Source organism: Mytilus californianus, unplaced genomic scaffold, assembly GCF_021869535.1.
Source record: "Mytilus californianus isolate M0D057914Y unplaced genomic scaffold, xbMytCali1.0.p SCAF_2, whole genome shotgun sequence".
NCBI lineage: Eukaryota > Metazoa > Mollusca > Bivalvia > Mytilida > Mytilidae > Mytilus > Mytilus californianus.
In genome coordinates this window covers 66,957,088-67,022,123 of record NW_026262668.1, presented here as the reverse complement: position 1 = coordinate 67,022,123, position 65,036 = coordinate 66,957,088, and the positions used below count along the sequence as shown (strand labels likewise).

At 33.0% G+C, this 65,036-nt stretch overlaps 3 protein-coding genes across 3 annotated transcripts; 1 reads left to right on the top strand and 2 right to left on the bottom strand.

Annotated features, from left to right (window-relative positions):
* Positions 1-9,173: 9,173 nt before the first annotated feature.
* On the bottom strand, positions 9,174-24,894 carry LOC127728039 (zinc finger protein 585A-like). The gene is made up of 3 exons (XM_052235207.1): positions 24,762-24,894; positions 15,443-15,890; positions 9,174-14,772 (listed from the first exon to the last, which is right to left on the bottom strand). Exons 2-3 carry the CDS (start codon positions 15,783-15,785, stop codon positions 11,996-11,998), a joined length of 3,120 nt encoding a protein of 1,039 aa, XP_052091167.1. The 5' UTR covers positions 15,786-15,890; positions 24,762-24,894; the 3' UTR covers positions 9,174-11,995.
* Positions 24,895-33,972: 9,078 nt separating this feature from the next.
* On the bottom strand, positions 33,973-43,425 carry LOC127728141 (cyclin-dependent kinase 2-interacting protein-like). The gene is made up of 5 exons (XM_052235384.1): positions 43,380-43,425; positions 39,396-39,558; positions 38,801-38,897; positions 36,877-36,994; positions 33,973-34,321 (listed from the first exon to the last, which is right to left on the bottom strand). Exons 1-5 carry the CDS (start codon positions 43,423-43,425, stop codon positions 34,119-34,121), a joined length of 627 nt encoding a protein of 208 aa, XP_052091344.1. The 3' UTR covers positions 33,973-34,118.
* A 249-nt stretch (positions 43,426-43,674) lies between these two features.
* LOC127728122 (ribokinase-like) lies at positions 43,675-58,206 on the top strand. The gene is made up of 8 exons (XM_052235361.1): positions 43,675-43,756; positions 47,466-47,598; positions 48,434-48,497; positions 49,173-49,235; positions 51,377-51,541; positions 52,161-52,252; positions 52,849-53,037; positions 58,003-58,206. The coding sequence occupies exons 1-8, from the start codon at positions 43,713-43,715 to the stop codon at positions 58,177-58,179; spliced, it is 927 nt and encodes a 308-aa protein (XP_052091321.1). The 5' UTR covers positions 43,675-43,712; the 3' UTR covers positions 58,180-58,206.
* Positions 58,207-65,036: the final 6,830 nt, after the last annotated feature.

Sequence of the window (65,036 nt, the reverse complement as noted above, 5' to 3'; positions counted from 1 at the left end):
TCCGAAAAAAATATTGCCAAATACGGCTAAGGCAATCTATGTCTGGGGTAGAAAATCTAAGTGTTTAGAATAAATAAGCATTTTATATAAAAACAGTAAATTAACAGAAAGTGAAGATATCAATGGTACTTTATGTCAATACAAAAGTTCTGACTACTATTGTATCAAAATTTTGAATCTAAATAGTTAAGCAATTTTGTGAAATCTTTTTATCAATAAAAATAATGACAAAGAACTTATCAGAAGAACACTACAGGAATAACACTTGGATCTGCCTCTTTTTTGTCTCTTTCAAACCAAACATTTTATTTTACCAATTATGGACCCACAAAAGAAATACCAAATAATAATGATTTTCAATGTTCATCTGAAACATATAACTTATACAATATAAAGAATAAGATACATATGACTATTGGAAGTGCACATGATCGATTATATGAACTGGTAATTCAGCTCATGGTGTATATAGATTCTTCTTACATGCATATACATTGGGATAGACATCAGAGGACGTACGAAAACAGTATAATAAAGAATGAATGACCCTCATCATGATTTAAGTTTCCAAATAACGACTTTTAAAGTATTCAAATACAAAAATGTACTTTCATAAATTGCATATGGTTTGCACCCATCACATTTGGTTCACTTTTCAGCAGCTTGAATTGACTATAGTGACTTGCTTGAAACAAGCATAATGTCACACGTTATATTCACACAACACTGATATCATCACTTCGAAATTTTGCAATACCCATGGTGATTGGTTGGAATGGTTAATTGTTATAAGGTGATGGCATTTAATGTCACTTGTCCTTTGTTCCTCGCATCTTTTAACATCCTGGAATCTGATTTTCACAGTGTTGGAACAGAACAGTACAGTTTTTCAATTTTGTGGTCATTCGGGAGACTGTCATGCGGGGCTCCATCATTCGAAATAAAAAGCAAGTTGCTGAATGGGAGGTTTGATATAAACACATGTTACTGTATAAAATTTCCGCTTTCTACCAATCAGCAACTTGTTATTTTTTCGAATGTCGGAACCCCGCTTTACAGTCTCCCAAATGACAAAAAAAATGAAAACTGTACAGTTTCGTTCCCACACTGTGTAAAACATTTGTCCTGACTAAGTTTGCAATCTTTAACACTGTTTTGATGTCCAAATAATTGCACCCCATTATTCCAAACAATTTAGTCGTGAATGTACTGAAGATTATTGTTTCCATAATTTTGATTGACGATTTTGTCTACTATAAAAATAAGGATCATATCAACACCCCAGCTTTAACTAAAAAGTCATAAAAAAAAACATATGGATCCGGAAAGAATACTGTAGACTGAACATTACATGATGATGATTTGCTTATTAGTTAATTTCTCGCCTCTTTCTCTCTACGAAAGTAGCAGAATGCGAGACAGGGATGTTTATCCAGCGGAGGCGGCATTTTTTGCATTAAGCTTTGTATTTCAGAAGGCGGAAGACCTAGATACTTCATACCTTATATGGAGTACACAGTTATAAGCCTTGTATGGCGCGCAAAATTATAAGCCTTGGTATCTTTGATGAGGTTTTACAATGGCTTGGTCGATGCCAAGTTTCGTGGTCAAGTCTGTACCTCCGATTCTTTCAGCAATGGGTCAATTATGTTTTGTGTATGGAATGATTGTAAGGTGTACACGCCCGTCTTGCAGGTTTTATCTTACCTTAACCTCGTATTTATTGGTCAATATTAAGATTTTGTGGTTTGGTCTGTTTTTCAGATACTATAAGCAACAGGTCAACTATATTTGATGTATGAATGAATGCAGATGAACATGCTTGTCTGTGAGACTTAATCTGACCTTGACCACATTTCTATGATTCGGTGGCGAATGTCAAGTTTCGTGGTGTGCCTGTTTTCATATACTATAAGCAATAGTATATTTGTTGTATGGAATGTTGAAAGTGTACACGTGTGTCTGGCAGGGTTCATCTTAACTCGACCTTATTTTTATGGTTCATTTGTCTATGTTTACTTTTTGCGGTTATGTCTGTTTCTTAGATACTACAAGCAACAGGTTAAAATTATATGGTGTATGTAATAAATTGAAAAGTGTACATGTCAGTCTGGCAGAGTTCATCTGACCTGCTCCTCATTTACATGGATACTGTTGAACTTATATATGACACTTGTATTAAACCTTTCAAGAATTTCGACATATTTTCTATCACGATCAGTGAAGCAGGCGAAACATTTCAGCGTATACGTTTGATTTTTGTTATCGTGTCTAACTTTTATCTTCACCCAAGTCAAAGTTCAGCTTATGAATTTACTTATATTGCAATTTTTGTAGGATATAATGACTTCTAAAAAGACTTTATATTTTCCTGGATGTTAAAGGAATATTGGAATATTTTTGAAGTAAGGCTTTACCTTTAAGGACGATGTTACAACGGATGTTTACATAAACCAAAACCAAATAACTCATAGTATGATACACTAGGATTACCAGGTAAATTTCAAAAATATTCTGTTGGATAAAGCACCAAAAGTGTCCATAACTGTATATAAACAATATCATCTAAAAAAATAAGGGTGAGTAGGATGTCGTAGTCTTCTTGTAATAAGATTCATATAGGTTTAGCCAAACTTCTAAAAGCAAATATTTGTATCTATAAAAGAGGTTTAGCTCTCATTTTAAGTGACCCTCAATGGTATAACTTAATGAAACGGTTATTGTCTGATTCGTAAAATTGGAACAATGACGAACAGCTTCTTGTCAGGAACACTGGTTACAAAACTAATATCTCTTTGATATGAATACGTCTATCATAATGGCATTTGATAAGTAATCAGTTCTAAACATTGCTTTATTGACCAATAAAATATCGTTTTGTTTTTAACAATAAGTTATTGTTAATACACTCTTATTTGATTTTTTCTATATAATAATCATTGAAGTACTAATACGAAAGGTGGATGGTTTACATCAAAATCAATAACATACATTTATTTCTGTTTCGTACAACTATACTATTTCCCTTTTATATATGTTTGAACATTTTTGTAAATTTTTCGCTAATCTAACAAATAAATCAAATTGATTTTTTTTCAGATTATTTAACAATTATTTGATAACCATGGCAACAATATTTATGACACATTACTTCATTATGATAGAAGTCGATATATCCAATTCATACTTGTTTAAGCTTTCTAGCGTTCCTTAGAATAAGGAACAGTTGCGGATACAAAAGTGGGACAGAAGAACGAACAAGGCGGACGGCATCCCCATCATTATATATCACCGGTTTAGAGCGGGATTATAATGAACCAAATAGTATATTTAGTGTAAAGAATGATTTCTAAGTATACATTTTCGTCAGAGGTTTCTCTATATCGACCGGATAAAACTGTTCATTAAGCTAATCGAGTTTAATAATACTGGAGTTTTAACATAATGTACGAACTTTCAATCACTTAAACTAAATAAATATTGCTTGAAAACATTTTTGAAGTTAATCCTGACCACTAAAAGTCTTTGAGTTTTGCTCGATTACCGCTACTCAGGAGGAAAGATGAGTCCCTGTTGACACCAATAATCCTAAATTGGTGAATCTGAAAATAAAACATAAAAAATAAAATGAATATTATATTAGTTTTAATTTAAGTCATATGTTTTTCTATATATCCATCCTTTCTAAATACAAATTAATGCAAAAATTGTACATTTTTTTATTTCCATAATTTTAAACATGCATGATTTTTGAAAGAGTAAAACAAAAATGCACGTGGTCATTTTTGGAAAATATTGATCGTATCGTGACATAAGTGTTTCAGCAAATGTAGACCTTCAAAGATGTTTTGGAACCTGACAGTTGTTGAGATTTCATAAACAATTAAAAAATAAATTTCTGTACATGTTCTTCACTTCACAATCATAGCACCATAAATGTTTAGGCACTTTTCAATCTACATGAAGCTTGTTTTCTTCCTACCCACCTTTATAAGGCGTACCTATAGCAAAAATTTGAAATAAAGTATGACAAGTGGAAAAAGTCACAAATTTTGTGAAACCTCAAATTTAAAGTGTTTGCCAAGGAAATTCTCATTAATTAAGTACTCATAATTTTAAAAACTTAGATTACCTACCGGTATTATTCATTCCTTTTTCTTTTTTCTCCAAAATATAAACGATGCTATCATGGCCATTCTTCTCGGCATACATAAGAGCTGTCCATCCATATATATCATATTTGCTCACATCGCAATCATTGTTTAGTAGAAATCTCACAAATCGCTCTCGTTCATTTTCAACTATACTCCCTGTTCTTTTGGATGTTCGGTGACTCCGACATGTTTCTATCAAGGGTGTATTACCGAAGTAATTTATACAGTTGACTCCTGCACCTTTTGAAATAAGATCTGTAGCCAGCTGAAATTTCTCTCGTCGTATTGCCTGAAATAAAGCACCAATTCTGTCATTTTCATTATTTTTAGTACATCCTGCTCCCATTTTTCTACGCCAGTCAAACAAATAAAAAATGCAACATCAAAGAACCGCACTTCTCCTGAATTAATTTGTGGTATGCCTTTGAACTTAAGGTTCTTCAATTAATTTGCGATATGTTTTTGAACTTAAGGTTCAAATAATGATGAGTCTTTTGTAGACGAAGCGCGTGTCTGGGATACACAATCTATGCTGAGTTTATATAAATGATTTTGTAAAAGGTCATCTTCACCACCTGCAATTCATATGATATTCATATTACATCAATATATAATTGTCTAAAAGCAAACTGTTATCATGACGAAATACATTTCAAGGAACAAGCCTTAGTGTACGTGTGATAGTTACAAGAGAAAAAGAAAGCATCAATGAAAATTGAAAAATCGATAGCAAGGAAATAGATCATAAAAGATCGAAATAATTAAGTCGACTATCAACAAACATGTGCTAAAACAAATTATATACTTTTTTAGACTTTGATGTTAGTATTTCACATTGCAATATTCATACCAAAAATGTATGATAAACGGGACGACTTTTCCTTTACTTTTGTTAATTTTCCTTTCCTTAGTGGCAATGTTCTTTTGTGGTTCTGTATATAGTTTGTTTTTGGCATTACTCACGATCATATCTTTATGTACTGTTAATTTAAATGATGTTGCTGTGTGAAAAGTACAACAACTAATTCAAAGTGTAGGCTGGCATGATTTTTTTTTATCAGAATGTAAAGTACTTTGAGCTTGCTTTCAGTAACTGCGAGCATTCTTTAATGCGATATAATTTGCTATTTATTTTGTGTTTTTTTTTATCATACCGTTATTATAGAGTTAAGTGCTTTTTATTGTATGTTCTTTTGTGCACATTTTTTTAATCTACTGATCCAGATATAAAAAAAGGATGAAAAAAATGACATACTACAAATACTGACGAGGTTCCTCCCTTTTTTTTATTTCGACTCTCTAGATGTCTTTTGATTATATTTGTCAATGACGATTTCTACGTATCCATATTTAAAAAGCAAAAGCAAAACTATACAAATGTTCAGGTTCCTTTCTAATATTTTACCTGTAGACATTTCTACCATTAATTTCATGAGACAACTGGCGCATAAAACATGGATACATTTTCAAGAATAAATACCCATGTTTCACGTATATATATTTATGCATATTTTGTCATGTCTGCCGCTTCTGAAACAAATTTGTGCTTTCTTTGCCGTATGTGTTTTACTCATAGTTGAAGGTTTCAGCCCCTAGTGTTTCACCTGCCCAGTAGTCAGCACTTCTGTGTTGACATGAATTGTCAATGTTATGATCATAATTATGCTTAACTGTTTACAAAACTTAAAAAAATTTCTAAATACTAATGATTTTCTACAACAGAAATAAATTACTTCAGCTGTATTTGAAAATAACGTTTCGGAATTTTGGGTCGTCAATGCTCTTCAACTTCGTACTTTATTTGACCTTTATATATTTTTTTTTGGGCGACACGAAGAGTCTTTTGTAGACGAAACGCTCGTCTAGCGTTCAAATTTTATGGTATCTATGATGAGTTTATTCCCCACATTTTGCACAAGATATCTAATCCAATTTAATAACCATGTAGCTCTACTCGGATACAAACTTGCACTTAACTTAATGTATCATGGAAGTGAAACTTCCAACTGTACTCCTCTACACGACAAAATGCCAAAAATATTGTTGAGTTTTTGGGATGAACTATAAAAGACTCTACGTTTTAGAAAAAAATCAATATTGAATAGGGCCGAGGGTTAGATATTTTCGAATACTAATAAAAAGAGGGTCGTAATGGGGGGTACCTTCATGACGAATAACGGTAAAAAATCTTGCCAAATGACGTTAACGGTAATTTTTGGTGTATGACGATACAATGTACACTTTCTTTAAGACGATAAAAGAAAGTCGACTGATATTGACGAATCACGTTATTTTTTTCCAAAAGTAACGGTAAACGGATAATTATTTGAGACCTCTGATGAATCACGATAAGGATATTTTGATGAATAACGATAAAATCTTAACCAATTTGACGCTAACGGTAGCCGAAATTGGCCGTTTCACCCCTGACGGTAAAGGGCATTCCTACCCTCTAAAAAGGGTAATATATCAATCTGGGTCATTTTACCTAGTTCTTAAAATAATTATATAAAGATGGGTTTAATATTTTACCATTCAGTGGTACACTTGTACCCAAAAATTAAGGTATTACAAATCAGTTTCCAACCGGGAAGTTTTAATCTTGTGAAACAAAGTTATGTATGTTTTTGAAACTAATAATTCATACCTTTGTTAGGTATAAATAAAGAATCGATAATGTGTATATGTAACCTAAATTATGTCGTTTATTGACCACTATAAATGTTACTGTAACTCAGCAGGAGTGTTAGTAGTTAAATGCTAATTACTGAATGGAAAAGCACTAGTTTTTTTTTCTCTCGAAACAGTGGTTAGTTAAATGCTAATTACTGAATGGAAAAGCACTAGTTTTTTTTTCTCTCGAAACAGTGGTAAAAAGATGTTTATACTGGAAGTGGTTTTTTTGGTGTATTTATATACTTTTTGACCAAACATTATATTGGGTAAGCCATTCCCCGGATTACGGCACTTTAGTTGTATATCTAAATATATGACATAACTATTTAATATGTTGTTGTTAGGAACGTTTATAATGCGTTTACCCTGTGAAATGCTGTAACTTGTAAAAACAAGAGTGCACATGCTGAACTGTCTTGCCTTCTTTACTGACCATTGATTTTATGTGAAAGTCTTAAACATAAAGATTTTACTTAAAGTATAACATAAACTTAACATTTTTAAAGATCTATAACAATGAGGTCAAGGTCAGATAAATCCTTTCGAACAGATATGTACACCTAACAATTATTCCATACACCAAATATAGTTGACCTATTGCTTATGGTAATTGAAAAACAGACCATAACACAAAAAACTAAACATTGACCAATGAACCATGAAAATGAAGTCAAGGTCAGATTATACATGCCAGAAAGACATGTACACTTTACAATTATTCTATACACCAAATATAGCTGACCTATTGCTATTAGTATTTGGAAAAATGACAAAAACACAAAAATTTAACATTGACCAATGAACCATGAAAATGAGGTCAAGGTCAGATGATACCTGCCAGACAGACATGTACCCCTTACAATCATTCCATACACCACATGTAGTTGACCTACTGCTTATAGTCCTTGAAATACAGACCAAAACACAAAAACTTAACATAGACCAATGAACCATGAAAATGAGGTCAAGGTCAGAAGAAACCTGCCAGACTGACATGTAACCCTTACAATTATTCCATACACCACATGTAGTTGACCTACTGCTTATAGTATTTGAGAAACGGACCTAATCACATAACTTTAACCTTGATCAAAGATCCATGAATTGAGGTCGAGGTCAGGTAAACCCTGTCTGATGGACATATAGACGTTGCAAGGAACCCATATACCAAATATAGTTATCCCATTACTCATAATAAGTGAGAAATTCACATGACAAATCAACTAAAAAAAAATTTCAAGCAGTCGCTGAACCATGAAAATGAGGTCAAGGACAAAGGGAATATGACAGACGGAAACTTTGTAACATAAGGTATCTGCATACAAGGTACAAAGCATCCAGGTCTTCTACCTTCTGAATTGTAAAGCTTTATACAAATAGTTTACACCGCCATCGCCAGATAGTAATACCCAAGTCTTTCATCGCAGGCGAGACAAAAAACTTAAAAATGAAAAAGGACACCCTGTACAATAAGAGTGATGTAATACAGCAATATTGTTGCACACTTTTTGGAAAGTTGATATAAACAACTTACCAACTGTAAAAATATAAACTTGGATACTACCATAACTTTTCATAATGTTGACAATCTGAAAGTCAAGATGGCCATCATAGAAAAATATTTAACATTAAGTCTTAACAGAGTACTAAACATGTCAACAACATCTCTTTGAATACACTGTGTAAAGTAAAATCAAAATTAAAGGGGCATAAGCTGTCAAATTCATGTTCACTGGTTAGACTCAAATTCTATCTATACCTTAAGTTGCTTACATCTACATCACTAGGTGGATAGTTGTTTCATTGTTAATCACACCATATCTTCATATTTATATCTTTTGTAATCAATTTCATGATTGTGAAAGCTGAGAGCTCATGGTAGATGACAACATAGTATTAAAGACCATGGCCAGTACTTTTAGACATTTTTTAAATAAAAGAGTAAAACTTTTATCCAACTGAGGTAAAAGTTAAAAATAGCCACAGATAGATGCCAATCAGGAATCCTCAAAATTAAAAAAAAAAAAAAAACAAAAGTTCAAATACAAACTGTTTTTACTTGAAATGTGAATCAAGTTTGGCAAAGATAGAAAAGCAACTAGAGGCTCTTAAGAGCCAGTGTCGCTCACCTGCATCTTCAACAATGGTCACTTTTTAGTAAAAATCATCATCAAAGGGAGTAACTCTAATAAGAGTCTTGCTGATCATTTGTGCTATTTAAAGTTTCCATCTATCTAGAGGAAAAGATTTTTGTAAAAGAGACGACGGCGGATGACAGACGACAGACGCCAAGTGATGAGAAAAGCTCTTTTAGGCCAGGTGAGCTAAAAATAGATATTTCGGTTGTAAAAGATTGATACATGAATTTATTTGTATTTCATATCTAAAGACATCATTTCAACATATAACAAAGCTAACAATTCCATAAGACTATAATATGCATGATTATCATTGGAATGAAATTATATTTTTATAGTTAGCAACAAATCCCTAAGAAATCTGATAAACATCATATTTAACAAAATAAATTATCAAGAACCTCAAAGTTATATATACTCTACAACAGAATGAGCATCTGATTTTATTGTTCAATAGTCTATTTTATTGTTTATTGTTTAACAGCCTATCTTTATTGAGTTTGAACAAAAATAAACAGTATTTCCCTTTTATAGTTGTGGCAGTCATCTTACTTGGTCAGCAGTTTTTCAAGGAAGAGGTTTATAAAAAATACCTATGGTTTTATAGTGGATATATGAAGTCAAATCTGACATGTTTATTTCATATATCTACTGTAAATTCAGAAGTTATTGCAAGGTTTTTATTATTGCGAATAATGAGACTGTGTTAGGATCGCAAAAATAAGAAATCACATTTTGATATCTGATACATATATCTTAATGCAGATTTTCCTGAAATCGCAATAATTTATTTTGCATTTTTATCAATTCTTCAAAAATAGCAATAATAAATAATAATTTACGAATTACAATATATTATACTTTTTTGCTACCTTATTAGATTGTCAAGTGAAAAAATAAATTACAAATGGTGATAAATACCATAGAACTATAGTGTAACTTAATTTCTGGTCTGGTTTTTTCTATGTGTATGAAAGAGTTTTATCAGTCAAATGACAATGAAACTTAAATGAAATTATTGGCATCAAAAATCAAAGTGGTTGTGAGCACTGTAAGGCAAGATATGGATATGATCTACACAGTTTTCATCCCACTGCACTATGTTGTTTGACCTCTAAAAGGTAGAGTTGAGGCCTGGAAGATATAGCTATCATGCTAGTGACATTAGTTAGTTGTATTTCATGCAATCTGTCCCCAAAAAATCACACAATAGAGGCGGACAATCCATTGCAAATTGTTTCATAAAAAATGTTAACTTTCTTTTATAAAAATTGAGATATAACAGTAAAAGACTGGCAGACATGTATACATGTACAAATGTAATTAGACTTTTTAAATTACATGTAAAACATAAATATGATCAATATGAAAATAAGTAGATGTGGTACATTGTATAATCATTAATATAATGTACAGTTCTTATGTAGAGAAACATAAAAATACTCCCATCATTTCATCCCTTGATGAGCATTTTTTTTCAATTTGTGTAAAAAGGGGATATCTACAAACCTTTGCTTTAGTAAAATCTGAATGAATCAAAAAGCAAGCCATTATGTTCATACTAAGAGAGCAACCATTTAACTTCAAGGGGGGGGGGGGGGGGGGGGGAGGCGTACGGTTTTTTGTCTGAGTCATAAATTTTTTTTTTTTTTCGACTCTAACAACCAAATTATTTTTTTCAAAATTGAACACTATAAGGTATGGGTTCTAGATTAAGAATGTTTTTTTTCATCAAATTGGGGATCAGAATATTTTTTAAGGAAAAAACCATAACTCCCCCCTTTGAAGTTAAACGATCGTTCCTTAATCAATATACATGACATACATCCTTTGTTAAAAAAGGCATGGAAAAAGATGTCATCGTTTAATATGATTATAACACGAAACAGGTGTTACCTGTAAAAGAGGATGTAGTCCGTATAAATAATGATCTAATAATGATTTTTGCAAGATGAAAACTATAGTAAAATGTACTGAGGCCATCAATTATTTTCACATTTTACAAATCATGAATTTAAAAAAAAAATTCACTATCATTTAAAAGCAATCCTTAACTTTTCAGGTACTTTAGAGGCCAGGAGTCAGTTTCACAAAAAAACTTACAACTAAGATTGATGGTAAGAATACTGAATTGTTCATGACTTAAGATCAATCTTAGTCAGAAGTTTTTTTGTGAAACCGACTCCAGGTGAGATAAAACGTAACTATTCTAAGGGTCATCCTGTTAGGCCCCTTTTCATCAGAAATAGTAAATGATAGGTCAAAAATGACTTTAACTTCAAGCAGGGAATTTCATATAGTGTACCATGTATTGTATACTAAAGTATCTAAATAAATTAATGTTTCTTTCTTTCAGGAATGTTCTTTGAGCTTTTCCATGACTGTGAACAATGGAAAAGATACTAAAATTGAGATACAATAAAAATCTTAGTACTATAAAAATTCAGCATTATTTTACAACATACACATGTAAATAAAATGCAAATCATAATTATATTCCTTCTTATACTAGATGCATTAAAGTCATATGAAATGAGTTTCTGGTGAGGAAATTATTGAGCCAATGCAAGCATATATATACTTTAATAAGTCTGTGTACATTTTTTACAGCTACACAAGAAACTCAGTTCATATGACTTTAATGATTTTCTAACAAGACGTGCCATGGTTAAGGTCACTGCATACATGTACAGGAAAGCTGTCAAATAATTACAATACTGGAAGACAATAATTCAGTAGCAGAACTTTTGTGAAGATTTAGATAAAGGATTTTCATGAAAGTCTATCATGTCTATGTACACATGTTTTATAGTAAAACTTACTCATTCAAGTACATAAAACATATTAATCTTTTTTGTTTCATTTGAAGGATCATATGACTTTAAATTTTTAGTACAATAAAAACAATTCATAACAAATGCAAAAAAGTGCAATAAAATTTTACATGGTAAAATACATATATATATCTATAAATGAATCTATTGTTGTTTTATATTATAACTGTACATGAACATGCTTTATAAAAGGTTATTCTACTTCTTCAGGTTCAATTTTAACTTGAACCATATAAGTATTATCAAACGGTTCTTCAGTGGAATTATCATCCGTGTCTGTTAGTGTCATTTCGCACACTGATGAGTCATTAGTTGACTCTTTTACGTCTGACAGTTTCAACTGAATTTTTGGTAATTTCTTTCTAAGCGGTAAATCTTCTGATCTATCTTTATACTTCATCTCATCAAATGATTCTTGATCATGTGTCCAGATGTGTTTTTCAAGGCTAAACTTAGTAAAAAACTTTGAATTGCACATGTGGCAGATGTATGGTGCCTCCATTTTGTGTCTTGTTGTCAAGTGTCTATTTAAGCTGCTTTTATCCCCAAAGCCCCTTTCGCAATAATCACACTTATGAGGTTTGTCTCCAGTATGTGTCCTAATATGTCGTAAATAAGTATAACTCTTGGTAAACTTTTTACCACAAACATCACACTCCATTAGATTTTTGCCAGTGTGAAGTTTGTAATGTGTCACTAATGAACTTTTCATGGTGAAGCTTTTGTCACATACGTCACAAGAAAACGGTTTGTTTAATGATTTTGACAGTCTACCAACCTCAGACGTTTTGTCACAATGAGCATTTTGTGAGGCATCAAACTGTTCTCTATCTGTCAAATCTTCAGAATAAGTTTCATTCGGCAGTACATTTTTTGCTATCCTCCTTTCTCTTTTCCCGCACGATTCCATGTGTCGTATAAAATTACTTCTCTTGGGAAATATTTTTCCACAAAGATTACATTCATGTATGTTTTGCCTTGTATGAATTCTAAAATGTGTTGTTAAAGAATCTCTCCTACTGAAACTTTTTGAGCATTCAGAACAATCAAATCGTTTCTGTTTATTATCAGATTTTGCCCCTATGTCTGGAGCATTCTTCAGACTATCAGAACATGAACTTAAATCTAAGTAAGTGTCATCATGTTCGCTGAGTTTGGAACTTTCTTTTTCAATACTCTGCTCCTCTGACGATTCAAAACAATTAATCAGAGATTTTTCTGATGCATTTTGTGTCAAAAGAGCATCCATGTTTTTATCATTTATCAAATTAGGATCTGCAGTGCTTTGCATGACTGGTAAATTTTTATCCAACACTGATTGGTCATTCTGAATATTGTTTTTGATCAATTCCAAGTCTGTACTCTGGCCTGACATATCATCCTCCATTTCACCAACAATGCTGAAATTATCACTACCAACCAGACTAAGGTCCCCATTTAATTTTTCTTCATGAACCAAAATTTCATGCTGTTTTAAGCTTATTTTATCATGGAATGAATCACTACAAATTGTACATATATAGTCCCCACTTTGTTCTGCAACTGTGGACTGGGATTTTAATTGATTGTTTTCTGATGCCTTTGAATTACCGTGTTTGTGCGTTTTTAAGTGAAATTTTAGATGAGCACCAGTCAAAAAGAACTTTGTACAAATACTACACTGAAATTTGTAATCTCCTTTGGTATTATGTGTTTTGAAATGACAATACCACATGCTGTAATTGCTGAAGCGTTTATCACAAATAGTACATTTATAGGGTTTTTCAACCATGTGCTTGGTCATGTGATGTCTAAGGTGATGTTTCAAGTGAAAAGATTTCCCACAAGTAGTACACTCAAATTGTTTCCCAGTTGAATGCGTTTTAACATGATTCCTGTAATTTCTGCGGTAACCAAATTCCTTTTCACAAATAGGACATTTATACTCTTTTACTTTTTCATCACTGTTCACATGGGGTCTGTTAGCGTAAGTTCTAATGTGACGACGTAGACTACTGGGATCGTTAAATTGTTTTCCACACACATCACATTGGTGGGGTTTCTCACCAGTATGTGTACGTATATGTACTCGTAAATGTTGACCTTTGATGAAAGCCTTACCACAAAACTCACAGACATGTGATCTGGAATAAACCTGGCGTCTCCTAACACGTTTAACTTCATATATACCAGACTCATTTTTCAAAGATTCATCAAGTATCAATGAAGCATCATTCACATCTGTTTCAAAAGGGTCATGTGTTTTTACGTGCCTTCGCATACTGCTGCGATCGTTGAAACCTCTACCACAAATATGACAGGAATAAGGTTTTTCCCCAGTATGTATTAGTAGATGTCCCTTCAGATGGTGAGGGAATCCAAACCCTTTACCACATGTTGAACAAAGAAACGGTTTTTCACCTGTATGTGTTCTCATGTGTCCAACTAGCTCTGCTTTTCGATTGCAAACTTTATCACACTGATCACAAGCGTATCGTTTAGGACCAGTGTGAATTTTCAAATGCCTTTTAAGTTCTATTTTTTTACTAAATTGTTCTCCGCATGTGGAACAAATATGAAACTGTTCTTTTTCATGAGTTCTGGAATGTGACTTTAAGGTTTTTTTAGTTCCAAACTTTTCTCCACAAACACCACATATGTGAATAACATCTTTGCTGTGTGATTTTGTATGCATTTGTAATTCTTTTTTTTTACTAAACCTTTGATCACAAGTAGTACATGTGTACTTTAAATCTTCAATCTTTTCAACATTTTGCCTGATCTTTTTAGGTTTTGTTCCTTTTCTTTTTCTCCTATTTTGTACTTCCCCAGTGTTTACATTTTCATTTGCATCATTTAATTCAGACAATTCATTTTCTGCATTAAACATATACATGTACATGGCTGGCTCTTCTTGGTCAATACCATCTTGACAGGGAATCTGGCTGGTAACCCCATCTGTTCTGTTTTTCAATATGTTTGATTTATTATCTGTAAAATTTAATATAAATGTTATTATTTTGAGACTGTACATATGTGTTTTGTAAATGACAATTGAGATTTAGACACAATGTTAGAGTTTGACAGATTTTGTATATACACTTGTCTACTGTTGAAGATTTTATGTTGACCTCTAGATACAAACTATCTGCTGGTTATTTGAAATATATCCAAAATCTCTGTTCATTCATAAGTACTGTACATGACGTATAAGGGGAGATAATACATGATTCATTTTGTTTATTCTCAATGTCTCAATGGATTCTGATTGGATGCTTATGTACATGACAATTTACTCCAAATGCAAATCATCAAGAAAACAGCAGCAGCCCCCTGTATTATATGAACAATTTCATTTAATTTTATCTTTAATCAAAACTGAAGGAAAAGTTTTATTTTGCTTTATAAATAAGTTTCATTACTTATTGCACGTGATCTTTCCCTTCAGCATTAAGATGCCTGGTAAGCGCTTCACATATGAATTAAAGGGATGTGTGGTTTATATCAATAAGACAGCAACCAAACAAAAAAAATAACTAAACAACATCACATGGAAAAGGAGGGATATAGTGTATTAATTCATATCAAATTTTTAGCAGTCAAGACATGAAAGAATCGAAATACTAATATATATGCAACTCTAAGCAATTTTTCAATATACCTTCAGCATTGCTAGCTGTCTTGTCCAAGTATGTCCATTCTTGAATATAACCATTGAGTAAAGTGTTTGTGCTTTCACTTTCAGGTGAACAGGGTTCCTGTTTTATTTCATCTAATAATATGTTTTTTGCATCATTTGGATTTCTTTCTCCAATGTTGCTTACTGTCGTGGAATTACTTATTAATGTCTGTCGATTTTCATAATTTTCATTTATAGCAGATTCAATAGCATTGTCAACAACTTCCTGTTTTATAATTAGCATAGAATCTACCGAATGCTTTTTTTCTGGTTCTGTCATATATGGAACACTAGAACCTTTCCCATCATACAATTTACTCTCCATATTTATTGAACCTTTAATGCAATGTTAATTTTCTGTTGCTCTCTATTGATTCTGCTACCAATGACATAGTTATGTACACTCTGTCTTCCTGGCTGAGTTTCATATCTAAAATATAAAGTTAGCTCATTACACCACATAGATTTGTGAGAGAAAAAACAGTTGCAGATTAGACAGCACATTATTTCTTTATTCCCGTAATATAAATCAAACAAAATATGTTCATGTAATAATCAAATGAATTTTTCTAAATCTGTGTAGAAATGAAACAAGAGTGCACACGCTGAAATGTCTCGCCTTCTTTACTAATCATTGATATTATGTTGATAGTCCTAAATATAAAGCTTTATTACAACTGTCACATAAACTTAACATTAACCAAGTAAACTAAACATTGACCAATGAACCATGAAAATGAGGTCAAGGTCAGATGAACCATGCTAGGCAGGCATGTACAGCTAACAATTCTTCCATACAACAAATAGAGTTGACCTATTGCTTATAGTTTAAGAAAAACAGACCAAAACACAAAAACTTAACACTGAGCAATGAACCTTGAAAATGAGGTCAAGGTCAAATAAAACCTGCGTGACTGCCAAATAGATCATAAAATATTTCCATACACCAAATATAGTTGAACTATTGCATATAGTATAAGAAAAACAGACCAAAACACAAAAACTTAACTATAACCACTGAACCATGAAAATGAGGTCAAGGTCAGATGACACCTGCCAGTTGGACATGTACACCTTACAGTCCTTCCATACACCAAATATACTAGACCTATTGCTTATAGTATCTGAGATATGGACTTGACCACCAAAACTTAACCTTGTTCATTGATCCATGAAATGAGGTCGAGGTCAAGTGAAAACTGTCTGACGGGCATGAGGACCTTGCAAGGTACGCACATACCAAATATAGTTGAACTATTGCACATAGTATTAGAAAAAAAGACCAAAACTCAAAAACTTAACTTTGACCACTGAACCATGAAAATAAGGTCAAGGTCAGATGACACCTGCCCGCTAGACATGTACACCTTACAATCATTCCATACACCAAATATAGTAGACCTATGGCATACAGTATAAGAAAAACAGACCAAAACACAAAAACTTAACTATAACCACTGAACCATGAAAATGAGGTCAAGGTCAGATGACACCTGCCAGTTGGACATGTACACCTTACAGTCCTTCCATACACCGAATATACTAGACCTATTGCTTATAGTATCTGAGATATGGACTTGACCACCAAAACTTAACCTTGTTCACTGATCCATGAAATGAGGTCGAGGTCAAGTGAAAACTGTCTGACGGGCATGAGGACCTTGCAAGGTACGCACATACCAAATATAGTTATCTTATTACTTATAATAAGAGAGAATCTAACATTACAAAAAATCTGAACTTTTTTTTCAAGTAGTCACTGAACCATGAAAATGAGGTCAAGGACATTGGACATGTGACTGACGGAAACTTCGTAACATGAGGCATCCATATACAAAGTATGAAGCATCCAGACCTTCCACCTTCTAAAATATAAAGCTTTTAAGAAGTTAGCTAACGCCGCCGCCGCCGCCGTAGCCGCCGCCGCCGGATCGCTATCCCTATGTCGAGCTTTCTGCGACAAAAGTCGCAGGCTCGACAAAAAACTAAAGAATACATTGTATACAGCTTTTTCCAATTCACATGATTCAAGCCTTAAATCTTTTTCTTCATAATCAAGAATTGATCAGATTAAACCTAGCAAATGAGTAGGCTCACTGAACATTAAAATCGGCCCTTAGACCTTACTGTTATCAATCTGGCAATACCACAATTTTCACATAGAAATAGTTGATATTACTTTTTATACAAAATAACTTCTTTTACCCACACCACATTACAAAAAATTACAAAGTTAAAATGTACAACCATTAAATACATTATTTGTGTTGATATTCAAGTACATGTAGGTCGCAAAATACTCTCATTTTTCACCAAAGAAAGGAAACAAGGAACCCTCTGTCTTGCCTGAGATTGCTGCTGTCAGTGTTAAAGTGTAATATTGACTATAACTGTTAAAAGTGAGCAGTTAAGAGTCTAACTTAAATAAGTTATTAGAGAAAAATAACATACATTTGTTATTGAGGGCTAAAAAATCAAAAATCTGTGATAACATATGTATGTTAAATGTTTCAAAGAGGCATTATACATCCTTTATTTTGTTAAATTAAGTACTAGTTCTATTTATATTATAATTGTCTTTATGTATATTTAACTTTAGAAAGATATAACAGCCCATAGTTTGCCAATCATGCATAACACACCCATGTTATTACAGAAAAAATATGCCTGTAATAACTAAAGGGTGTTATTACAGCTTCTCTACATCTCTTCAAAGCCTTTTCTCCTACATATATCACAATGTATTTTAATTTAGTGTAATAAATAATGATAAGAGCATGTGATGAGGTTCTGTGCAAGCTTCCTAGTCATTCCCAAGTGTCTCGTGTAATAAGTTAAATGCCTGTAATAACTAAGCCTTGTTCATGTTGTTATTACAGCTAAGTTATCACTTAAAAGCCTTGTCTCATTGATTTACCATGGTTGATCAAAAATGTATTAATTGAATTGGAAAATTAGTTTTCAAGGTTATGTATTAAGTTACTGCGCAAGTTTCAAGAATTCCCAAGTGCCAACTGAAAATAAAAAATTTTATGGTACATTTAACTGATAACAAACATATGTTACTACAGATTAAGAGAAAGTATCCGTAATAACACATGTATGTTATTTTTCTCTAATAACTTATTCAAGTTACACCCTTGACTGGTGAGTCCATTTATCAGTAAAATACTGAATTAAAAATAAACTGTTTCTTTAGATATTATTTCTTGATCTTGGAGTTACTCAGCTTCTGCCCAAGATTGATCACAGTCATTGAAAGTTTACAAATTTATCATTTAAAAAAAATATCTAATCTCAGACTGTATCAATCGATCCACATGTACATGCATGACATGTATCAGCAAAATGCTGAAAATTTAGAAAAATACAAATTCTAAATTTTGTTACAGACATTATCTTGTAATTATAAATAAGCTACATTGTATTTCAAAAGTTTCCTAAAATTCTAGGCAGGTTTGACAAAGTTATTGATGACTCAAGAACTTTAACCTTAGTCTGTATCTAAATGTTAACTGTAAACAAGTCAATTTATTAGTAAAATACTGAACTAGAGGCTCTCAAGAGCCTGTGTCGCTCACCTGTATCTACTGTGTTTTTGGAAATCATGTAAAATAAGTTTATAATCATAATAAAAAATATATTACTGTGGATTCATTTATTTTCATGGGTATCAATTTTCGTGGATTGAGGAACACTTGCATTTTCGTGGATATTTGATTTCGTGGTTTTGCCAATCTCTGCATACAAAGCCAAATTAACATTTGTAATTCGTTGAACATTTGAATTCGTGGTTCACCTGTACCCACGAAAATTGGTATCCAACGAATAATAATGAATCCACAGTATATATCCTAATAATGATTGAGGCCAAGTTTGGTTTAATTTGGCCCAGTAGTTAAATCAAAAGCAGGTCATCCTATTTTAATCTTACAATAGTTACTGAAGACCCCTTATCATTATTTAAATTAGTTTTCAAGTTGTGACCATTTGAAATTGTTTTTTCTAACAATTTTCCCTTAGACTTCTATAGTAAACCCCTGTGTTCTATTTCCAGCCATGGTGGCCATGTTGGTTGGATGACAGGGTCATAAGATACATTTTTCAATCAAGATACCCTATTGAAAATTGTGGCTAAGTTTAATTCCATTTGGCCCAGTAGATTAAGTGGAGAAAATTTTTGTAAAAGATTACAAACATTTACGAAAAATTTACTATAAAGGGCAATAACTCCTTAATTGGTCATTTAACAATTTTGGTCATATTGACATATTTGTAGATCGTACTTTGCTGAACATTATTGCTGTTTACAGTTTATCTCTATCTATAATAATATTAAAGATAATAACCAATAAAATGCTCCGCTGGGCGCAGCTTGATACGACCGCAGAGGTTGAACCCTGAACAGTTGGGGCAAATATGGACTCAACATTCAAGCTTGATACAGCACTGAATTTGGATTGTAATTAAATATTTGACACAGCATAGGTTTCTCACACAGAATGAATGTGGTCTAAGAACTTAAAAATTTTTAATTTACCTATTCAAACCATATCATTATTATTTGCTTTTATATATAAATCAGAAATAACCAATTTAAAATGGAAAATTTTAAAGAAAAAAAAGGAAAAAAAAATCCCCCCCCCCCAAATTTTTTGAACCCCCTTATGATTCATCACCCCTAAACTCAATCCCAGCCTTCCCTTTGTGGTATGGTACCTTGCAGTACAATTTCAGAGAGATCCATACACTTGAACACAAGTTATTGTCTGGAAACAAGAAAAATGCTTGTTTTTTGGCCCCAAATTCCTAAATGTTTAGGGCAATTTGCCCCAAACTCAAACCCAGCTTTCCCTTTGTGATATGGAACCTTGTAGTACAATTTCATAAAGATCCATACACTTACACACAAGTAATTGTCCCGAAACTAGAAAAATGCTTGTTTTTTTGCCCCTTTTTGGCCCCTTTTTCCTAAACATTTTGGGCAATTACCCCCAAACTCAATTCCAGCTTTCCCTTTGTGATATGGAACCTTGTAGTACAATTTCGTAAAGATCAATACACTTACACATAAGTAATTGTCATGAAACTAGAAAAATACTTGTTTTTTGCCCCTTTTTCGGCCCCTAATTCCTAAAATTTGGAGGCAATTACCCCCAAAATCAATCCCAGCATTCCCTTTGTGATATGGAACCTTGTGGTACAATGTCAGAGAGATCCATACACTAACACACAAGTTATGTCTGGAAGTTACAAAAATGCTTAATTTTGGCCCCTAATTCCTTAACTGTTGGTGCCATAACCCCCACAATCAATCCCAACCTTCCTTTTGTGGTATTGAACCTTATGGTAAAATTTCATAGAGATCCATTCACTTAAACTAAAGTTAGAGTGCGAAAACCAATTTGTCTTCGGACGACGAGGATGATGCTAACATCATACCAATATATGACGGCAAATTTTTTTTGCGGTCGTATAAAAACTGCAAAATTTCCTTAAAATTACCAATTCAGGGACAGCAACCCAACAAAGAGTTGTCTGATTCGTCTGAAAATTTCAGGGCATATAGATCTAAACCTGATGAACATTTTGACTCAGTCAGATTTGCTCTAAATGCTTTAGTTTCAGATCTAGAGATACATGTATAAGCCAAAAACTGCATTTTACCCCGATGTTCTATTTTTAGTCATGTCAGCCATGTTGGTTGGCAGGTGGGGTCATCGGACACATTTGTTTAAACTAAATACCCTAATGATGATTATGGCCAAGTTTGGTAAAATTTGTCTAAATAGTTTCAGAGGAGAAGATTTTTGTAAAAGATTACACGAAAAATTGTTAAAAATTGACTATAAAGGGCAATAACTCCTTAAGGGGTCAATTGACCAATTTGGTCACACTAACTTATTTGTAGATCTATAATAATATTCAAGATAATAACCAAAATTGAAAATTTCCTCAAAATTACCAATTCAGGGGCAGCAACCCAACAATGGGTTGTCTGAATTGTCTGGAAATTTCAAGGCAGACAGATCTCAACCTGATAAAAATTTTTGACAGATTTGCTCTAAATGCTTTAGTTTCAGAGATATAAGCCAAAAACTACATTTTACCCCTATGTTCTATTTTTAGCCATGTCGGTTGGCAGGCGGGATCATCGGACACATTTTTTAAACTAGCTACCCTAATGATGATTGTGGCAAAGTTTGGTTAAATTTGGCCAGGTTGTTTCAGAGGAGAAGATTTTTGTAAAAGTTAACGGATGACGACGGATGCCAAGTGATGAGAAAAGCTCACTTTGCCTTTTAGGCCATGTAGGCCAGGTGAGCTGAAAATGGAAGTAAATATTTTCAAAATTTTTCTCTGGATACAGTCTTTTTGGTCATAATAAAGCTTCTGTCCAAATTTCAAAAAAGTCAATAAAGGTTTGAAAAAGTTATTGATGTTTAAAAATCTTCAACCACAGGCTGAAACCTAAATATTGATGGCCAACAGAATCTAGTATCGCTAAATGTATGTCTCGCTTTCGCTACATTAATGTTGTAGGCTCAACAAAAATGGCAGATCTAGAAGATAAATTAATAATAATTGATTGATAGGGTTTGGATATTCAACATTTATACATGGCTTGCTGTCTAATGGCATATCAAAAGTTTGGGAATGACGAAAAAATCATGATGGCAGGTTAATAAATACAAATTTACCAATAATGCCTCTTAACATGCTTAAGGGGCATTTCACATCTGTTTAAAAACAGTGTAGATGACCATAAAATAAGCTCATGAAACAACATGAAAAATAGAATATAATATTACAACAGAAAGAGTAATCTCTTTTGTGATATGAGTCTGAAGTGATTTATTGATTTGACTGCCCTCAGCAGTGGGATATATCCAGTGAACAGAAACAAAAGAAAATTCACTCTTCTTATGATAGAGTCGAGAAAGCCAATAATAAAACAATGCCGGTGACGATACTGATCAAAAATTAATTCTAAATAATAATTGTACATTTTAAAGAAATTATTTGTTAAACTGTGTTATTAGAAACATACATGCAAATACACGATGTTTTATGTTCAGTATTTATCGAGATAATTGCATTAGAAGCTTGTAAAACTGAAATTTAAAAAATGCCAATCTTTGCTGCATATTGATAAAAAAAATTGGAAAAAATCATGTACATACAAAATCTAAAGATCTTTCGGGTCACCAATTTTTGTAGTGTTCCACAAAGTCCTTAACATGTTACAATTTCCCAAAATATACTTATTTTTCACATTCTAAGTTTTCGAGTACACCGGTCTCCTCTTGTCACATGAAAATTCCATATAGTAATATTGTTTTTTCATGAATATAACAATATAAAAGTCTGTCTGTGCAGGTTAAAAAATTTAAAGATAAATATTCTTATAACATTGTATAAAGTAGGCGTCTTTTTACTATTTTATACAATTTTAAGAAAAGTTTGTCTCGATTTTTGTACAAGTATTTGCGGTTTTCTTGATCTAATCACATTCAATGTTTACATTGGGATAAGGTCCTTTTGAATTTGCTTAGTAATTAATTTCAAAAGTGCCAATCTTTGCTGCATATAAATCGATTCCTTTGGATTTTTTCTCTGACTTTCTCTGAACTAGCAGCATATATATATATAGATAATTAGCATGTTCCAGAGAGGTATACAGCCAGTAAAAAAATAAATTGAAGTTTGTACTCCAGGAATTCATTCGCATAGCAACATTTTAAACCAATTTTACACTAAGCTCCTTTAGTCTGCTGTACTTATCGTTTTCTATTTAAAGAGGGAAACGATAACATTAAATGGTAGTTTTGTTTTTATTTTAACTTATTTCTATTTTCATTATTTACCAGAACGTTTTCCCATGAATTTATAATTGATAGCGTCCTTGTTAAAATGGGACAAACGTTGAAAAGATCAAGTTTTCAGTGTTTACAGGGGAGGTAATATTTTGTCACTATATTTCCCACTGTCAGAATCCCTTCTACACAGGTCTACATTGTTCAAATGCAAGGATCTAAGCCCCATTATGCAAGTACAAAGTCAACGGAAGGTCTATTAACAGGACAGTTATATTTGATACGTTTTAATCTGGTTACTTTTGTTTTACTCAACATATTGTCAAAATTCACTGTTTAATAACAGTTTTGATAAACAGGAAAAAGAGCAGGGTATTTACTTTATTTGTAAAGTTTTTAAAAATTAGAAATTAATAAGTTAAAAAAAATCTGCCAGGACAGTTTAATTTTAGGAAAAAATGGGGTAAATTACCGAAAAAAAGTTTACTTATAATTGAAATAATTTCTCCTAATTAGACAAATGTCTGGCTTAATATTTTTGTACCATTATTTAAAGTTTTGGGAATAATCATTTAAAAAATCTATAATTTAATATTTTTTCGTCTCAAAAAGGTAAAAACATCTGCCAGGACAGTAGCATATTACTTCAGAAATTTTGAAAGAAATTTGCTCAAAATCAAAATATAAAGTTGAATATCTTCTTCAAACAGTCAAGGGTATACCCTTAAAAAAGTTATCACAGAAAATAACAGGCATACTGTTATTGTGGGAATTCTGACAGAGTTATCTCCTCCTGTCTTGAATAAAAAAAAATTAACGATTCAATATTTTCACTTATTTGGGATCATATTAGCAATTCGTCAATGATACCTCACTATTAAATGGTTATAAATCCTTCAATTTCAGTTATAAAAACTATTGTGCATTTAGGATGAGTCACTGCACAGATGTTTACAAACAAGTTGGGGTCAAGCCTGAAGACGTGAAGTAACAACATGTTCATGTCATGATGTTTGTTATTAGAGGGGGGGGGGGGGGGGGGGGGGTAGGACCTTTATCGGGACTCCGGGATCGGGTGTTTTTAAGCTCGGGATTTCGGGATTGATCCTTTCGGGATCCGGGAATTCTTTTTTCGAATTTCTGGATGTCGGGATTTAATTTTTTTTAAATTCGGGACCTCAGGATTCTATGTTTTTAAGCCCGGGATTTCGGGATCAGGACCCCTCCTAACCCCCCCCCTCTTATTACACTTTAAATGATTTTTTGGGGTAAGACAACGTCAAACTGTAATAACAAGCTTGTTGTTATTTTTGTCTTGACCCATCTTGTTTGTAAACATGTATTCACTTTTTTCCTCAATGCGCAGTGGTAAACAGGTTACAATATTGAAAAGAGACACGAGCTGAAAGGTTTATATGGGGCCACATAGAACAGTTTTGGAAAGGATCACATCCATAATACCTCATTAACACCTAATAATTTACCATTTTTTGTCCTTATCATTCAATGACTGGTTTCAATCTTGTGCAAAATAGAACTAGGAAGACCTTATTTCCCTGGATATGAGGATTATTATTCTTGTCCCTATTTTTTCTTTCCTCTCTCATTGACCGGAAGTACCGCATACACAACTAAATACCATACGTAATCGGAATTACCTAGAGTATGCGGACTAAGGAACCTAAGGCTAGAAAATTTATTTCAAAAGGGTAGTAGAACCTTACTGATATGTTCTAGTAAAATAGTAAGCAATTATAAACCTAAAAGTCCACGTGGTCTCGAACAAATGCAAAACTAAACAAATTTTATAATAAAACAAGAGGCTCCATTGAAAGCCGCCTGAATAGCACCGTAAAAATATACCATTTTGATATTTATTTTTACATGTACAGCAATCAGTTATGTTTACCAGGGACAATAGTCCCAGTTTTTACTTATTTATAAATTTAATTTAGTGATATTTTGTAGATCTTGACATTGATGATCAGTTTGATTGTTAACAACTTTATGTACCTATCTATTAAAGTTTTCGAGATAAATGATTAGCAAAACTTAGCAAAAAAAAAACAAAAAACAAAAACAAAAAAATTGCCGAACATTTTTGTTTTTACAAATTCTCTCTATCTATAAAATGCAAAAATAGATAAACATCGACTTTCAAGGGCAATAACTCCTATAATGGTCAATTGATGATTTCGTCAATGCTGACTTTTTAATCGATCTTAGTGTTCTTATAAAAATAAGGAGATGTAGTATGATTGCCAATGAGACAACTATCCACCCAAATTCGAATGAAGTGGATGTAAGCATATCTTGTCAATTTTTACTATTTAACAATTTAAAAAAATATCGTAGTTTTCAAGATAATAACCAAAAACTTAAACATTTTCAAAATATTCACATTTCAGGGAAATACGTCCAAAATAAATTAACATATTTTTCTGAAAAATTTATCAGACCTTTCCTAATCTTTACGGTGATGTTGTTAAACGAGTCCGTAAATTTAGATACGATCCGGGTAAACTTATCGATCATTTAAATAAACTTCTGCTAAAAAGTTACCAATTCAACACTGTAATTAGATCTTTGAATATTGTTTTATTGGAATAAATATTGATTTTGTTATCAGTTAATTAAAACCAAACTAAATATTATTTTTATACACACATGCACATTCACGGTTCTACAATCTCTCGATAACTATAATTTCGCATTGCACAAGGTCATGTCTGTCTCTGACTGTTAATGACGTCTTTACTCTAAATCCCTTGGATGTGTACTGACTGATAATTTAGTCTCAGACAAATGATTTTTTATTAGTTGTTATTGGCTTTTAACTAGCTTTCAGTAACGGCGAGTACTCTCAGATCTGAACTTTGTGTCTTTTGTGTTTTTGTCGATCTGATGAGTTAAGCCCTTTTCAACTGATCTTTTATAGTTTGGTCTTATGTTATACTGTTACACATGTTAGGGGAGGGTCTGGCGTCAGCAAACATGGAAGTTTATGTTTAACCCCGCAAAATTCTGTATTTGCCTGTCCCAAGTCGGGAGCCTGTAATTCAGTGGTTGTCGTTTGTTATTGTAATCATATTTGTTTTTCGTACATAAATCAGGCCGTTAGTTTTCTCGTTTGGATTGTTTTTCATTTGTCATTTCGGGGCCTTTTATAGCTTACTTTACGGCATGAATTTTGCTCGTTGTTGGAGGCCGTACGGTGACCTATAGCTGTTAACTTCTATGTCATTTGATCTCTGGCATCTTCGCTAGCCAATGGTTACGACCCAGTGCCCTCCTCTGGATTGGCTAGCGAAGATGGGTCTCTGGTGGAGAGTTGTCTCATTGGCAATCCTACCACATTTTCTTATTTTTGTCTTAACCTGCTAATCATTTTTACACTGCCAGTTTTGCTCTTTTTTTGTAGATAACAGTTGATATTTCAGGCAATAAGTCCAACATTGGTTGTGTGATTTTTTGGTCAATTTTACAGGAGATAAATCTTAACCTGCTGATAATTTTTACCATGTCAGATATGCTCTAAGTGCTTTAGATTTTGAGATACAAGCTAAAAACAGAATTTTACCCCTATGTTCTTTTTTTAGCAACATCGTTCATGTGTGTTGATGGATCAAATCCCCGGATACAATTTTTAAACTATATAACCTAAGTAGCATTCTTGAAAAGTTTGGTAACATTTGGGCCAGTAGTTTCAGAAGAGAATTTAATGGGAGCAAAAAAGAAGAAAAAAATGACTTTTTATCTATTCGACCCTTCTTGTTTTTCCTTCCAATTTCTCTGTCACCAAATGTGACATGTAGGATCATTCAGTATTTACCTCTTCGTGTGTCCTGCAAGTCAGTAACCTATGCTGAAGATAACTTCTTTTCAACAATCGGGTCAACAAAATTACCCGCTAGAAAGAGTTTATGTACTTGTTCTGGACTAATATAAAAATGAGAATGGAAACGGGGAATGTGTTAAAGAGACAACAATCCAACCAAAGAGCAGAAAACAGCCCAAGGCCACCTATGGGTCTTCAACACAGCGAAAAAATCCCGCACCCGGAGGCGGGCTACAGCTGGCCCCTAAATAAAAATGTGTACTAGTTCAGTAAAAAATTGACGTCACACTTAACTCCAAAACACATAAATGAACCAAAATTAAAAACAAAACATACAAGACTAAGAAAGGCCAGACACTTGGGTCAGGAGCAAAAATGCGACAGGGTTAAACATGATTTGTGAGATCTCAACCCTCCCCTATACCTCTAGCCAATGTAGAATAAACAAACACACATCAATACGCACAGTAAAACTCAGTTTAAAAGAAGTCCGAGTCCGATTTAAGAATAGGTAACAGAAGAAACTAAACAAAATGACAATGATACACAAATTAGCAAAGCAGTTAGTGACATCCCAACTCCAGTCTTCAATTAAACTGATTGAAAGATTATGTCTTCATCATATGAAAATCAAGCACAATCCCTCCCGTTAGGGGTTTAGTATCATACCATCATAAAATATACGTATCATTGTTTATTTTCTGGACTAATATGTACATATAGTATATCTTCTGACCTGCACTTGATTTGAGACTTTGTCGTTAAGTCTTTGAAGTTTTTGATTTTCAATCTTAGTATTGGGCCACAGAAGCCATAGTTGTCTACTTCTTCCAACGCACCGTTGAATAAAATGCTCCGCTGGGGCGCAGCTTGATACGACCGCAGAGGTCGAACCCTGAACAGTTGGGGCAAGTATGGACACAACATTCAAGCTTGATGCAGCACTGAATTTGGATTGTAATTAAATATTTGACACAGCATAGGTTTCTCACACAGAATGAAAGTGGTCTAAGAACTTAAAAAATTTTAATTTACCTATTCAAACCATATCATTATTATTTGCTTTTATATATAAATCAGAAATAACCAATTTAAAATGGAAAATTTTAAAGAAAAAAAATGAAAAAAAAATCCCCCCCCAATATTTCGAACCCCCTTATGATACATCACCCCCAAACTCAATCCCAGCTTTCCCTTTGTGGTATGGTACCTTGCAGTACAATTTCAGAGAGATCCATACACTTGAACACAAGTTATTGTCTGGAAACTAGAAAAATGCTTGTTTTTTGGCCCCTTTTTGGCCCCAAATTCCTAAACGTTTTGGGCAATTACCCCCAAACTCAAACCCAGCTTTCCCTTTGTGATATGGAACCTTGCAGTACAATTTCATAAAGATCCATACACTTACACACAAGTTATTGTCCTGAAACTAGAAAAATGCTTGTTTTTTGCCCTTTTATGGCCCCTAATTACTAAAGTTTTGAGGGAATTACCCCTAAAATCAATCCCAGCCTTTCCTTTGTGGTATGGTACCTTGCAGTACAATTTCAGAGAGATCCATACATTTGAACACATGTTATTGTCTGGAAACTAGAAAAATGCTTATTTTTGGCCCCTTTTTGGCCCCAAATTCCTAAACTTTTTGGGCAATTACCCCCAAACTCAATTCAAGCTTTCCCTTTGTAATATGGAACCTTGTAGTACAATTTCATAAAGATCCATACACTTACACACAAGTTATTGTCATGAAACTAGAAAAAGCTTGTTTTTTGCCCCTTTTTTGCCCCTAATTCCTAAAATTTGGAGGCAATTACCCCCAAAATCAATCCCAGCATTCCCTTTGTGATATGATACCTTGTGATACAATGTCAGAGAGATCCATACACTTGAACACAAGTTATTGTCATGAAACTAGAAAAATACTTGTTTTTTGCCCCTTTTTGGCCCCTAATTCCTAAAATTTGGAGGCAATTACCCCCAAAATCAATCCCAGCATTCCCTTTGTGATATGATACCTTGTGATACAATGTCAGAGAGATCCATACACTTACACACAAGTTATTGTCATGAAACTAGAAAAAAATGCTTGTTTTTTGCCTCTTTTTGGCCCCTAATTCCTAAAATTTGGTGGCAATTACCCCCAAAATCAATCCCAGCATTCCCTTTGTGATATGGAACCTTGTGCTACAATGTCAGAGAGATCCATACACTTGCACACAAGTTATGTCTGGAAGTTACAAAAATGCTTATTTTTTTCCCCTTTTTGGCCCCTAATTCCTTAACTGTGGGTACCATAACCCCCAAAATCAATCCCCACCTTCCTTTTGTGGTATTGAACCTTATGGTAAAATTTCATTGAGATCCATTCACTTAAACTAAAGTTAGAGTGCGAAAACTAATGTGTCTTCGGACGACGACGACGCCAACGTCATACCAATATACGACCACAAATTTTTTTTTGCGGTCGTATAAAAACAATTTGACAATTTGTATACCATCATCAAATGCTTTTATTATTGATGATTCAATTTTCTTAGGCGTGTGCATTCCAGTTGATATGTTGATCAGTGACTTGAGATTAGACTTAACATCAAAAGGATTTGTCAGTCGCTGGTGATCATGGTCTATAATAAGTTTTGCATGCACTTCATCTCATCGCAAGGCAATTGTTCTGGTTTCATCATGAGAGTTTTTTTCTGGAACAGTACATTCAGTTTTATTCTCATTTCTGCAATAAACTTTGCAAGCATCCATGCTTTAATAATTTGTTTCCCGACCGCTTCGCATGCATATTAGTTGCTCTTGTGATGAACATTGACACATAATGCATTTTTCCAAATCAACCTCATTCGTTCTTCTTTTTGGAATAGTAGTAGTAAATTTTACAGGACTAACAAAACTGGTCATTATCTGGAAAAAAATCTTATCCAAAGGATTTGGTTAACTATTATAAAAAGTCAAAATTTAAGCAACAAAAATATAACTTATTTACAGAAAAAGAACAACAATAGGTGATCAAAGCACACTAAATAAACTGCTTCGCTGAGCGCAGCTGGATACGCCCGCAGAGGTCCAACCCTGAACAGTTTGGGCAAAAATTGACACAATATTCAAGCTTGATACAGGTCTGAATTTGGATTGTAATTAAATATTTGACATATTATAGGTTTCTGAATAAATGTAGTCAAAGAACTTGAAATTGGTTATACGAATTGAATTTATATTCAATTAAAGATTTCTTGCTGTTGTGCAATACACTGTGCTGTTGCGCAATACTTAGTAAATCTGTTGTCAGACTATAAACAAATAAAGTTCAATTTCTTCTCAATGTGATATTTGAAATTTATGAAAATCAATAGGGAGATTACATCAATAGCTATTAATAATTCACCAAAGTTTCATGAGAACTGCTGAAAGCATTTTTGAGTTATTGTCCAAAAACTGGAAAATCCCCCCTTTTTTAATGAATAAAATCCCATAACTCAGAAATGTAAAATCTAAAATTTATAAAATTCTAAAGGGAGCTTACATCAACAGATATAAACAATTCACCAAAGTTTCATGAGAACTGCTGAAAGCATTTTTTAGTTATTGTCCGAAAACTGGAAAATCACCCTTTTTTATGAATAAAACCCTGTAACGCGGAAACGTAAAATCTAAAATTTATAAAAATCGAAAGGGAGGTCATGTCAATAGATATGAACAATTCACCAAAATTTCTTGCAAGTTGGTGAAAGCATTCTTGAGTTATTGTCGGAAAACTGGAAAACCACCCCTTTTTTAATGAATAAAACCCCAAAACTCAGAAACGGTAAATCTGAAATTTATAAAAAACGAAAGGGAGCTCACGTCAATAGATATAAACAATTCACCAAAGTTTCATGCATATTGGTTAAAGCTTTTTAGAGTTAATGTCCGACATGTTGATGACGGACGGACAGACGGTCAACGGTATACCATTATACGTCCCGTAAACGGGCGTATAAAAATTCAAAAATATCTAATAATTCACAGATAATGTACAAAATCACATCATGGCAAAACTATCAAATTTATTGTTGAAAAAGACCTAATAATTGAACTTGATGCATGTTACTATAAATAATGGGTGTGAATGACAGATATGAAAATTCCGTAGTTAAAAAAAGGTACAAGTGATGTTTTTATTGCTTGATTTTTAACAAAACTATTTGCAGTTTGTCCATCAAAATTTGCATGCAGTCTCTCACTAATATATTCTTTCCACTCAAATATAAAGTAATGTTTTTGAATCATATGTTTTCTCGTTTTCAGAGAAAAATGCATTAAATTTCCAGATAAAAACCTTTGAACTTTAGGTCGTAAAATTTTATTCGGGAATGGTTTATCATTTATGTCTTCATCATTCTCATCATCTTCGCTAGCCAAGGGTTACGATCCACTTCCCTCCTCTCCACCCTTCGCAGATTGAGATAGAATTTCAAGGACACAAGATAATGATTTTCATTGGTTGCAGTCGAAACTCGCTGCATCCAATCAAAAGACGCCTATAACATGATCACGTGTAAATGTAGAAAGTGTATGTAAACAATTGACACGTGCTTATTGTGCAACAAGTCTTTACATCCCTAAACATACGACTATATTTAGTGACAATTTGAATGTTTTTAATCAACTAATAGAAGTTCCTGTGTATGTATGCACAAATGCATGAATGTCAACGTATATTTTTGTTTCCTGCTTTACCAAGTGTGTAGAATCTAGACGCTACCGTGTTTTTACCTCCAAATTGAAGAGTTCAAGTGCTACCATTGGTCAAGAATAATGTATTCGGAATGGGCGTGACTTTAATCTAGATGGCGCAACATTGTTATCACAAATGTTGGCTTAATCTGCCAAGGGTGGAGAGGAGGGAAGTGGATCTATCCCTTGGCTAGCGAAGATGCATTCTCATGACCCTTGCTGATATGTGCATTGAAAATATTTACAAACAGAGCCTAAAAGTGAATAAAACATTCATTTTTTTTAAATTCAAAATTGACTACCCAAAACCATAAATTGAGGAATACCCCATAAACAGGCTAAAATACAAACAAGAGGCTCTCAAGAGCCTGAATCACTCACCTGTATTTCAGAGAAGATTTTTAAATGTTTGCAAACTTGATGATATAAGCCAAAAACTGCATTTGACCCTTATGTTCTATTTTAAGCCATGGCGGCCATGTTTGTCGATGGATACAAACTTCGGATACAATTTATAAACAAGATACCCTAAGGAACATTTAGTTAAAGTTTGAAGGTAATTGGCCCAGTAGTTTCAGAGGAGAAGATTTTTAAATGTTAGCAAACTTGATGAACAAATTGTCTTTAAAGGGCAATAACTCCTTAAGGGGTCAATTGACAATTATGGTCATATTAACTTTTTTGTAGATCTTACTTTGCTGAACATTATTGTTGCTTACAGTTTATATATATCTATAATAATATTCAAAATAATAACAAAAAACTGCAAAATTTTGTTAAAACTACCAATTCAGTGGCAGCAACCAAACAATGGGTTGTTCGATTTGTCTGAAAATAAATTTCAGAGCTGATGAATCTTGACCAATTGAACAATTTTACCCCATGTCAGATTTGCTCTAAAAGCTTTAGTTTTTGAGATATAAGCCAAAAACTGCATTTGACCCCTATATTCTATTTTTAGCCATGGCGGCCATGTTTGTCAATGGATCAAAACTTCGGATACAATTTATAAACTAGATACCCTAAGGAACATTTAGTTAAAGTTTGAAGGTATTTGGCCCAGTAGTTTCAGAGGAGAAGATTTTTTAAATAGTTTACGACGACAGACGACGACGACAACGACAGACGACAGCAACAGACACCAAGTGATGGCATACGCTCACATGGGGCCCTTTTGGCCCCGGTGAGCTAAAAATGTGACGATAGAAAGTTTTTACGACCAAACGAAAATAAAAATATAGATATTATTCTATCATTTCAAACAATATCCAGCCGTGTGTTATTCCGGTACATTAAACTCGTTAACTAAGCAACTTTTGCGAGGTCAGTTGCAGTACTAATACTGGTCAATCAATATTTTCCAAGTTAAGTTACAAGGGGGGGGGGGTCAGGAAAAATCTATGTGAATTAAGTTTTCTGTTTTGTGTCATTATGGTTTCTTGAAGACTTAAAACCATCCAGATGCAAAAACATAGAAGAAAATTTAGTTTGATATTAGTGGATATTTGATTAACTGGTTTTGCCAAAGTCTGAATACAAGCCTATAGAAAATGTGTAATTTGTTGAACATTTAAATTCATGGTTCACCTGTACACACTAAATCCACGAAAATTGGTGTCCCACGAATAATAATAAAGGTAGTCTAAATAATAAATGGATTGCAGGTATCAAAGCCAGATAAACTATGTTTGATAGTATGTAAACATAGTAGCAGGGAGGTAAACAGATCTTAACTCCTTTAGTTTAAAAAAATAAGGAGATGTAGTATTATTGTCAATGAGACACCGTCCTATCAAACAAAAGTTAAATGTGAAAATAAGCAGCTATAAGTTACCATACAGCCTTCAATGATGAGCAAAACCCATACCATATAATTAATAAAATATAAAAGGCCTTGATATGACAAAATGTAAAACAATTCAAATGAGAACAACTCTCCACCAGATACCAAATAATGTGGAAGTTAGCAACTTTAGGTCACCTTAGGCCTTAGACAATGAACAAAACCTATATTCTAAAGCAAGTTATAAAATGCCCTGACATGGCAATATGTAATACAATTCAAATGAAAAAACTAACAGCATTGAGTTGTTGGTTTTTACATTTCTCATTTACGAAGAAAAAAACCCAAACAATAAAATGATTACATGTAATTGCATGCATCAATAAATCATGGTGAAAGCTTTAAACAATGGTACAATGTTTTATAGGCAGCTATTAACAAATAAGTGTAAACAAAATATCATAAATATTAAATTTTGAGGTGTGTGCAATAAATATTTCAATTTAATTTATGTCCAGTTTCTAACAGCATGCTTTCTAATAAAACATGACTTTTATCTGTTACATAAGGTTGATGTAACCATGACGATGTGTAAAACATCATTGTATTACGATCTTTTGCATGACAAATGTTCTTGTAAACCAGTTGTTTCAGTTTATATTCCTCTCTATACATTTCTGTCAGTTCTCTTACTGTAGAAACTAAAACATAAAATAGTAAAAATCTGACAAACAATTAAAAAACTTTATTTTTTTTTCTATAATAAAACATGGATTTTTAAAGAAAAAGTTGGCTTCTCTCTGTCTGTTTTTGTTTTTGCGAATTTAGTATTTTTGGCCAACTCGAATTAATTTTAGTGATTTTAGTAAAAGATTTTATCTTTTTTGCCTGTGTTTTCCTTTAACAGAATTCAGGTCACTTTTGAAACATTTTTGTTTTTTGTTTGATATTTCACTACCTTATATGATAGTGTTAGTTTCAATGAACTGTACTTTTTAATTCAAAGTCCGAAGTAATTACTAATCTTGATTGAAGTTTTAATTATATTACTTAAAATATTGAAAACTTTAAAACAAAAAGGTGTGTAAAAGCATTCCAATCATGATCTTTCCGTCACAGAGTTTGTTTTAAGTTGACGTTATTTGACGTCATTTGTGCCTTTGTTGGGTATAAAATCTATGTCAGTACGTTGAGCAGAGCAATGAATATTCTAATTGGGGATAATTTCCTTAGGAATGCTTTAATAAATGCTTAAATGATAAAATTAATATTTTTCTTTAGGTAGGGTTAATGTTGAATTATGAACATAAGAATAAAGACAAGTTTTAAAAAAAATGTCCAGTAATGAGTTAAGTGGGGTTCATGTTGCTCAATCTTAGTTTTCTGTGAATGTTTACTGATTACAAACTTATCATTACAAAGAATCTTAATATGAAAATGTAACAAAGTTATTTCCCCTGGCAAAATAACTAGTTCTTTGATACATTAAAAAGTATGTTTAATACATATATATATGTAGGACTCTGAACCACAATGGTACTCTGAACCGCAATGGTCACGCTAATGTACGATGGTTTGACGCTGAGGTGTGTTTTTGATCACGCCGAAGTGTGTTGTGGCATTGTGATGCTATCTTGTGCAATGGTGGATTTTGCTTAAGTGCGATGGATTACATAAATCATATTTCATTGTTTTCCATGTTTACATGTCGATGTATAAAGTCAATTTCTTTTTTTAGAAGGAGCTTTTCTTTTTTTTTAATGTAGATCATAGAGAGTGTAACCTGTTTAATTTAAAACAGTCAAGATAAATAGTCATCTGCATTTCCAGTCCTCACTGTAATGTTGTAGTGTACATTATACGAAACTTTGTAAATATCTTAGACAAAAAAAAGCAGTCATTCATACAATCGTTCACAAATTGACATTATATACAAAAGCTATTTTTCTTTAAAAGCAGTACTAATGGCAATGACAGACAAAAAAATGAAATGTGGGTGGTAGTTGTTTGAAATTCAAATACTTCTTCGTTAGTCCGAAAGAAACAAAAAAAAGCGAAAAATGTATATGGCTGCTGTAAAAAAGAACAAGGAACAAGATATATCATCGATTTTTTTTACTGCAACTGGAGAAAATATTGAATGTTTGGTATTTATATACTAACTTATACAAAATTCAAGCTCTTATAATAATTGGACATTTGCATATTTCAAACAAGCCTTCAAGCGTCTTATAGACCATGGCACATCAGCGAAAGGACCATTGCACTTCGGTACATCACACTTCAGCGTAGCCATCACACCTCAGAGTCTTACATATATATATATAAATAAACTGTTAACACAGAGATATGTCTCGCCTATTTGTTATTTTGATAATGCAAATGTTGAAAGTAAAATAGCAATACTTTAACATGTAAGTTGTGCAAATATTCAAAGTCAATGAACCATTTCTGAAGGTACAGGGCTAAACAATCTCCATGGAAATGAGATGTGCCAATGCTAATACAACTGCAAACCAAATACCATTGACTTTTCATAAGTCGTTCCCTTTAAACAAACCTAAACACAAACATTTACTTGTAAACTATGTGAAAGTTTTAAAGTCAATGAACCATAATTAGGGGGTGGGGTTATAAAATCTCCATGGAAATGAAACTTGCAAATGCCAATACATTTGCATACCGAATATCATTGACTTAACATTAGTGGTTCATCTTAAACTGATCTAATCACAAACTAATACATGTAAACTAAGCAAAAGTTTCAAAGTCAATAGACCATGACTGAGGGGGCGGGGCCAAATATTCTCCATGGAAATGAGATGTGCTTATGCTTATACAACTGAACACCAATTAACATTGGCCTACTACAAATGGTTCCCCTTGAACTGACCCAATCACAAAGTAATACATGTTAACTTAGCAAAATTTTCAAAGTCTATAGACCATGACTAAGGAGGCGGAGCCAAATAATCTCCATGGAAATGAGATATGCCAATGCTTATACAACTGCATATCAAATATCATTAACCTACCACTAGTGGTTCCCCATAAATTGACCTAATCACAAACTAATACATGTAAACTATGAAAAGTTTCAAAGTCAATAGGCTTCAAGTAAATAAAAATTACTTGTATAAGTAGTACCCCTGACTGTCACATGGGATATCATTCCACCTATTATGTTCAAGTATGAGTTCCCTTCAAACTATCAATTATCCAATTCCTTAATGTTTAGTCTTCCTTATATATTTACCAAATATATCAGGAGTCCAGGTTTGAAACAAAACCAAATCATCAGTGAGATGCTGTTGAAGTTTCATCACACCCACAAACATAGCCGATGTTACTACCAATTTCTTCACAATTTTTTCCTGAAAAAAGAATATAAATAAGACATTTTAGGATCATGGTAACTATATTGGTTGTGTTAAACCATGTAACATTCAACAGAAGCTTCCACTCAACCAAAAGAGGGGTGAAAGATACCAGAGGGACATTCAAACTGTTATGCTGTTATTTGCATATGAATTCAAAACACAAAAGCTTTTCCTATCTATCCTATAAAAAAACTTCTTTAGTCTGTGCTGCACAACAACAATTCCTGTAAATAAGACTATTTTCATATTATCCATTTTTGACTACGAAGTATATAATTTACCAATTTTCCAATGATTTTGACTTATATAGAAAACATAAAACAGTTATTTTTTTCCAAAATTGTACGAATTGTAAGCTTGATTTTACTTCTTTTAGTTGCTCTTACTTGATTGATTAACAGAATGTCCTACCACAGACAGGGACTAAAATTAACGACCAGATTTTCAGCAGTGAATCCAATTTCTATCCTTTTCCCTGTGATAGTGTTTTTATCTTAACTGTTGAAACTGCATTGCTTCAGTAATGCATTCCAGTTGTCCAGCCAGAGTAGGTAACCTGTTGAAAAGTTTTTTACTCCCGAGTCAAAAGTTGGTCTATTGCAGAAAGATATTTACAAATTGATAAAAGACTTTTCTGTAAAAGAATGCCATTATTTTTGCACTTATGGTATGGAAATTAGAATTAAGTCACAATATTTGCAAAGAAATGGCTTCAAATTATGTTTTGGAAACAAGAGGCTGTCAGAGTGACAGCAAACCGGATTTCCTGCAGAGGTCGAACCCTGAACAGTTGAGCAAGTATGGATACTACATTTAAGCTTAAAACAGATCTGAATTTGGATTGTGATTAAATATTTGACACAGCATAGGTTTGTGACACAAAATGAATGTGGTCAAAGAACTGAAAAATTTGAAATTGGACATTTACCTATTTTGGTCCAATATCAAAAATCTAAGTACATTGTTAGAATCAGCATATCAAAGAACCCCAAGAATTCAATTTTTGATGAAATCAAACAAAAGTTTAATTTAGGAGCCTTTGGACCTCAATGTGGACCAATTTGATAAAGGAGCCCAAAAGCCAAAATCTCTAAATACATAGTTAGATTCAGCATTTCAAAAAAAAACATAAATTCAATATTTGATGAAATCAAACAAAAGTTTAATTTAGGACCCTTCTGACCTCAATGTGGACCAATTTGATAATGGAGCCAAAAATCCAAAATACATGGTTAGATTCAGCATTTCAAAGAACCCCATAAATTCAATTTTTGTTGAAATCAAACAAAGTTTAATTTTTGACCCTGATATGGACCAACTTGAAAAACGGCCCAAAAATCCAATATTGAAATACAGGTTTAGATTCAGCATTTGAAAGAACCCTATATATATTCAATTTATGTTGAAATGAAGTTTAATTTTATCCATATACTTTATATTAATTATACCATTTCTGTTCAAAGGGAAATAGCTCAAACTGAATAAATCATATAATAAGCACTTTTGCTACTAAAAAGGTCTACAACTCAACAACGAGAACAGCTAAAATCGTGAAAATTGAACTTGACCTTCATTTAGTCACAAGACACAACATATCTAAATTTGAAAAGATTTCATCAAAGCGTTTTCATGTTAATGAACGGACACTGTATTGTCTCTTCCACATCCATCTTATATTTGATTGTTTCTATTTCAAATAATATAAGATATATTAAGTAACATTGATAAAAAAGTGAAATATTTGAATAAGCCATCCTTAAGAATATACAAAAATTATTCAAATCATTTTGATTAACTCACCATTTTCTGAATAATACTCAGTAGTAATGTACATTGTGATTCTAATTCTTCAGGTATACTGGCATTTGGTATGTTGTCATATTTATTCTCTTTATAACTATACAACAAAAACATATACAATATGTCATGTATGTAGGAAAAATACAATTTTAATTTGCATGAGCTGTACACAATTCTTTTAAATTAAAATCTGAGACAACTTTCTGTTTATTTGGGAATGAGCATTTTATGCATCTTTATTTCTTTTTCATTGAAGAGAATTTTGTTTTCTTTATTTTTTATATTCATACTCTTTAAAAGGGGTATCAGTAAGTATTTATACTGAAACTCAACATGGATTAAAATTGAATTGGACACACTCCTACTGTCCTAAAATTAATGAAAAAATTACCAATTAATTAATTATTTATAAACATAATAAAACTGGCTTTCCATTTAATAATCAGAATATGTACTCATGAATTTTAAAAATTACACTGACAAAATTAAATTTTGAAAATGCATTATATTGAAATTCAAATATAAGTAAGTAGGTATAAAAAAATGTCCTTTAAGTGTATAGGAAACATATTTTTGTGTGATTCAGCAATCTTACACATGTTGCAGCTTAATATTAGCTATGGTGTCAATAATTTGCATTCCATCTGAGTTAGCATTCTTCCATTTTTGAATAAGATTGTACACATCTGCTACACCATCTTTGATTTGTCTTTCACTTCCTGTTAAATTTCCACTTTTATTCAGCTCTTTTACATTCCCTGTAAATAAAAAAGTATGCCATTACATACCTGCTAACTGTTGTAGCATAAACTTGGAAATTGCCTACTAAAAATTAGTACGGGCTATTCCAGAAAAAAATGTAAAGGGGGGGGGGGGGGTTGAAAGGCACTTTATATTAATAATACACAGGTGATGGGTATCAGAGCAGTTTTTCACACTATAATGCACTATGATTCTCAATTACAATTGTCTGGGTGGCTGGTGCTGAAACAAACTGTCTTCCAACCCCCCAACCACCCATACATTTTTTCTAAAATAGCCCTAACAATTAAAGCATCCCTATTTCAAAGAAAAATTCCTCTGTGCTGATATGCCCTTTGAGGGTTGAATTCATTTTGCACCGGGCAGGAAGGGTGTGACTTGGGTTTGACATATAATAAAAAATTCAACAAGTTTTAAGCAATTTTGAGTTTTTAAATATCTAATAATACCCCTTGAAACAAATTTTCTATGTTTTTAACACGTCTGTCCGTCAGTCTGTCAGTCAGTCTGTCAGTCCGGTTCTTGTCATCACAACTCCTCTGAAACCATACAGAATTTCATGAAACTTTGTAGATAATAAGGACATACTATGTAGATGTGGATATCGAAAGAAAATTATGATTCCAATTTTTTTCTGGCTGTTATTCCCTATGAACTTATAATTTTGCCCAAAATCTGAGACTACTATAACACATGTGTTATAGTAGTCTCAGCCTAAATATACAACTGCAACAGTTTGTTATCGCTACTCCTCTGAAACCACACAACAGAATTTCATGAAACTTTGGAGATAATAAGGACTAACTATGTAAGACTAACTATGTAGATGTGTATAACCATGATAATGGCAGGATGTTATGAGTCTATATTTTTTCTAGTATTTATGCCCCTCTGAACTTAGAATTTTGCCCTAAATATGCTACTACAACAATTTGTCATTGCAACTCCTCAGAAACCACACAACAGAATTTTACGAAACTTTGTAGATAATATGGACATACAATGTTGATGTGCATTTTCACCCAAAAAAATGTTATCGGTTGACAAATGTAGGAGTTATGAGTCTTTGAACTTACAAATCTGGTGAGATTTTGTTTGCCAAGTGACAATGTGGGGGTGTGGAGTATGTGAGTGTGCTTTTATCACTTTTTAAAAAAAAGTAAAGTAAATGTTAACAGTAAACAAGTTACAAGGGTGCTTAACACTTTCATTAGCACAAAACTACCTTTTCCTCTTTATATGAAGCTTAAGCGTTCCAGAAAAGGACCACAACACAGAATTTTGCAATTGAAAAATCTTTATTTGTAGTGCTCAGAAACCATTTGTAACCTTGGTATATTACAATCTATGGAAAAAACCTGAAAATTTCGAATTGAAAAGTAAACAAATAAACACAGAAAATCTTGATCATATAATATATAGAATGCATGTTATCGCATGTTAAGATGGAGAATGTGTGTACACACCTTGTGATCAAAATAATGTATATAAACAATAGAAAATGCCTGAATTACACACAAAATGCTAATACATGTAATAAATGGCAACTATGCTTCAGAAACTCTGTTTCTAGAGTAAGTTTCAATTAATTTGTATTAAGTTCAAGATTAATTTGAGGAAATGCTTATTTATTTGAAATGATAGTATGACATACATTTCTTTTTGCATGAATGTATATATTATCTATTGCCACTTAATTTGTTTTGTTGAAATGAATACACAATATGACTATTATCTATTGCCACTGAGTTGGTTTTGAGGAAATGAACAGCATTATTCTGCTTCAATATAGAAACTTTCCCTCCATATCAACCCTGATGTATGAGTTGCTTTCAGTATAAAATTTACTTCATGGTAAGAATTTTTCACAATAATCAATTTAATAGTTAATTGTGATTTCAGCTGAAATGTTAAATGAATTTGAAAAACTGACACTATTCTGGATCTGGTACGACGATTTCCCCAAGAACTGAAAGATATTACCCCAAAACTCTAATACTGCTTTTAAAGATAATAAAGTCTATTATTTTGAGAAAAGAGATATATGTCATTTTTACTTAATTAATGTATGATTGAACTTCTGGAATTAGATTTGTGTGTCTTGTACATGTATGCAAGTTCCTTGTATTACAATATGGCAATAGTAATTATTCCAAAGGTAGATAACTCTATATAAAAAAAAGTATAAAAAGTACTTACATATAATAATTTTTTTTTAAATTTAAGTTAATATTTCCAAATAATGTTTTTTCTATCCAAATTTACATTGTTAAAGAAACTTATCCCTCAAAACTTTTTAACACTTTAATTTAGATACAGTTATTTAACTTTTGAATAATTTTGTCCACCAAATGTATGTACGTATGTATGTATGTATGCAAAAAGATCCCTCCAAGAACAAAGCAGACCTCGATTGCTGTGAGGGTACAGTGGAATCCGTGTACACTCCCCATCAGGATTAATGGAGATGTGTCACTAATTTATATACAACCCACCACCAGGACAATCCCCACCTCAACACAGAGTAGGTGTTAGGACACTGGGAAGTCTGTTATTATGGTATAGGAAGCTGAAGTACTCGGAGAGAACCCCAGCACTTCTAGGCAGGAAAAGATAAACCAAAGAGATATAGATTGATCTCCAGATTAAAGTTGGAGGCAACAAACCAACCAAGGCCCCCAAAGTACCCATTCGAGTTTAAACTCCGGTCTGGGTACCAGAGATGTGGGAAAATCAAAATTTGGGAATTTTTATATGAAATATTTTTTTTGCTGTTGTGATTTGATGCCATGTTAATTATCAAATGTTCATTATGCATATATCTTCTTTAAACATGGAAATAAATTCTCTGTAGGTACTTATAACTGACATGCAACACCATGCACACCTAAAAATGTTCTTTGTGTCCCAAGTTTTGTGTTATTCTTTGTTGTCGTGGCAATGACATTGTCACGAATTTGATAGCTGTTTTGTATATTCCGCCTTCTTTCGCATGTCTTAAATGAATGAACTTTGATCATCATGACAATTTTGTATTCAATAATTATAATAAAACACTAACAGATACCTGTGAATGAGGGGCCTGATAAGGGGGGTCTCATGAGTAATCACGATTCACGAGTTGATTTTTTTGTCAATCACGATTCACAGAAAATAAATTTCCATGATCACGGATCAGGAAAATATAAAAAAAAAAAATCTGTAGAAAAACGGATCACGATAGCGAAAATGCGCCGATCACAAAGAACGAAAATAACCCACCAGGCCCCTCGTGAATGGGAGCGAACGTGATTTTGGGCGAATGGACCCCAGTTCCTAATGTACTGAAATTTCCAGCTCCCCGAGTCCTGATCGAACCAGAGACGTTCAGCACTGTAGCCATTAGTCTCAACCACTAGGCCACAAACCCACACATGTTGTTATACAAGGAAATTCCATACAAGAAACACAAATCGAATTCCTAAAGTTAAATTGTACTTTTATCATGTTTATTTAGTAAAAATGACATATATCTCAGATTTGTAGTCTTTATTATCACACCATGTAAAAAAGAGTTTTCATGTAATATCTATCGGTTCTCTAGTTCATATTGAGTTTTGGGAGGTCTCGTGAAGTCGTTATACCCTTCTGGTATCTAAAGAGTCAAGTTTTACACTTAGTAAGTCCAAATTTGGACTGCTCAAGTTTCAGTCACGTTGGCCACGTTTCTTCAGAGAGATGCATTACTTGTCGACTTATTGTGTAAATATCATTAAACATATATGGAGTGATTTTGATTATGAATAAAATCTAGTACTAGAAGTATTTTTACTTTTACCATGCTTCTTCACTGGTGAAAATCTACTTTCATTTTCGTTCGTCATATCAGGAACGATAACTCAAAAAAACATTGTAACTCGTATACACTAATAAGATACCATATATGTGATCATATGTTGTGGATCTCCTGTTGTCTTTTTTTGTTAAAAGGTAATTGTTACCTTCAATATATCATTCAACACGCCCAAAAATTGGTAAATAGAATTTAATATGATTAAAAAATAAAATGAAATCATTATTTATTTATCAGTGATATGAGTTAACAAAATTATTTTCACATTCAGTGATTCTACTTTCAATTTATACACGTAAACCTACTTTCTCTTTCATTATGGACGTGACAGTCGTTGGTAGTTGTAACATGGACCTTTCAACGTAAGCATTGAATTAAGAAATAAGAAATGTAAAAATCATGTACAACACTCTCCAAAATTATATGTTGTGTAAAATAAAAAAAATATACTGAATTGGGCAACGCCCACCTTTTACGTTCCCTTACAGAACTGAAATGTTTGCAGCAGATCTGCTGCAAACAAAAAGCTTGCAGGAACCCTTTGAATAATGTTTGCAGATGTTTGCAGCTAGATGCAAACCTCCTGCAAACATTGCAGCTTTTTGCTGCAAGCTTGCGGCAAGTTTGCAGAAACAAATATGTTTGCAGTAAGATTGCAGGAAAAACTAGAATATAAGGGATGTTCGCAGCTAGATTGCAGAAATATTTGACAATTCTAAATGTTTGCAAGAGCATTGCAAGAACTACATAAAATGACTGAGCATGCCTATTGGTAACTTCCTGGAAGATAAAGATTTGAAATTTGAAAGTGTTGATGGTGTTTGAGTCATGTTAATATATATTAGTGTTCAGGGAGGCATTTTTGTTTGGAAATTAAAAGTTTAGTTTTCAAAGACATTATTTGTAAGTACAAATTATTCATAGAAGTGTAAACTTATGAAATTCGTCCCCTTCACAAATTTATCTGCATGCGTGAAGGTTTGAAAAACATTTTCAAGTATGTAACCATGCATGCAATATACGTACTCTCTAATATATTTGGAGATTGTAACTTATTAAATATTTTCTTGTTATAAGTCAAGTTGAATCTTGTGACTATTTAAAATAAAAAGGCTGTATACATGCACACACTAAATTTCAAATAAACCTTTTTTTGAATTTTAGATATTCATGCATGCAGTTCATTTGAGCACGTACTTGAACGACAAAAAACACTTTAAATTAATTTTTAAAAAGTATTAACTTATGCTATGATAATTTTTCAAATGATAAAGTATTTGAATCATTGTATGTATGTATGTATGTATGTATGTATGTATGTATGTATGTATGTATGTATGTATGTATGTATGTATGTATGTATGTATGTATGTATGTATGTATGTATGTATGTATGTATGTATGTATGTATGTATGTATGTATGTATGTATGTATGTATGTATGTACACAACATGACATTGGTTGACTGTATAACATATGTAGTTCCTGCAAGTTTGCAGTAAACACGCAGGAGAAAGATTAATTTGAATATAAATGTTTGCCGCAGGTCTGCAGCAAACACGCAGGAGAAAGATTCATTTGCATAAAAATGTTTGCAGCAGGTCTGCAGCAAACAATCATTTGCATATAAATGTTTGCAGCTGGTCTGCAGCAAACACTCATTTACATGGTAAATTGTTTGCGGCAGACCTGCAGCGTATTTGCAGCAAACATGCCGCAAATACAGACTCTGTGTTCGCTGCAAGTCTGACTTGCAGCAAATGTTTGCAGGAGGCTGATTTTTTCAGTAAGGGAATTCACACTGTTTAAACATTGTACAGCAAAGGTTCAAGAGGCGACAGTCTAGCCAAATCCAACTCGTTAACACGATCGATGATTTCACAATCAGTCTAAATTCCACCCTTCAATGTTGTCCTGTTAGACCCTTAAACAGTAAAGGGCTTTTGATGGTGTCCCACTTATAAAAGAATTAATCAAACTACAGTACACAGTGCGATGTTAGGGGTATTAAACTAGGAGCTTTCTTACAGGCAGACAGCAGTAAGTTGTAGTTGGTGGCGTGTCGTCTAAGCAAGCTCCTGTAATATTTGAAGTTTACAGAACTGTGGCTAGTGTATTTCTGTTTAGTCAGACATGCATGCGGCATTAACAAAATATACCCACGGCATCCTACTGAATCCAGTAACGGACACAAGTCAACTGACAATTTTTTCAAATTTGGTTTATTTGAATGTTTCAGATTTTTGTTGTGGTGTCCATTTCACTGAACTAGTATACATTGTTGTTTATGGGCCAGCTGAAGCCCGCCTTGAGCTAGCCGTTTTTGCCCTTTGGTCGGGTTTCCCCGTTTCCATTCTATTTTCTATTCACAAGGTTATCAACAAACGACTTCTTCTATACATAATTATTGAAGGAGAAGATGATAACATAATGCAGAAGGATTTTTACCACATATATACGACAACTGGAATCGGCGGATTGGATGAAGATATTTTTAACTCCATTCATGGCCACATACTACAGATGACAGACCGGATCAAGTACCAGGGAGTTACCATCGACAGCAATATCACAAAGTGTCCTCACATTTCCAACATAACAAAGAAATCAACCAACACCTTCGGAAACATCAGTGGCTGCCAAAAATGTGTTGAGGAAACCGTAGTACAATACTTCTGCTCTCACAGCTCGAATATGACGCTACTGGAGAGAGAGAGAGAGAGAGAGAGAGAGAGAGAGAGAGAGAGAGAGAGAGAGAGAGAGAGAGAGAGAGAGAGAGACAACAACTCGATTGTCCTTCCATCGTCATCACTACAGCTGCATGGTTTCTAAAGTAAAACGAGCGAAAAGATGGTACTCCAAAGAAGTTAATCCAATCGATTTGTATACTGACCAATTGAAGCTTATATTTTCCAAGATGTGTTGTCGCTGACTTAAAAAAACCCTTAATTATTTGCTAATTTTTGTGCCCATAAGAAATTCTCTGGATTAACAATCTCGGTTATTTTGACTTTTTATAGCCAGCTTTATAGTGTTGTCTGCATTTGAAAGTTATTTATGTATCTTCATTTTGCATCGAGTATTATAAAAATAAGGAGATGTTGTATGACTGTCAATGAGACAATTATCCACCAAATGACGTGGATATACGCAAATATAGGTCACCGGATGGCCATCAACAATGAGAAAACCCACACCATAAAAGGCTCGACATGAAAAATCTGAAACAATATAAACAAGAAAACTATGGCATAATTCAGAACAATACAATTGACGAAAAATGAATATGAGAAACATCCAGAACCAACGGTAACCTCTGCATTAAAAGCTCCTAACTTGGGACAGGCACATAGAGAATGTTGCGGGGTTAAACATGTTTGTTAGCGCTCAACCACCCCTCTAACCTGAGATATTCTTAATTCAATAGATCGGTACGAAGCATAAAAACAACTAAAATAAAAACAATAGACACAAAGCACCGATATATTAAAGAGTACTCGCAGTTACGGAAAGCTAGTTCAAAGCCAATTACAACTAATAAATAAATCATGTTCTCCTAGGATAAAGTAACTAGTATATGTCTTCTTCTGATTTACATTATTTTCTGTTCAATGTTTCACTGAGTTTTCGTAAAGAGGACAATTTATTTTGTATAGTTCTTCCAGTAAAAAAAAATATTGGATATATGGTTTATAGATGATCGTACCATATAGAAAATTAGTCAATACATCCCGCTTTTATAATATAGTTGGTAATTTTGATATAATATATCCGCATACCCATTCGTGTTCACAGGACAAAAGATAAAGAGAACAACTTGTACTAGTTACATATCTTGGATAGTTTGCAAATTTTTAATCAGCAGTATTTCTTTGAACTGCGGAAAAAAACATTTCAGAGTATGCAAACATGGCTAAATTATTTTTACTGAAAGATATACATTTGTACAAATATTATAAAAGCTCAAAATGTAAGGCTTTTAGGTAACAACAGATCCTTAAATGACCATTAATTTCTAAACTAATGGATTATCAATTACGGTAACTTGATTTTCGCTTCTTCATTGCCAGATATGCTCAGAGGTTTCCAAAGCCGGGAGAAACTATGACTGGGCATAAATATGTAGTTGGATTTGGAGGGAAGGGTGCAAATCAGTGTGTATCAGCAGCAAGGCTTGGCTGTAAAACGGCAATGGTAGGAAAGGTGAGGAATACAATATAATAGATATTTTTAGGTTATAAAAAAGAAGCAGATGTGGTATGATTGCAAATTAGACAACTCCCAACTAATGACTTGGAAGATAGCAACTATAGGTCACCGTACGGCCTTCAGCAATGAGCCAAACCAATACAGCATAGCAAGTTATAAAAGGTCCCGACATGACTAATATAAAACAATTCAAATAAGAAAACTAACGGCCTGATTAATGTAGTAACAATTAACGAAACACAAATATAATATACAGCAACAAACGACAACCACTGAATTACAGGTATTGGTTTTGCTCATTGTTGAAGGCCGTATGGCGACCTATAGTTGCTAACTTTTACGTCATTTGGTTTCTGGTTGAAAATTGGGTTATTAAAAGGAGTCTGGTACGTGCTGATAGTTAGCTCTTTACTACTCTGTCGTCCGACGACCTGTTTTTGATATTCTTAAGAAACTGAAGTTACTCTTTGTTCTTTATAGAAATTAACATTGTTTTTACGTTGTTACCATAGTCCAGCCATGACCCCAATGACTTATTTTGATTGGCAGCAGAAAATACCAAAACTGAAAAATGGAAAGTTGAAGACAGGACTGGGCTAATATCTGAATTCCAAATTCGGCCACAGGTTATGCTACATCCTCACACTACTCCTCACCCTAATGACGACGAGTGCGTTAGGTTTTATTTAAAAAACCATTGACATAAATTGCTTTGCAAAGTGCTTGCGATAGTTATTTTTTTGTTACCGTTGGAATTACTAAGATTCACTTCTCACCAGATATCGTTACAAAGAGAAAATGTAGGTCACGTATATCGAATTTTCTTTAGGTTGGAAACGACGACAATGGAAACAGAACGATTGATAATTTTAAGAGTAACGGTGTAACAACTGGTAAGTAAAACAACTTTCTCAATGTAAGTATCACTATAAAAAGTTGATTTGAAAGGATTAATACATGTATAGAAAACACAAAGTAATTTTGTACTCTCAAAATATCTGACTCGATACGCTCTTGATAAAGGTTTACGATGAAAATATCTTCGAACGCAGCAAAATGTAAGGCGAATTTCTCGTGTATTTGTTTCATTCACAGAGTCAAAATCCAATAACTGTTTGAACTGGATATTAAATATTAAAGATTCTATACATGTATCATATATCTAAAATTAGTAAAAATTTAAAAAAACAAAATTAGATATTTCAATGTATTCGAAATGTTATTCAACGCTACATGTTGCCAATGAAGGCATTTGGAAATAAAATTGCAAATTTTACATTTTTTGTGTGTCAAATTTTGAATGGAAGGACGTCGCTAACCAAAATGAACCAATTTGTATTCCAAAGACAATAAATAGCTTTATTTCAAACATAATTAATATAACAATGTACAAGGTGACACGAGTAAGATTTATCAAATAGACCTCGAGGAAGCTTTTAATAGATGCAACTGATATTTGTTATTTTACAGATACATTTTTGATAAAAGATACTGTAAAAGCAATTTGCATATATTTTCGATATAATAATCAAATGTTTCAATAGGTTTCAATAACATTCAAATTTCAGATTATATGGCAGTTACTGACCAATCGAGTACCGGTATAGCTGCCATTACCATTGCTGATACAGGTTAGGAATGAATTGTATAATCCGTTCGTTTAAAATATATTTACCCTCAAAGTCACCATCAGGATGAAAAAAAACTCGGAGATCTGACTTGCAGACTTGAAATTTCTTTTGATATAGAGTAGTCCATCGGGAGAGACGAATACATTATAGACCATCCCTCCACGAAATTTTTACGATAAAAAATTCTAGACACAATTCTGTTAGTAATATTTGTTATACTTAAAAGGAAATTTTGCCGTATGTACTTAAATGATTTAACATTGGATAGTATATAGTAATCCATTTGGTAATGACTGTACCCTTTTTCTGTCTGTGCAAAAAATATGCAAAAATACAAAGACATACTCTTTATATGTATTGATTTTATAGATAAACGCAAAATAAACTCATTCACTTAGACAGCGTTCAAAACCATCAGAATGCTATAGCAAGACATATAATAATGTTTTATTATGCTAGATGTGCACAAAAATGTCGGCATTCACTCAAAAGCTAACCAAACCTTTAAACAGACTTATTCGGAAAGGATATAGTTACGATACTGTTGTCAAGTCATTAAGGATTGCATATTTTGGTATTAATACTGATTCACTCATAGGGTCTTTGCATCGGAAATAAACACATTTATTCTAAAACCAGTTGTTGGCATGATACGGGTTATGTTCTTCTCATATATTTTATGATGGTATGATACTAAACCCCTAACGGGAGGAATTGTACTTGATTTTCATATGATGAAGACATAATCTTTCAATCAGTTTAATTGAGGTTCGGAGCTGACATGTCAGTAACTACTAGTAGTCCTTTGTTCAGTTATGTATCATTGTCATTTTGCCTAGTTTCTTTTGTTACCTTTTCTGACATCGGACTCGGATTTCTTTTAAACTTAGTTTTACTGTGCGTATTGCTATGTGTTTCTTTTATCTACATTGACTAGAGGTATAGGGGGAGGGTTGAGATCTCACAAAACATGTTTAACCCCGCCGCATTTTTGCGCCTGTCCCAAGTCAGGAGCCTCTGGCCTTTGTTAGTCTTGTATGTTTTTTTAATTTTAGTTCATTTATATGTTTTGGAGTTTAGTGTGACGTCCATTTTCACTGAACTAGCACACAATTTTATTCAGGGGCCAGCTGAGGACCACCTCCGGGTGCGGGATTTTCTCGCTGCATTGAAGACACATTGGTGGCCTTCGGCTGTTGTCTGCTCTTTGTTTGTGTTGTTGTCTCTTTGACATATTTCCCATTTCCATTCTCAATTTTATTTACCTGCAAAATGTGTGATGTCCTTCTATCTTGCAATTGCGAGAGATTAGAAAAGTAAAACAACAGGTTATCTTGTCATCGTCATCTGGAAGTTTTCTTATGTAACATATGACGAATAATTAATCTGTGATGAATTTGGGCATACTTAATGCAAGTTTTTCATATGTACATTGTATATGAGCCTTATAAAATGACAAAAGCAAAGCTTGACTTTTCAGGTTTTCTCTTGTGGGAGTAAAGTTCGCTTGATACTTTCTTCTAACCTTCACTGTTCGCAGAAATTTGTGTTCCAGAATTATTTGAGCATTCAGACAATTTTCATTATTATAAGATGTGTATTTAGTGTGGATTTCCTTCTGTATGAACCATTATTGTGAAGGAACAGGACTTAGTTTTTTTACCAACTTCTAAATATAAACAATGCCATAATTCTAATTTTTGAAATATCTTTTTGAGTTTAAATACCGGTGTTTAAATAGATATTTGTAAGTTGTCGTTTGTCAGACCACGTTATAAGGAACTTACACATATGAATGAAATTGTGTCTCAAAATTGGTGGGATAATTAGTGCAAAAGATAATTTTATCAAACGCTACATTGGAGATATATAAGAGTTATACATTTTTTCTTAAATTGACTAGATGATTTATCAAATACTGAATTTTCAAAACATGTAAATGTACGAATTGAAACAAAGTAACAGATCAATCATGGCAACTAAATGTTTTCCATAATGTGATTTATATTGTATAAAATGTATTTTACTTCGTAATGTGAATTTATATTGTATAAAATGTATTTAATTTCATAATAAAATATTGTTTACACTAACAAAGGATTTTCTTTTCTTTTTCATTTGAGTGAATTTACTCGTTTTAGGCGAAAATTCGATTGTTATAGTACCAGGTGCCAATTTATTACTGACTGCTGTTGACGTGACGGATGTAGAAGACCTGATCAAAGGTTCAAAAGTTGTGGTGTGTCAGTTGGAAGTTGGACTGTCAGCTACATTGGAAACATTGAAACTTGCTCGAAAGCATAACGGTAAGACATGATTCGAAGTTATTCTAAGCGGAAATTGCTCGGGTAAAACTCTTTACAAAAAAGTTGTGTTCATAATGCTATGGTGGTTCCATGATACGTTAAGAAATTATTTTCATCAGTTACATACCTTTCGGGAGCAACTGCAGTGGCGTAGCAACTGGAAAATAAATTGTAAGCAGGGGGTCTTGGGGGCGGCAGCTCCCGGAACCTGAACGATTAAAGTAAAATTCATATTGAAAAAACATGTTTTATAAAATTATTTGTATAAGCACATGCTTACAATGCTACACTGGTGCTACGCCACTGAACTGCGATAAACCCCGATTTCTGTTGGTTCATGTTGCTCATTTTTTGTTTCTTTGTAGTGTTTTGTAGCCTGTTGTTTGTCTTTTCGTCCTTTATGTTGCCATGGTATTGTCAGTTTCTCTTCGATTTATGAATTTTGGTTGCCTTTTTGAATCTTCCGTCTCTTAAAAAACAAACAAAATCTTGTAATAATCATATAGCAAATTACATGTTCTTATGAAAATAAACCTTACAAGAAATTGACTTGCACAAAATGCTTCGTTTAGGAACTGCATATATTATTTAAAGCTAGCGATTGTGTATTTCTTTACAGTCAGAAGTATTTTTAATGCAGCACCAGCACAGTCCGGTCTATCCAACGATTTCTTTGTTTTGTCCGACATTTTGTGTGCAAATGAAAATGAGGTAGGTAGCATTTATACATAGATTATCTGATAACAATTTATATATTAAATATTGTTGAAATCACGCTTGATCTTTAAATATCCACTTGTATTGCGAAAGTTAGAAAAAGAGTAAATAAAAAGTCATTTGAACATATCATATATAACGCCTTTTTACGTAAAGGACACCAACCAAGCAACACATATAAAAGACATCTTGAGGTCATCATATGATTTATATCAACAATATACATGTTTGGTGGCCTTCGGCTGTTATCTGCTCTTTGGCCGGGTTGTTGCCTCTTTGACATATTCCCCATTTCCATTCTCAATTTTATTATAACATATAGCAGTTTTAAATCACCTGAAGTAATAAACAGTTGTGAATACATTTTACAGATTCTATCAAAGATCAACTACCAACACCAAATCGCCCCAATGAAAGTTTTTTTACTTAGTACGGGCGCATGGAAATAAAAATACAAACTTTAAAATGATTCTACGGAAATACTTAGATAAAACTTGCAACAGAAAAATGTTCTAAATATTTCAAAACTATATTGGTTTACTAATTAGTCAACAAAATTAATAAATTTTTTGTTTTTTTTTCATAATTAGGCAGAAATGATGACAGGATTACCAGTTTCTGATGTTGCTCAAGCTGAAACAGCAATAGGTGTGTTGTTAGACAAAGGTTGTCGGTATGCTATTATTACATTAGGAGAGAAAGGTACGGTGTTTGCATCACAAGAGAACAAGAAGCCTACTTATATACCAGCAACAAAGGTCAATGCAGTTGATACTACAGTAAGTTACACCTTTACAAATTAACTTTTAGTACTACAGAAAAGACTAAAATAATTGGAAACCGAAATTGTTATTTAATGAATTATTTCAAAATTTCGAATTGAGCAAAAGGATTTGTGGAAGCTCTAAGTTACTGCAACTACGCAATAATAAAACATATAAAAGAAAAACAGAATGGTAAAGTTACATTAATGCTAATTATTTCCAAACGGACTTATATTATCGTATATGACAGATATAACTTCCTAAAAGAGTTCTTTCATTTTATAGCACTGGGTCGATTCCACTGCTGATGGACTGTTAGTCCTCAAGGGAATCATAAATTGAGTAGTCAGTGCTTCGTTAATGACATGATTCAGTGCTTCGGTACTGAAATGATTTAGCGCTTCGTTAAAGTCATGATTCAGCGCTTCGGTAAAATATATTATATATAAATTGTTATGATTCAGTGCTTCGGTACTGACATGCTTCATAACAATAACACACTACCTTTGTTAAGTTATCCGTTGATAAATTTAGAAATTATTACGAAACTAAGGTTCCAACTCCCTCGGGAAAAGCTTACCTTAGATGGATTAGGCTATTCTTTTAAGGACTTTTTTGGTCTTATTGCTCTCTACGTATGCAAGGACCTTTGTAACCATTGGCTTTGAAATTTTTGGGTTTGAGAGTTCCTGCTGATTTTAAATCGAGAAAAGCGCTTCTGACACTCTACATTTCTAAAGTTTTATTTTCATTTTCCTAAGCTTTGTTGACATTAGATAATATTTAAAACTTGAAAAGACAAGCCTAGAGTTATCATTTGATCAGCTTAAATATATAATTCTCATGAATATGATAAAATTCTGAGTTAACTTCAGTCAAGAACATGTAGTTATGCTTTTTACATAAAGGGTAGACTAAGAGGAAATTAACAATATTTCTTATTAATAACTTACTTTTTTAGCTTTAGCTGTAAATTGCAGTAAAATGTTATATATTTTGTCTTTTATTTAAGCTAAAATTTCAAATCAGTGGCACAAATTAGTATCTATGTAATAGGAGGCTCTTGAAAAGGCGGGGGTCTCGGTGCCACATAGGTCCCCTGAAGCTGAGCAGTTTGTGATGCTTATTCCGGTTTTTGTTTACTTTTCCCCAGACATTTTGACTTTGTTTTAGAGAATCATTTTCTAACCTCAAAATTAACGATACACTCGATGCCTATAGTTTTCAATCCAGATCCCTATAAAAAACGAAAACAACACTGTATTAATTTCATTTGTACGGGAGTACTGACTACTGAGCTGACGATACCCTCGGAACTGATAGTCCACCAGCAGCGGTATCGACCTAGTTCTGTAAAAAATGAAAACGCAACTTTTATAAATTTGATGCGTCCGAAGCGCTTTTCTGGATTTACCTTCATCGGGAACGCTCAAAGCCTAATATTTGAAAGCGAAGGATGTATAAGAACCGAAACAGATAAAGAGCTTTATGACAAAAAGAGGCATAAAAATAATAGTCAAATCCATCTAATGTCAACTTTGCCTGAGGAAGTTGAACCCTTAGTTTCCTAATAAGTTCAAAATTTATAAACGGACACTTTAAGAAAGGTTTGTTATAAATCATGTCAGTACTAAAATACTGACTACTGAGCTAATGATACACTCAGGGAATGTTAGTCCACTAGCAGTGGAATCGACCCAGTGCTGTAAAAAATGAAAACAACACTTTATAAAATGCATGGGTCCCAAGCGCTTTTCTGAATTTACCTTCATCAGGAACGCTCAAAGCCGAATACTTTAAAGACAAGGATGTATTAGAACCGAAACAGTTGTAGAGCTATATGATAAAAAATGGCATAAAAATAATAATCAAATCCATCTTAGGTCAACTTTGCCTGAGGGAGTTGAAACCTTAATTTATAAATTTATAAACGGGCAATTTGAGAAAGGTTTTAAACCTTCACAGAAAGATTGAACACATCTTGAAGTTGTGCACCTGCTATTATGGAATTGTTTGCTGATCCCCACATTTTTACATTTCCATATAATTTAATGTTCATTATGATCCATTCTCTATTTTGAAGAACTTTCTGTACAACCCGGGCATGTGTCAAAAGCTAGTGCAACTTTCCTGTGACCTAATAAATCCGATGCTTAAGAACTTCTTGCATGAAAAAAATTGAAAATTAGAAAGAGAAAACCAACGGTCTTTAAGTTATTTATTTGTGTTTATATTATATCCAGACCACGCAGTCTACTCCTGGTCAATTTTCTCCTATCCTGAGTAGAGATATAGTTAGTTTTCTATTTTTAGCCTGAACTTATTTTTTTTCTCTTATTTTTTTTCTCATTATAATATTTTTTGAGTCGGCTAGCAATAGAAGGCGACTGCCTACATGCCTGCACATAATGTACGGACTGATATTTATACAAAAACAGGAATTTGAAATATTAAATTTAGGCCGGCACACCTTTTTTCAACTGTAGACGATTTCGAGCTCGACATATTGTACATTCACTTCAATTGTTACAGTTGATGTATATGTATTCTTGTTTTTATTATTTTTTTTAAAACACTAAGCCTTGCTGAAAATTGAAAGGAATGGCTAGTTTTCTCAGATGTTAAAATAGATAATATGAAACAGATAGATTGGCATGGTTTTTTTTATCAGAGAATCTAATCATTACACTTTCAATACAGCATTTTTGAAGATGAAATAGCTTATATACAAAAAAGGTTTAAAAATACAAATAAATATTCAGTGCATTTTTTATAGATCACGAATATAAATTTGTCATTTTACGTATGTAGTATGTGTCTTTATAACTGGCTAGTTTTGTTTTTCAAGTCAATCGTTTCTGAAGGATGCAGTCACGACTTAGTTGAATATCTGTTTAACAGATGGCCATGGATAGCAATCCCATCATCCAAGCTTCTTTTATCATCATAATTTATGACGTATTCCTAAGTACGGCTCATCTCACAATGAATGCCACTAGTAGAGGGGGATCTTCTCACTCTTCCGGATAACCCGAGTTCACCCTCATTGTTGGTGGAATTCAGAACTAATTATTAACGCTTTTTATGAAAAGATATCCAACGCGTCAAATTAGTATGTTTTACTTTGATTCGCTATCAATATGATGATACATTGTAAACTGTCAATACCCGGTATCACCGTCACACAAAAGTTGGTTCTTCAGCACTGGCCATGACTTCACAAAAATATCAGCTGATATATAATATTTCTAATTTAACACAACAAGAACAAAAACAAAGCTTCTCACTGATCGAAAATGTTGACAGATGGATTATGGTATTTTTGTACGTTCCATTTTGGATATGTATCGCCTATCCTCGACTATCCAAACTTCTGGATTCGAGCATTTCGTATGAAAATGCATCTGGATTGAAAAAGACAACATTTAAATATATCCGAGTTTAATCTGGTACGGTTTGATGTAAATTCAAATCTAGATGTTCACTGTTTGAAATAAATGATGAATATTGGAGGCAATAAAACTAAAAGTGTATAAACAAAAATCGTTGTGTAACGGATCATGTCTTACTGTTAACATTGGCTGCAGATTCATGAACTTTAAACCTATGAAAACTTTTGATATATATAATAAATGATACTTTAAAGTGTTAATATTTTCTAGACACTTGAGCAAAATCTTTCCTTCCTTTTGTTGTAATATTCATAACGACAAAAATATTGTATGTGATGGCCACTTCCTTATCTTATTTACCACATTTGAAGCACAAAAACTAACAAGAGTGGTTAGATAAGAAATTATGTTGTGAATAAAACACTCATATAAGATTCCAGGCTTATGACATTTACTAAGTAGACCCGCGCTTCGTCTACTCAAGATTCACTTGTGTCGCTTAAATCAAAATAGTAAGAAGACCGAATCAAAAACGAGGTTAAAAAGCTATGAAAATCAAAAGTTCCGAAGTTTGATACATTGTAAAGTTAAAATTTATCACAGACAAAAAGAATAGCTAAATCCAGGCTAATGCCTTCTATGCCTGGGGTAAAAAAAACCTAAGCATTTCGAATGATTTTGATTTCTTATTTCTTGCCTAACGTCTAGCGACAATTATTATAAGCATATTCAGGACGAGAAATTAGCATCGAACTAATTGTTGTAAACGCTCATCAAAGATACTAGGATCAAATTATAACACATCAGTCTCGTGTTTCATCTACACAAGACTCATCGGCGGCGCTGGAATAAAAACAGTTGGGTGACCAAAATAATTACAAAGTTGAAGAGCACCGGAAACCAAATTCCAAAAAGTTGTGCCAAATCTGATTAAATCCCGGGTTAGGAAAACCTTAGTGATTCAATGATTTAAACATTTAATGAAAAGTGCAATTACAGAAAATGCCCGTCATTGAAATTTTAATAAACAATATCAGTTTTTTATGCAAATACCGAGGCTACAGGGCTGGTGATACCATCGAGGAAGAAATTGTCCAAAAGATGTGGCGTCGACTCAGCGGTTGAAACAAAAATCATCACTGATACCAAGCTAATAATGTTATAATTCAGATGCGCATTTAATCTACACAAGACTCTTCAATGTATGTTGATGAATCTCATTCAGTGTATGATTTGTAAAGAAGTTAATGTTATAACTATCACTGAGTCGATACCTCTTACGGTGGACTATTTGTCCACGAGGGCATCACCAGCCCAGTAGTCAGTACCGGGATGAACATAAGGATATTTAGTTTTTAAAATTTGCTGTAACAAACTTTTGGAAATTATTTTGAATTAAGGAATATATCTCCCTCATGAAAATCTCTAATTCTTTGCCTGGATTTGGCTATTATTTTTGTCTGTGATAAATTTTGACTTTTATTAGTCTACAATGTATCAATAGAAATCAAATTAAATATAAAAGTAAACTATCAAATGAAACAAAGTAAAATTTCTTTATTGTGTCATGTTTTATTTTTCTATTTAGGGAGCCGGAGATTCATTTGTAGGGTCCCTGGCATTCTATCTTGCAACCAGACCAGATTTATCATTTGAAAAGGCCCTTCAAAGAAGCAGTATTATTGCCTCCATAAGTGTTCAATCACCTGGTACACAGTTTAGCTATCCATGGAGGAAGGATCTTCAACCTGAGCTATGTGAATAAAACAAATGCTATACTTGGTTTAAACAATCAACAATATTATTCTGCCTGAAGACCTTTTATAAAGAAGAGATTTTGGGGATCGTGTTTGAGACAGCAATACAATCAAACCAAAAATGAAATATATAGATCTAATGGAACTATATATTGGAACACACGAATGAGTTGTTTCTCTTTTGGTCATATCCATCCCCTGCCATTTGAAAATATTCAAATATCCTGAAAATGGTTGGGAATCCCACCTCTCAACCACATAGTTTCTTGTTTGACAGAATTGTATATAGGGTGAGTCCCCATGTGCCCTCCCATCCTGTACTATTTGAGAGTGTTCAAATATTTTCAAATAATTTAGGATCTCCGCTCCTAAACCATATTATTTGTTTGTTCACATGTCAAGATGAATTGTTTGCTATATAAAGGTAATCTCCATTGGTATATATTTATGAAGCCTTCGTTTTGGATACTTCGTAACAGTGTTCTGTTCTACTCATTACTTGATTTCTTTAAGTCTGCTTGTCCTATGGTTTCTTTTAAAGGTAGATATATAAATAGCTTGATTATCTGTTTTAATCAACGAGTGTATCTATGTTACATGTGTAAGGGTCTTTTGTCAACTCCGTGACAAGGTCATTATGTGTGTTGACGCGTTGTTAAATGCAGACTCAAAACGATTTGAAAAGAAACATATCAAGTGTGTTGAATTTTGTGCTTTATTTGAATTACCTCATCAGGAACGCTGAGCCCTAAAGTTTGAGATATCGTAAATGCATTGATACACGTGAAGCAATATATTCAAAAGAACAAATAAGGGAATTACCAAAAAACGTACGTCAGCAGCAAATCTTAAGATTGTACAAAAACTGTGATCAGTATTATAACCATGCAAGTTGCATCAATTTAAATAATATGCAATATTCGGAATGACTATTTCATTTTCCAAATGCTATCAATAAGTATTTCAATACCTATATGCGGGCTAAAATGATCCGGTTTGATAGTCATGTAAGTTTCCACATTTAAGAAATAGAATTGAATTTTGTACTTTCCTCTTGATGAAAATACCCTTATTTGTGTTTGGGTCTTTTTCTGTATCTATTATTGTTTAAAGGATGGGATAAGGATGGATTCACTGGACCATAGAGTCTCTTACATTTTTATCCTACAGATACTTTAAATTATTTATTATTTAGCATGGACCAGTGATTTCAATTGAACAAAATTCCCGAAAAATTTACGACGGACGACATAATAGTGTAATTTAGTGTTGTGTTTTATATATTGTTGTTTGTCTTTTGGTCTTTTTCTTTTTTCCCCATGGCATTATCGATTCATGAGTTTGAATGTCCCTATGGTATATTTCGCCTCTCTTTTAAGGGCTATTAAGATCACGTGATAAAAATATTTTATAGTTATACCGGCAAACAAGGAATGGAAACCAGTATTGTCAACAAGAACCAAACACAAAATACAAATATAAAGACGGGTTTTGCTTCACTTACACGACCAAAAGCAGACAGTTATCAAATCTGAATGTTACAGTTTCAAATACTATATTTTCGACAGTTTTACACAGTGATGTATGCATCCTTAAAATCAGAAAGCTAGTTAGCGCTACACAATTTTGAAACAATATTGCAAGGTTTAAACGTTTTGTAAGATTTTGCATCAAGATGTCAAGATTTTCAAAATTTTATTATAAAGCAACGCTCAGACACATATATGTGTAACATGAAGTAAATATACAATAATAAACATGAATTATAATACAATAACGATTAATAAAACATATATACAAAACAAGGCATCGAAGAACATCGTTAACCAAAATGAATCTATGCGACACATTATTTTTTTTAAAGTCATGTTAGAAGAAAAACATAACGCATTATAATTTTCGTGCGTCTAAAACGCTTTTCTGGATAATCCTTCATCGGGCACGCTCAAATCTAAAACATTGAAATCCAAGGATTGATAAAAAAACGTTTAGATTGGTGAGGAGGTTTATGACCAAAAGAGACCTAAAAATAATATCAATATTCACCCAAGGTCAGATTGCCTGAGGGAGTTAGAACCTTGGTTTTCAATAATTTCTTAATGCATTAACGGGGATTTTTTTTTTAAAAGTATGTTTTAAATTATGTAAATACCGAAGCCATGCGCACTGAGCTGATTATACCAAGGGGACTAAAAAGTCCAACAGTAGTTGTATCGATCCAGTGCTAGTAAAGGAAAATAACTCTCGTGAGTCCGAAGCGCTTTTCTGGATTAATCTTAATCAGGAACGATTAACCCAAAAATTTGAAAGCCGTGGATGAACAAATACGTAAACACGTTAGGAGCTTAAGGACCAAAAGAGACCCAACAAGAATATAAACGTTAGAAGCTGCATGAATTAAACATACATAGATGTATAGAAAGACAAACATTCTGTTATCGTATAATGAGGAGCAATAAAACCGCTAAGGTCTGTAACGTTTGAAGTTTTAGTGTTTTTTTTAGAAAGTTTCTCAAAATTTATGACTAATGAGTGGAGGATCATCTCAAATTTTAAAAGTCCTAAGCTAACATAACTAACTCAGTTGCTTAATTACATAATAAAATTACAAATTTTTATCATAAACACTATGTTATTTAATCAAAGTCCTTGATCCAAACATTTTAATGCTTGCCAATTTTATGTATGACCTTTTTCTCACATTCAATGCGATAAGTACAAAGGAAACCGACTATCAATTCCGTCATTAAATGGTTTTGGATTTTCGCATTTGAAATCACGTAATTTCTTTTTCAATTACTATTGGCGATATAAATGGTCAATTATCGTCAATCGTAACAACAATATGCCCTTTTTCATGGGAGAGAGAGCGTTAATTTATTATAACAAGTTCATGAATGCGTGATGTCAAAAAACTTCAATCTTTATCATTTATGCAAAATTAAGAAAAAAACATTTGAAAAAAATATTAATATTATCTTTTTATGTTAGTCTTGTTTTATAACGTAGCAACAAGAATGAGACACGGTGGATGTATAAGGGACAAATATCACATAGTATGAATTTCATTGAAAAAAGAAAACCGCTATTACTTCCGGTTCTTCATCATAATAGTCGCTTAAATGTCTTTAACGATGGAACAGAACCCACACTTTACAGCTAGATCAAGTTGACCCTTAGCGTTATGTATCATGAGGTCAATTATAATATAATACAATATACATGTTACAGTCAAATCTATGTAAAGCCTCTAATACGTGTCTTTTCTTTAAATATGTGTTCCATAATGTAACAAAACTCAAATCTGTGGCCCTTTTTAAATTCAAATCTGTTTCCTTATTACACGGAACTCGAATCTGGTTTCACCTTATATCCATTTAACAATTTTGTCGTCAAGGCTTTGAATCTTTCTTGAAAAAAATTTTGTTCTAAAGGTAGAGACAGCGCTGAAATCTCACCAAACAATAGACGACTTTCCAATTTCAATTTTATGAATGACCTACCCCAGTTGACCTGGGGTCATTTAGGGAAAATGGACCATGGAACAATGTGATTTGAAGATATTTGCTTATGACCTTATATTTTTCCGGCACAATGCATTAATTGGGAGATCGTGTATTTTATCATTTGCTGCCTCTTTTCCGCGGGTCATTTACATCTTACTTAATAATATTAATTACTATTCTTACCGTGATAGGCCATGCAAAGACCTACATGTTTATATATATAAAGGTCTAAAGATTTGCGCAACAATACAAGTGTAAAATGGTAATATACAAAGATGATGTTATAAAATCGGCTGAACATATAGCCTTCGTCAGGGTCAATAATTTTAACAATACTAGTTGTTAAGGTAAAATAGCTCAGTAATACAGGTAAATTTTGGTCTATTGATTTAATCCAAAATCTTGAAACTCATAAAACAAAAGAGAACTCAATACTCTGTAAACGTGGCTGCGTATCAAAACATAAAAAATTGTCAAAATGCAGTAGTTTGTATTAATATATATAAACATGATAAAATAGTAGATTGTATTATTATTAACTACATTTTTTACAAAAAGTATATTTACTGGTTCATGGCGGGCGGAAGTGTTTTATTTGAAAACTTAATTTGTTATAAGGGTTAACACGAAACACATAATCATACATATGAATTAGGCCTGTATCGCCGAAGTGATGTTTTTGTTGCAAAATTCTTTACTTTACACCTTGTTTTTGTTTGGGACACTTGAGAATTGGTATATATTCAAACATTTCTAGCCGTCAGTGAAATTGGATTTCAGTTGACCAGTGAAATAACCTGTCTGGCTGTCAGATTTACAGTGACCTGGTGACGGTAAGGTCTTTGAATGCCTTTTCACGTGTTTAACAGATATAAGAAGATGTGGTATGAGTGCTAATAAGACAACTCGCCATCCAAGTCACAATTTGTAAAAGTAAACCATTATAGGTCAAAGTACGGCTTTCAACACGGAGCATTGGCTCACACCGAACAGCAAGCTATAAAGGGCCCAAAAAAATGACTAGTGTAAAACCATTCAAACAGGAAAACCAACGGTCTAAACTATATAAAAAACGAGAAACGAGAAACACTTATGAACCACACCAACAAACGACAAACACTGAACATAAGGTTCCTGAGGACAGTTGAAATTTACCAAGCAGAAAAAGGGAAATAATCTGCATCATGTTCATATTGCAATTTTGTCTGAATTAGTTGGAAGTTGAAAATAATTGTCTCTCATCATGCCTTCTTTTGAATGTTCTCCAATATTTGGATAGTTTGGAATGCAATTCACAGAACTTGCACTTTTTGTTGAATCTGATGAACTACTTGTTATAGTTTGAGTTTTTTTATGAGTACTGTCATGCGACTTTGACTCCATACTGGGAGATTTAAACAGATTAGCTTCTGCTTCTGATGCACATCCATTTCGTTGGAATGTCTTTTCCGAAAAATACATTGTAAGAATAAAATTATTGACACAACAGCATATTTTACTGAAAGTAAAATACTTAAAAGTCAGGATGAATTTATCAATACCCCTTTCTCTCTTTCTTCATATATCTAGATTATTCGGCTGTTTTGTTCGTGCTTGCAAGTGCGTTCACCCCACCCTAGTGTATATATATGTATATGTTTATCAAAATTGCATAGACCAGTGTATCACAAACTCTGTCTTATCGACAAAATGTCAGACAAAATAATCATTCGGTCAGACAGAAATTTTTAGATTTTTTAGTTGAAAAAATAGTAGAAAAGGTCAAATTTATTTTTCGGTTAGACAAACCCAAAAACAGTTTGGCACAGACTGCACACCAGCCTCTTGTATATATTTATTCATCCACAGGAAAACTTTTTCACTGCTATACATATTGATGTAGGTGTGAAAAAATTGGAGAATAGTTGCACACTCATGTAAATACATGTACTAATATATATATATAAGTCTAAATTGACTTATATATATATTAGTATATGTTCAAACCTATGATTGCGTTGGATAAAAACCGCAATTTTTATACGTGTGCATGCAAAACAAATTTCTTGGTAGAGGGGTCTAAATACAGCACAAACAACATTTTCAAAAAGACCAAATGAGTAAAAAAGTATAATTGAACAAAACGCATTTGACTAGCAGGTCGAACAACTGATGTTCTTAAACCCTGCTGACTGCTATTGGCGATTGCCAAAAAAAAACGGATCACAAGATGTAACAAAATAGATCTTATTATTAATTCATTACCAAACAGAAAACAATAAACTTGCGGAAAAGATGGTATACCGCAAACATGAGGTGCAAAAATATGTACACCATATCCGGATTTGGACAATTAATGTCTCTTCAGTGATGTTAGGAATCGAAACGGTATTTGGAAGGCCATATAATTTACCTCACTTTAGGATAGACTATTAAATTTTGAAAGAGTCAAAATAGGATGAACGGATCATATAAACCCGAAGGCAAATATAATACAAGCCCAAAACGAAAAAATATAAACAAGTCTAAATATATATATATATATATATATATATATTGATTCAGTGGTGAGGGTAATAGACACTGAAAACATTTTATAGTTTTGAATGTTTTTTCACCTGTTTACTATAAGGAGGAAGTTTGTTCCAAAAGAGGGTCACTCAACATATATTTATTTGTGCATGTAAAGACATCTTGCTTTTTACTAACTATTTTTACCACAACTTTGTATAAGTTTTATATACATATACATTTTATATACATATACTATCATTAATTGACATTTATACTTTCAGGACCTCCGATCCATGTAGTTTAGCATGCTTGTTAGCGGTGTTCATAAAGGGCCATTACAACAAAGTATATCATTGGCTTGAGCCCTCTGTCTAAGTGTATTATTAAAGTGCTTTGCATTGAACTCAGTTCATTTTTATGCAAATGCATTCTGACATCGGACTCGGACTTCTTTTAAACTGAGTTTTACTGTGCGTATTGCTGTGTGTTTCTTTATTCTACATTGGCTAGAGGTATAGGGGGAGGGTTGAGATCTCACAAAACATGTTTAACCCCGCCGCATTTTTGCTCCTGTCCCAAGTCAGGAGCATCTGGCCATTGTTAGTCTTGTATGTTTTTTTTATTTGGTTCATTTATATGTTTCGGAGTTTAGTGTGACGTTCATTTTCACTGAACTAGTACATATTTTTGTTTAGGGGCCAGCTGAAGCCCGCCTCCGGGTGCGGGATTTTCTCGCTGTATTGAAGACCCATTGGTGGCATTGGGCTGTTTTCTGCTCTATGATCGGGTTGTTGTCTCTTTGACACATTCCCCATTTCCATTCTCAATTTTATTTATGAAATTGAGATTCATAAACAGACAACCAT

Excerpts from the sequence above, each read along its gene's own strand:
- LOC127728141 (XM_052235384.1), bottom strand. The coding sequence starts at position 43,425 with ATGACGAACGAAAATGAAAGTAGATTTTCACCAGTGAAGAAGCATG. Across the intron at positions 39,559-43,379 it reads TTCACCAGTGAAGAAGCATG|GGAATGTAAAAGAGCTGAAT; the intron begins GTAAAAGTAAAA and ends TTTTATTTACAG. Across the intron at positions 36,995-38,800 it reads TGAGTATTATTCAGAAAATG|GAAAAAATTGTGAAGAAATT; the intron begins GTGAGTTAATCA and ends TTCTTTTTTCAG.
- LOC127728122 (XM_052235361.1), top strand. The coding sequence starts at position 43,713 with ATGGACGTGACAGTCGTTGGTAGTTGTAACATGGACCTTTCAAC. Across the intron at positions 47,599-48,433 it reads AAACGGCAATGGTAGGAAAG|GTTGGAAACGACGACAATGG; the intron begins GTGAGGAATACA and ends AATTTTCTTTAG. Across the intron at positions 48,498-49,172 it reads GAGTAACGGTGTAACAACTG|ATTATATGGCAGTTACTGAC; the intron begins GTAAGTAAAACA and ends TTCAAATTTCAG.
- LOC127728039 (XM_052235207.1), bottom strand. The coding sequence starts at position 15,785 with ATGGAGAGTAAATTGTATGATGGGAAAGGTTCTAGTGTTCCATATATG. Across the intron at positions 14,773-15,442 it reads GACAGCTAGCAATGCTGAAG|ATAATAAATCAAACATATTG; the intron begins GTATATTGAAAA and ends TAAATTTTACAG.